The sequence below is a fragment of the Papaver somniferum genome, chromosome 9 (genome assembly GCF_003573695.1).
Source record: "Papaver somniferum cultivar HN1 chromosome 9, ASM357369v1, whole genome shotgun sequence".
In the NCBI taxonomy this organism is placed as follows: Eukaryota; Viridiplantae; Streptophyta; class Magnoliopsida; order Ranunculales; family Papaveraceae; genus Papaver; species Papaver somniferum.
In genome coordinates, this window is record NC_039366.1 from 69675048 (window position 1) to 69747136 (window position 72089).

Genomic DNA, 72089 nt, shown 5'->3' on the forward strand with positions numbered 1-72089 from the left:
CAGCGTGAGGGACTTGATTACTATGAAACATTTAGCCCAGTGATAAAGCTTAGCACGATAAGGCTTGTTCTCTCAATTGTCGTGTCTCAAAATTGGATGATGAAGCAATTAGATTTCCAAAATGCATTTTTGCATGGTGAGTTAACTGAAGCCATATATATGAGCAACCACCAGGGTATGTCAATCATGACTATCCTAATCATGTCTGTAAGCTCAAGAAATCGATTTATGGGTTGAAACAAGCTCCGAGAACTTTGGATTCAAGGGTTCTATTTCTGACAGTTCTCTCTTTATACAACAAGCATCGAAAGGAGTTACATATGTCCTCATCTACGTTGATGACATCATCATCACAGGTTCAAACTATGCTCTTATCACTAATCTGAGCTCTGGCTTTGCAGTAAAGGATTTGGGAAACCTAAGTTACTTCTTAGGCATAGAAGTAATCCACCAAGACACTTCAGTGATACTCATTCAGCAAAAGTATATAGTTGATCTACTCAAACGAACAAAAATGGATGCTGCTAAACCAGTCTCTACACCTCTTCCAGTAAATGCCAATATCAGTAAACACGGAAGTGTGAAATTTGAGGACCCTACTCTGTATCGTAGTGTCTGTGGAGATTTACAATATCTTCATCTCACCAGACCAGACATTGCGGTAGCAGTCAACAAAGTCTGTCAGTATATGCATAATCATTTTGTTGAGCATTGGGATCTAGTTAAGAGAATCCTACGATATATTAAACGTACAGTGCATTATGGTTTAGTTTTCCGTACTTCAGCGGATACAACACTTCATGCCTACTCAGACTCTGATTGGGCTGGCAGTTTAGATGATAAAAGATCAACAAGTGGCTACGGTATTTACTTTGGCAGTAATATCATTTCGTGGAGTGCACGCAAGCAAAAAACGGTCTCTAAATACAGTACTGAGGCTGAATACAGAGGCATAGCCATAGCTACATCAGAATTGATATGGCTTCATTCACTATTGCATGAATTGGGCATTGCAGTACAAGTTCCAACATTGTGGTGTGACAATCTGGGTGCGACTTATCTGACAGCAAATTCAGTCTTTCACGCACGAATGAAACACATTGAAATTGATTACCATTTTGTACGAGAAAGAGTTGCAAACAAAACACTACTGGTAAAGCTTATTTCCTCAAAAGATCAGCTAGCTGAGATTTTTACAAAGGGTCTTGCTTCTGTAAGATTTGATTTTCTCAGAGACAAGTTGAGCATTCGGCCACTCATGCACAACTTGAGGGGGGATGTTAGGAATACATCTCATCAAGACTCAGTCAAAGCTCTTATGGTAACAGCTGTCAAGAGAAAATCACGTATCAATCACTAGCTTGTGTTACGCTACAGATTGATATGGATTTATTGCAAATATATTCTCTATAATTGCTATCTTATGTTACGCCAAAAACATCTCTGTAAACCTTGTAAGAAAGGCATGTAATCTCTATATATTTGTCTACCTTTCGACCAGTTGAAGCGTGGATCAATTCACCAAAATATTGTATTCTGTTTATATCTTCTTCTTCAAATAAAAGTACCAACTTTCCGTTAGGCAGTGGTACCAATGAGAATGAGTTTTCATATGATCCATGACGGATATGTTTATTCAACCGTCGCCTCGATCTGTCTATCCGTTGTTGTGGTGTTCGTACAAGCCATTTGTTCATTTCGAGTTTTCGACGGCTGTTTTTTTCACAAGCATCATCAATATTTTTCAATGGATGTATTGAACGATACCGACTCTGGTTTGGGTTCATTTTCAATAAGAAAACGCATCAATTGGGAAGTCAATTATTAGAGTGATGTGAGTGACAGATTTTGGTAGGGATTTTTTTCTTAAATTCAACTCTTGAAAGGGAATAAATTTCTAAAAGGATAGCATGCTTCACGTTGGGGTCGCACATGCTTCAAAAAAAAAAACGTTGGGGTTTCTCCCGGGTCGCACATGGATCTCACACGTGTAGCAAGGGGTATCACAAAAGTCGCAAGAGTCTCTTTTACTACATTGTTGAGCCTTGTTTAGCTCCGGATATTAGGAAAGTGTCAACATCTAGCTATTTCATACATGTTTGATTGGCACCGTCTAATCTTGAAAATTCGAAACTTATTAACCCTACAATAATAGTCGTTGATTAGTAATTTTCAATAAGGAAACGCATCATCAATTTTTTTCACAAGCATTTTGTTCTTCATCGAAGGTCACATTAGTAATTTCTCATTGAGAATGAATCTTAGTCGTTGGATAAATGTATGGTTGAATATGGACTACAATAATATGGTGGGCCTTAACAAAATTTTGGATGAAAAAGTGAAACTGGGTGTATTTTAACAATTATTAAAAAAATGGGTGTATTTTAGGAAATACTAATCCCACAGGTGTATTCTATCAAAATCCCCATTTTTTTTCTTATAAGGTACAAGTTGTTAGAAAATTAAGAAGAGTAGTTAGCATGTTGCAATAATGCCGCATACCTTGGGCTTTTTCAATGGCATTTTACTCTGATGGCCCTTGACAGAATAATTATCGTGTGTAGCTAGGGGTGTAACAACTCGGCTTGGTTCGGTTCAGTTTTTGCTCAAATCAGAGTTGAAACCTTGACTCCCAGATTTTAATTTTCCAACCCAAGGTCGTGCCATTAACTAACAGTTTCGGTTTTTAGTTCCACCTTTCGATTCTGATTTTACCATCCGATTTCAGTTTTATCATTATTTTGTCAGTTTCCTGTAAATGACAGTTAACAAAAGAAAATACTCAACAACAAAAATTAAAAGATTAATATAAAATTAAAATTAAATTAAATATTTTATATTTAAATATGTGGATAAAATTAAATATAGTTAATTTAAAGTAGATCTAATAGTTGATGTTTTACATCCGCAACAATTGGTTTTATATTTGGTCTCGTTTTTATATCAAACTAAAATTGAACCTTTTTTTTTTTGAAGGGGCACTTTTTATCAAACCAAAATTCAAACCATAACTCTCATCTATTATATTTCTGAACCAAAACTAACCATTAGTAATTAGCTCGGTTCGGTTTTTTCCTAATCGATTTGGTTTGGTTCGGTACGGTTTTTGCGTATAACCGTTACGATCCCTATGTGTGGCATTTTATATAATTTTATAAAAACGGTGACATTTTTTTATATCGGATAATTAAAGCGTGGTGTTTTCTTGCTACATCTTTGTTATAGATTGTGTTTTATTTCAGGATATTCTTCCATGTTCGGTGTTTTTGTGTTTTTTCTTGTTTTTTTTTGCGTTTTTTCTTGTTTTCCTCTTAGGTTGACCCTCCTGGCATCTTCCCCCTTAAAGGCCTTGACAAATGAAGCTCTCACGTTAAACGGTGATGAAACTCTTGCTTCGTATTGGCCTAGAAAGGCCTTTTCTAATGTAGAAGGTATGGTGAGGACAGTTGGCATAACTCTATTGGTTCTAATAATTAAAATTTGGTTACAATTTGGATACATCAAATATTTAACTATTCGTTAGTAACGGCGTAGACAAAAAAAGTAGATGAACAATACTTATGTTAGAATTTGAGCGTAAATAATTTTGTTACACCGTGTTTACACCTATACTTAACTGTACTTTAATTAGGGTGGACAAAACTTACTTCCAAAACGTTAAATAAAAAAAAAATAGAAATCCGTGTTTCACTAAAAAAGGAAATCGGTTATTAAGGAAATCAGGATTTCGTGTTAAAGAAGGAAATATGTAATTCACCTATTAGCCTATCTTTATGTGTATATATATGCGCATCGTAACATAAAGTCGTTACATCTTTGGGATTACAAAGTTCGAGCAATTACAAAGTTTTCTCATAAATTTAAATCATGGAAGCCTTTGATCATCTTCAACTCAAAGAGTTTAAATAAGAAACAACTAGGATTGCTAGGAGTTTGAGGTTGAATTTTTTGCTATCAAAATCTTTCTATGTGGCATTACGATCTATTAGGTTTAAACACAACAATATTTTCAAAGAAAGAAGAAATTCTATGATTCATATTGTTGAAGTAGGTTAAAAATAGGAGATTAGTGTGTACGGTTTGCAAGATCCACTGTTAAAAATAGAAAATTAGTTTTTTGGGCTAATTGATGCAGTGATTAATTTTCTACGGAAGATCCAATCCTCTGCTGCTCTTCCAAGAAAATCTCGGAGTTTAGTTTCTCGGGCTAATTGGTGCAGTGATTTTCTACGGATGCTCAAACCCGCAAACTTTTAAATCGTTGGATGGGAAATACACAACTGAGCAGAGGAGTCGGCGACAGTGAGAATACTTGGAGTTGGAATGAACTGGTCGGGCAACTATGGAAGTCACACATGCAGTAAGTAACATACAATAAATATAACAAGCCATGTACCGAACTAAAATGTTCACTAGATAAAAGAGGTGCAGAAAAAGGTAGACATGAACCCCATGTTATCACAACTCCAAAAAAATCGAAAAAGATGATGTTAGCAAAACATGGGTGGGTCAGTGGCAATGGTCTAAATGGTATGTATATACCACAATCTCTAATTACATATGGATTTAGTTGAGAGTTAAGGCGGCCTCCGAGTTTCATAACAATCCTTACCGGCTAATGTTAATGATTTTATTAAATTAGTTCGATGGCATCTCCTATAAATAATAATTTTAATAGAAAATGGGTCATTTGTCCAAATATTTTTAAATCACGGTTCAAATGGACGATTAAAAAATAGTTTGGGTGAAATGGCCAAAAAAAAATAGCAAGGATGAAACTGGATTCATTCTACCTTAAATTTAAAAAATTGCAAGGATGAAACTGGATACATCCTGTGTAAATTAAAAATAAGAAAAACGGAAAATGGGTCATTTGTCCAAAAACTTTTAAAACATGGTTCAAATGGACGAATAAAAATTAGTATGGGTGAAATGGACACAAAAAAAATAGCAAGGATGAAACTGGGTTCATCGCGGCTTAAACTTAAAAAATAGCAAGGATGAAACTGGATGCGTCCTGATATAAATTAAAAATAAGAAAAAATATTTGAAAATGCGTAGGATGAAACTGGTTACATCCTGGCTATTTTTATATTTTTGTCCATTTGAACAGTATTTTTTAAATTTTTGTCCATTTAAACAGTATCAAAATGTACAAGTCTTTTTCACCCAGGAATTGTTGATTTGGTCTTTTTAACCAATTTTGTGTAAGAAAAAATATTTGAAAATGGGCACGATGAAACTGGTTACGTCCTGCCTGTTTTTACATTTTTGTCCATTTAAACAGTATTAAAATCTAACTGTCCATTTCACCCAGGAATTGTTGATTTTGGTCTTTTTAACCAATTTTATGTAATTTTAATACGTGTTGGAATGCAAACTTGACCTGACTTATGGCTCCGATCATTATGGCCAAACAAACTAATCATGCTACAATAAACCGGCTAAACATTGGCGATATTATTGCCTAACCAGGGACGGACACTAGCATAAGGCGGACAGTCAATACCGTGAGTTATAGGATTCCTAATCTTTATACGATTCTTTGGCTTGATTTCTTAGCATATCGATACTGTTTTATATTGTACGAACTGCTGCTTGAATTGGTGTAGTGTACAATAGCGGGACTCGATAAAATTCCTTCTTAGGCAACCATACAATATACTCCGTATAATCTTTCTTGACCGTACATTTTTGTAGCTAATTATTGTGTTTTATCTTGACAAAAAGAAATCACTACCGGATAATCCCGTCTTTCTGATTATTTTTCGAGTATTATATTTCTGTTGTTTATCACATTCTACCGTCCAGCGAGAAAAAATGGTTGAGACGCAGAGTATTGTCATTGCCGCCATCATCAATGTATTTATGATTACTGGTGATGAAGGTTAGCTGAGAAATTAGTAGAGACTCGCATAATCAGCCATTAAGGAAGCAGAGTACTATGCACCAAATCAAAAATACATCGGCACGGGACGGACTGAAGTCTCCGCACACCCCCAATCAAAAGCGCGTCGCTATGCGTTGGGGTGAAGCCCCGCGCACACCAAATAAAAAATGTGTTTCCACGGGCGGGGCGAAGCATTAAATCAAAAATATGATTAAAAGAAAAGAAAAAAATGTCGGTGCGTAGCACAGGCACAAATCTAGTCCTTATAAACCCCCGGCGACCATTATTGCCTCTACATATCGAAAACCATGATTGACCATGTGTTGACCGGGATTTGACCTTCTTATTTATGTCAAACAGATTTCTCTCGAAACTAAATTCCCTTGTTCGGTCGGGACACCAACACCAATCCAAAATTAATTTCCGTTTGGAATCTTTGGATTATATTAGGAGTTGTACTAGGTTCTATGTTCCGGTATCTAGGGTTGCACATACCCGACCCAACCCGCCGATCCAACCCGTATCCGATCAAAAATACCCGCACCCGACCCAACCCGTCGAGGCATGGGTCGACTATGGGTGAGGCACGCCAGAACCCACCTATTTTGGGTCGGTTGCGGGTAAAAATTTCCGTCACCCGAACCGACCCACCCACCCGCCCAAAACTAACGTAGGATTCCTGACCCTTAGATCTAACCTAGGATGAACTATCAGAGCCGTTGACTTGATGTATAAAAGTAAAAGACCTAACCTAATCGCATTTTCCTTCTCTTCTCTTCCGCGGCCTCTTCTGAGTCTTCTCTCCTTCTCAGACAGACTCCAATTCTCCAACTCCATTCTTTTTTCTTCGCTCAGTCTCAGATTCGCTTTGTGGATCATCGACATCACCAGAAGCAAACCAATAACGGAAGGTAAGATTAGGAACCGTTATAAACTTGTAATTTTTTGATGATGTGATTTCTTGTAATTTTCAATTTAGGGTTTATCTGTTTAGGGTGTTGTTTTTTAATTTCACTTTGGAATGAATTGGTATGATGTTACTATGTTAGAACTCAGTAACGAAGAGTTTAATCAGTAGATTCAAATGATTCTTGAATGTTTATGTGTTTAGGCAGCGCTCAATTTAGTTTAGTTATGTGTATGTTTATCAACCGAGAATTTAACAACTTAACTTTTTCCGTGAACCTCTTTTCCTGCTATGATGATTTTGCACACCGACATATTTAGCTTGAAATTGTCTAATCTCTTTGTGTTTAACTCTTAATATCAAGATGTGTATATATTTTAATGTGATAAATGATTTCATGAAGATTTGTAAATCTAGGCAGCCAAATAAGTTATAATTACCATCATAAATCAAGCCTTGAATTGATTACCTAGCAAGTTCTAATTGATTTTTTAGAGTAGTCTATAACTGTTTGTGAAAATTACCTAGTCAATTAGAATTTTGAAACTTAAAATACAGTCTATAAATGCCGTGTGGACCTCGTTGATTCATGCATTTTCAATTTAGGGTTTAACTTGTTTGTATAAATGATAATATCATGGAGAAGTCTTACTGTGGAGTGTGGACCTCGTTGTTAATATTTATGTGTTTTTAAAGGTGTTATTCTTCTAAGTTGTAACTGCAACAATGAGTATTTGGAATTACTCATTTATGTTCAGAAGAATCAGAACCAGTAGTTTGATTTTAAATTTTAAATCAATCTCAGTTCTTTAGTACAACCTAGTTAATTTATTTGGTATTTGAACTAAGTCATGAGTATTTTGTTCAATTCAGTATGGTGTTAGTACTTTCAATTGTTGCAAATATTCAATTGAGTATGGTGTTAGTATGGTGTTTGATTGTAATGTGTTTTACCGATGTAACTTGTTTCTTTTGTGCAGGTTACCATGGTTGAAATCTCAGAAGATGATTCTGCTTCTAATCTTCCAATTATACATGGAGTGGCATCACAAATGGGACCTCCCCCTCCACGTCCACCGCGTTCTGGACAAGTGCATGGACCATCAGCAGGGACAGGAAGTACCGCTGGCTCATCTACACCAGCTTCTGAACCTTCACATGCTTGTGCCGCAAGTGAAACATTAGATAATAATCCTAATGCTGGTGTGAAGAGATCAAAGGTATGGGATCACTATGATATTTATGAAAATGGTGAGAGATCGAAATGTAAATATTGCAAAAAAGCTAATTACAAGATTGGTAAGAAAAATTTGGATGGTAAGAAACATGGGACTTCTAATCTCCAACATCATTTGGATAAGTGTCAGAAGTATAAGAATGAAATGAATGAGGCTAGAGCTGACGGACAACAAACACTTGACTTCCAGCCTTGCAAGCTTGGAGAGGAACCACAGTTGGTTGGGGTGTCTTTTTCTCAAGATGCGTGCAGGAGAGCGCTGATTAGATTTATCGTTACCGATGAAATGGCTTTTAGAATTGTTGAAGGTGAAGGTTTTATAGCTTTTTGTAAGTATCTTGAGCCTCGATTTAAGCTTCCAAGTCGTATGACAATATACCGTGATGTGTGCAAGCTTTTTTTGACAGAGAAGGCTAATCTGAAAAGTTATTTCAAAGCAAACAAGATAAGAGTGTGCCTTACTACTGACACTTGGACATCATCGCAGAATTACAATTATATGGTAGTGACCGCGCATTTCATTGATCATCACTGGAAACTACATAAAAGAATTATCTGTTTTTGCTTGATTGATAGCCATGAAGGTACAAATATTGGAGAGGCTTTGGCGAAATGTTTGCTAGACTGGGGACTTGAAAAGGTTTTCACTGTGACGCTTGATAATGCGTCCGCAAATAAAGTTGTTGTTGACTATTTGAGGAAGAGAGTTCAGAGTTGGGGTTTTGCATTACTCGGAGCTAAACATTTACATGTTCGATGTGCGACTCACGTACTTGCACTTGTTGTGAAGGACGGTATGAAGAAGTATCATACATCACTTCTCAGGATCAGGTAGTGGTAAAATATGTCACGAAATATCCCGCAAGATATAAAAGGTTTACGGAGGCTGCTGAGTCGGAAATAATAGATTGTAAAAAGGGTCTGACATTAGATGTGAGAACGCGGTGGAATTATACTTACTTAATGATTGTTGCTGCTGAAAGATATGAAAAGGCATTTGAAAGGCTACGTGAGTTGGATAAGGCATTTTGTGAAGAGTTTTGCTTTGATATTCCAGTACCAGATAATATTATGGGTGATGGTGATGACACTGTTGATCTTGATGCTGATTATGATCTGGAATCAGACAATGAAGAAGAACTTGATACTACTGAAGAAGAAGATTCTGCTGCTGTCAGGAAAGCCAAGAAAAAAAACAGGCCAAAAGTGCATGCTCCTGAACGATACGATTGGTGCACCGCGAGAGTTCTGATTAAGTTTCTACACGTATTTTATGAAGCAACTGTTGCATTTTCAACTTCTACTTATGTTACTTCTCATTCTTTCTTATTGGAACTTGGTATTGTTCGTCAAGAATTAGAAGAATGGAAAAATACACATGAGGACCCTTTCTTAAGCCACATGGGTGCTGTAATGTTGCTCAAGTACAACAAATATTGGGGAACATACCGAAAGATGAATTCGTTGATGTTTATGGCTGTACTTCTTGATCCACGAGAGAAAGAACATGGATTATTTGTGACTTTTGAAGATTTAATTGTGCATTATGACCCAGCAATGAAGAAAAAACTTGTAGAAAAATGGGTTGAAGAAGTTCTGAAAAATTTTGTGGAGCTGTTTGCAGCTTGTAAAGCAGAAAATGTTAGATGTGCAGTATCTTCATCAGAATCTGTGGGCGAGACTAATTCTACTTCTACTCAAAGTTCTTCGAGTTTTGGAAGTACTATTTCTAGCAAGGCCAAGTATATGGCGGGAAGGAATAAACGAAAGCATCAATTGAGTAATGTGGAGGACAATGGGAGATCTGAGGTAGAAAGGTACTTGGCTGAACCGATCTACACACCCACAAATGAAAATGCTACTTTTGATATATTACAATGGTGGAAGGTAAATGCTGCGAGGTTTGACATTTTGCCACTTATGGCTAAAGATATATTTGTTATTCCCGTTTCTTCCGTTGCTTCAGAATCAGCATTTAGTAACGGAAAAAGAATTTTGGATCCTTTTCGAAGCTCCTTAAAGCCCAAGACACTTGAGGCCTTAATTTTGTTACAAAATTGGTTACGAACACCAATAGACATGGATTCATCTACCCTTGGAGTCGAGGAGGAGGAGATTGATATTGCTGAGTCTGGTATGTCTAAAGTTTCCTTGGCTCTATTGTTGTTCATGACACTGTGAGTTTTACTGCAGCATGTTTATTACATGAAAGTACATGGTTTACTAAACATAATGCATGCTATGTGAATAGATTAACTTCCCTGTTATGTTAACTGCCCTGTTATGTTAGTAATCTATAACAAAAATATTTTGAAATCCGAAGATCACTCATAGTTATCTCTATATCAACATGTCAGAGGCATTGTCACAATGTCGTGTACCTCATATCAATTGGATTTCTTAAATTCAGTTATTTTGTTCTTGTTTCTTAGATGATTTTTACTTTTATTTTTACATAATAGGATTTCTCTTTAGATGCTAACTGTTAAATAAATTTATATCTGTTTGATGTTTGTTATACTGTTTTCTATGGTTTGAGAATCTTGAAATTTGGCTTTTCAAATTTTGCTTTGATCTGTGTATTGTCTGTTATCTTGATGTTCTTAGTATTAGGATATTTTATATGTTCTTATAGTTGAATTTGGATGTTGAGATTATGATGAAGCTGAGTTTTTTTGCATAGGTCAGGGCAATCATTTTTTGCATCTGAGTTTTTCAAGTTAACGACCTAAAAATAGGGTTGTGAAGCTTTATGTTTGGACATTATGTTATTGAGGTCTTTTGGTTATTGGGGTCCTTTGGTAGTGAAGCTTTATGTCATGTCTGTCTAAACTTTGTGTTATATATTGAGGTCGTTAATGTTCAATTTATGGTATTGTGTTTGTATTAGTATCTAGAAGGATAATGCTCAGATTAGGTGGTGTACTGATTAGAGAATTTTTGGGGTTTTTCACTTCAAGACTTCGAATAGCAGGCAGGACATCTAGCTATCCTATATTTAGAACGTTTCTGTAAGAGAAGTACAATAAAACTGTAAAGCATGCGTAGATACCGTGTACTATTTCATCTAATTACAGTGACTGTCCGGTGTACTGATGGGCAGTTTGTGTTGGTACTTGCTGTTGTTGTGGATGGATAAACTAAAATGTTCATTTCGCTTGCAGAGCTATTTTACTTGTTTCAAGAAATTCATCTACCCTTTCATTCATTCTAATTGTTCATTTCGCTTGCAGAGCTATTCAGTGACCTTGCTGCTTCTTCTATCATCATAGACTCATAGATGATTGATTCGTATTGGCTTAGACAAGGTAATGACGCCAAGGGTCATTGTCAGTAGCTTGATCTTTCTGAGTTCATCTTTGTTACTGTAACTAATTTACAGACTTCGTTTTATTTCAGGCTTTCAGCGCATTCGGAGGTAAAACATCCACAAACTTGCAGGCTTGCAGCGACTCGTTGTTGGTCGCTTTATATGATATTAGGCTTTAGTATAGTAGGCAATACTCAATAGTAATGCACTCTTTTATCTTTTGAGCTTTGAACAATTGAACTCTGTTCCTTTTTATTGTTAACTTTCTCAACTTTGTTATACACTTATACTGTTATACAGTTATACTCAATAACTCTGTTCCTTGTTAATGTAATGTCATTTTATTTTATGGTGGGTAACCCACCACCCACCCGACCAAACCCGCCGTCACAATGGGTCGGGTGAAAACCGACCCATTGTGATGTTGGGTCGGTTGCGGGTGACAACTTCTGTTACCCGCCATCAGTGGGTCGGGTGGTGGGTGAGGTCAAAACCGACCCAAACCGACACATGTGCAGCCCTACCGGTATCTACTTAACTTTTGCTTTATATCTCCCGTATTTGCTTTTAGACTAGGATTTTATATCTCGTCATATAAATACTCTCCTGCCATTGAACTTTTATACCAATATAGTTGAGGTGGTTGATCTCCAAACATAGTGACCTTGCTCTATTTTCGCTCACTGTTACCAGAAGGAGAGGAGAAATAATGTCAAGGTTACGAGAAAAAATCATTGACAACATACTGTCATGGTTACCAGAAGAAATCATTGAGAACATACTGTCATGGCTACCAGTCAAGTCTATTTCAAGATTCAGGTGTGTTTCCAAAAACTGGTGCATTTTATTTCAAAACCCTAATTTTATAAAACTTCATCTTAAACATGCTATTCAAATGAATAAGTTTAATCTCTTGGTTAGCAATCATCAAAGGTTACTTACAGAACCTCACATGTTTTTCGTAAGTCATAATGTTATATCATCATCAACATCACAATCGCTATCTTCACCGTTTTTAGGAAAAGCTGCTGGGAATGGTAATCCATTTATGCACCGTAATCACGTTCGGAGAAAATATTGTAACTGCGTTCCTCAAACCTTTGGTTCTTGTAATGGTCTGGTTTGCATAAAACCATGTCATAACATTAGTACTATTTGCATTTGGAACCGTAGTACGAAAGAATTCAAACAAGTTCAAGCAACCCCGATTGAATATCCTCCATATGCATCAGGAGATATGGAGTCACGGGGTATTCGGACTTCGTATGGGTTTGGTTTTGATTGCAAGGCTGATGATTTTAAGTTGTTACGGATTGTGGGTATTAAAGGGGAATGTGTTTCTGAAGCTAGAGTTTATACATTAGGACTAAATTCATGGAAAAGCCTTGGGTTTATTCCGTATACCTTCTATTGGTATAGAGAACGTGGTCTACTTGTTGATGGTGTTCTGCATTGGATTGCTGTTCAGCGCATTGGATCTGAAGCCCCTCCATATGTTGTTTCTTTTGATATTTGTGATGAGACATTCCGCTATACACCATTTCCTGACAAACGTTTTGCTACCCATGACATGTCATTTTTGGGTATATGGGAAGGGAAACTTTGCCTTATACTTTACCATGACCAGGATAATGATGTTGTGTAGACAATGAAGGATTATACTTGGACCAAGCATCTGTGCATTCGACGAGAGCTAGATCTAACCTATGGAAGGGCGATTCAGACGTTCCAGAATGGTGAAGTCCTTTATACACGGAAGGAGGGGTCAAAGGAGAGTTTGATTTCATATGACTCGAAGCTTGCAAGAGAGAGAGTTTTGAAAATACGTGGTCTTCCGTATAACATTAATGTCTTCTTTGGAACAGAACCATATATCGAAACTTTAGTTTCACTTAACTCGGGTACATTTGTTGGGCGACACCAAATAGAGGAAGAAGGAAGTTCAACATGGTCCGAAGATGTGTTTTCTTGAATTGTGAAGCACGAAAGTTGGGGATTGTTAGAAATGAGAGGGATAGTGTAGAATGGTCAAAAAAAAAAAAAAGAAAAAAAGATTGATGCGGAAAAGGGAGATTGTGAGAGATGCTTTGTTATGCAGGCTTGCCAAAGGACCGAAGTACATTCAGGCGCGCCGTGGACTGGTGTTAAAACAGCTTTTTGGGTAGTTGAATGATAATTGTTGCTGATACGCTATCTAAGGTTTTAAGAGCATCATCGTAGTCTCGTCTCCCTACTGCTGCATTTTTTTTTTGGTTGTGCGATTAGAGATTTACATATTACTAGTATGTAGAGTTGGCAGTGGAAACGGCTTTCATGAAAACAAGTAGTTGCCGATGCACTATGTTGCATAGTTGGTTCTGACATAACAAAACGATTTGAGGTTGATAGGGTATGACCATTCAAAGAACCAGTTAAAGTTACTAATAAAAATGACACAAGCAACCCCCAGTTCACTGACAATACCAGATGAAGAAGAAATTTAACGTGTTTTATTCTATCACACACTCATCTCATGTTACAGATAACCTTATAACTTTCTCTACCATCAAAACCTGTTTTTTCCTGATGGAAGATAACGACAACATTCATCCAGACGAAATCACCAGGCAACCCATGTATATTCCCTCATTTTTATATATACATGGCTTGCCTGTCTAATCTCTCCTTCATCTTCCAAACCAAATTTGCAAAAAACTCTCTTAGCATTCTAAATCTCTCCTGGTAAATGATTTTCTTTACTTATTTTCTTACTAAGTTGTTTCTTTCTGTTTTATTTTTCTTTGGATCATTCTAAATATGTACTGCAGAAATCTACACAGCTGGGTAGCTAGAGATTTCATTGTCAAGCATTAGTTGCGCTGCTTACGACTTAAATTCAGCCGATTCAAGTGAGCTCCTCCTCCTAATTTTCTCACACTCCGCTGGGATTTTTGAGAATTCGGGTTAATTTCAGGTTTTAGCATTTTGGTGGATTGCGTTGAAATTTCATTTATTTAGTGCATAGAGTTCGTGATTCAGTAGTCTTATACAGGTTATAATTGAGATTATAAGATGATAACATCTTCATTTCTATTTGAGATTTGAGTACATTTGATTTCTCTCCGTTTTTTTTTTTTGATAAGAAACTTGAATATATTAATTAAGCAAGATAATACAAAATTTCTACAAATTTATTTTTTTTTCGAAAACACTAGAAAGAATACTTTTTTTTTGTGGATTTGTTGTTGCATATGCTTCGAAAAGTGTTGTAGTCTTCTTATTCTTGCTTCGTTTGCTACTGAATCTGCTGCAGCATTGTAATCTCTGTTTATAAATTTTATCCTGGCTTGTGGAAGAGTGTCCAGAATGGAAATAATGTCTTCAATGGTATTCTCCGCCGTCCAGGCAACTGCTGCATCTTTTTTGTTAATGCAATCTGACAGAACTTTACAATCTGTAGCAATAAAGACACTGGAGAAAATATTATCTTCTAGCCAATTTAAAGCCTTCAAAACTGATTTTGCTTCTGCGTGTAAAGCCGAGGAAGCCCAATCTGAACCTGCAGAAATATGCATAAAAGCTTCTTGTTCTATCGAGTAAAGAATGAAAGCATAGCCCATTGTCAAATTCTTCTTGTTAAAGGAGGCATCTGTAAAAATTATCCAATCAGAGTTGAAATTGTTCCGCTTATTTGTTTTTGTCTTCTTTTTTTGAGCACTTGTTTGCAACTTCTCTTTATTAGACGGTTGAGTTTGTAAAAAATTCCTAATCTGTTGGATCAATGCATATGGATATGAGTTAGTTTTCCTAAAAATTACTTCACATCTATACTTCCACAGGAACCAAGTGACCGTTGCGATGTGTTCACAATTTTTTGAGTAGATAGTATTTGATATCCAGTTCTCAACCCACTTAACAATCGAATCTGTGTTGATTTGCGAGTTGACTGTGTTCAAGTCGCATCAAAACCAGATTGCTCTAATAAAAGGACATTTTCTGGAAAGGTGATCTTCTGTTTCCGTCTCTTGATTTTTGCATATAGGACACTCTGATGATATTTCTACAGAGAAAATGAAGATGAAAAAGAAAATGAAGACGAATAAAAAAGAAAAGATGGAGAAAATCACGTGATCGTTTTTTGTTTTGCTTAGAAAATTTGTTTTATCTGTTACCGGTTTCCTTTTAACTTCCAAACTTTCACTTCAATGAGTCCAAAGATAGTCTCTGGCTCTCTGCTTTTATGTGTTCTTGGCCGGTCACTGTCCCCCACATGTAGTCTTTTTACTTAATTAATATCCAAAGTGATCTACATTTTCCACGGACTTACACTTGAAATCTCATTCATTTCTTTGAAGAAGTCAGTGATCTACATCTTTTTGATCCAAAGTGGCGAGCTACTTACAAATTGTTACAATTGTTGGTCGTGTTCTTTTCTTTTTAATGCAAACAAGGTTGCTGTTTTGAGTTTAATCGTCACTTCCTTTACTCCCCTGTTTCTTTTCTTAGCCTTAATCGTCTTCGGACTTTCTCCTTATTAATCTCTTCTTAATTTTTTCTTGATCGGATCGGTATGGCGGCGATGCAAAGATAATTCTACATGTCCATATTCCCCCACATACATACCAGAGTTAAGTGAAACTAAGGTTTCAAAGTAACTCCCTGGTTCAAAGCATATGTTTTTCAAACCATAAAGATTTACTTCTCTAACACTTCCATTCTTTGGGTCATTTATAGCTGGATCACCACGATCATCAGAAAAGTTAAAAAGAATCTGGCCATTCTTAAAACACCACATATGCTTCAGACTACAAAAGTGCTCCAGAATTCTCGCATGGTTAATGACATAACGTTTACTCCAAGAATTCCGAACTCCATACTCTTGCATTACCCAAACTATAATTTCACTTCGACATTTCCCGGTTAATACCGGAAACATAACTCAATCTTTTGGGTGGATGATTCCACACAAAAACTTGGTGGATTTCTATTGTTTTATATATCAAATACATTTCCCTAAATAGGATTTAATATACATGAATGAGAATAACACAAATACATTCAATGAGAATAACAGTATACCGGTGATTAAGGCACTGACTAAGGCATGAGAGAATCAAAGATATTGCAGCTGTAACAATGAAAGATGAGCTGCAATTACGAAAGATAGCTGTATCCTTAACATCCCGTCTCAAGTTGTGCATGAGTTTGCCGAATGTTCAACTTGTTTCGCAGATAATTAAAACGTGAAGTAACTAACCCTTTCGTAAAAATATCAGCAACCTGATCTTTGGTTGATATAAACTTCACTTCCAACTGTTTGCGTGATACTCTTTGCGACGAGTATCAGCAACGTGAAATAACTAACATGGTATCAGAGCAGGCTATTTGCGACGAGTCATTTGACGGCGCCTTTACTCCGTATCACCCGATTTAAATTGTCCACGTGTTAGACCCAACGAGGCTACACATGAGGGGACGTGTTGAGATTATTAGCCCCACATTGTCTGGGCATCCATCTAAGATCCTGCAGTTTATATAATCTTTTAGGGCCTCTCCACTCATTGTCAATTGGTTTTGAGTTGGATGCCCGTATCCTTAACAACCGGTTCATCATAGAAATAATGAAAATCAACTGTACAAATCTTCTTCAATAGTCCTTGTTTCCTTGTACCAAGGTTGTTTTAGTTTTTGAGCATTATGTAAATGTAACTGTCAAATTAGTAGTGTTAGTGTTTAGTATGTGAATCTCAATAGCTCTAGGAAAGGTTAGTTCCCTATATGTAGATGATGAAATAGAATAGCTAGAAATTGGTTGATTTTGAATTCTTGTTGCATTTGGCTTTGTACTGTTTTTTCTTAAATTTTTTTTCTAGTGGGCAGCTCGAACTTTCACTTCCAATTTAATCATAATTGTCAACAATGTCAAGCCATGTTTCCCTTGTATTTGTCTCGTACAGTAGGGCCTAATAATCCTGCTTTAAGAAAGTGTACAAGCAAACTATTGTTTATGCCTTGAACTAGCCCTTAACCCGTACCGTAACGGCACGGATCATGATGTTAGTTCATTTTTAATATATTGTATAATTTGTGTCCCGAATACTTATCAACTCCTAATGATTTAATATAGGTTTGTCATAAAAATAGTTGCGATTTTCTTCTTTTTTTTTCTTCTTTTTTTCCTTTAATTTTTTACCGCCGGATGTTTGCTCAAACGAAAGAAATGTAATCTTAACTTCCAGACACTTTTTTATTTAGGTGCATTGCTTATAATGAGATAATTCTCTACATGAACATGGAAGTTTAAATATTTTTTTGGAAATATATCGTCAGCAACGCTCATCTCAATGAAATCAACAAATTAATATCGTCCATAAAAGTCTCCCCATGCTCCTATTTCGCTCCAGCTGACTCATCTATCATGGTCATGTTGCCGATCCTCCAAATAGGCAAAGAATAGTATTTTTTTGCATCGAACGGATGATACAAACTCTCCAATGTGACATGATTTTCCTGTAATTTTTCAACATCCATTAGATGACAATGTTTAAAATGTGTACCCATTACCTTTTCGAAGGGATTGTATATATGCGAACCTTTGCCATTAAATCTTCAACAAAGTATTGTGCCCAGCAGTTCTTCTTAACGAAGGCTTTGGTAACTTCAAAAGTCTTGGACATTTTGTCACTTCTATATGTTCCTACCTTCACTTGGAATACAATCTGGCGACACATTACCTCATAAAGAACCTTGAACACATATTGTACTCCCTGATCCTATTTCAAATTAATAGGTTGTCAATAGATCCTTTACCAAAAGTTGACATCTTCTACGTTGAATATTTATAAAAAAAAATTATGGCATTGTGGATCGTTGCTTTCTAAGATTGTAGTTTTCTAAATTGGCCTCTTCAAGTCCCACGGCTTTCTAAGTTTATATATCTTGTTTGTTTTTTATGTTTGTTACTAACTTTAAACTTGATATCATATTCTACTGCTTTATGTAATTTCAGAATCGAAATAGTTATACCTCTTTCATTCGTATCAAGTAATCCGTTGTATATCCCAACAATTCCTCTACAGCAATTCCTTTGTTTTGCCGTTTCTGGACCATCAGTAGCCATTATTGTCAAACGTAATCTGTCCAATTTTTGTTGATGTTATGTATTTGCAATGTTTATTTTTCTTAAATAAATAGATTGTGGAAAAACTAAAAAAAAAATAAAATAAAATAAGTCTTACATCGCGTCTAATTTACTATATCCAAAATACTCCGGACACTGCTTCTGGCCTTAAGGGTGATTTCTATGCTTGAGGAAATCCTGTATATATGGCGGTTCACTGTAGAAACCGTAAGGAACTTAAAAAGAAAAATGATGTTAATTTGGTTGAAAATAACAAAGATGAATTTTCTGGCACGGTGTCTGAAGTAAATTTGGTAACAAATGTGAGAGACTGGTGGGTAGACTCAGGTGCTACCAAACATGTCTGTGGAAATAGAGATATTTTCACCTCTCATAATAAGGTAGGGGAAAGCGAGAAACTCTATATGGATAACTCATCTGCAACTTCGGGTAGGAAAAAGCAAAGTTGGGCTCAAGCTCACTTCTGGCAAGACTCTCATTTTGAATGAAGCTCTTCATGTTCTGGACATCTACAAAAATCTTGTTTCTTATGGTGTTTTAGATGATAAGAGTTTTAAAATTGTAATAGAATATGGGAAATGTGTTGTAACTAAGAAAACTATATTTATTTCCTTAATTAATTTGCCAGTACATGCAACACCAATCATTTGCGAAGTGATCTATTTGCACATGTGTGGTCAATGTATCCCTTAACTGTAATAATAATAACAATACGTAAGTTTTTTTCAAGGCGTCCAGTTGTAAATGGTATGAATCTAATTGATTTGAATTGTACCTCAATCTTAGATATCACCTTCTTCTCACATAACATAGCGATTGAGGAAGGACAAATCTTGACCACTCTTTACATAGGCAGAGTTATCCAAACTATGTTTTGCAATTGTCTTACGTGAAAATTATTATTAATCCATATTTTAATCGGCTCCTATCGAAGCCGATCTAATTAGTCCTATAGAAAGTTAATATTAAATTTTTGATCTTATTTCTTGACCAAATTATTGAACTATTTTCAGTCATGTTCTGCTTTGTCATCTACCCATATGTATCTACTATATCTTCTAACCCAGTGAATGAAACCTATACATATTGATTCGTAATTTGATATTGTTGATTTGTAATCAAGAGGTCGCATGATTTGAGAATGTAAAATATAAAAAATATTCTATAAACACCGGAGGAAAAATTTAGATTTATGATTTAGAGTTTTTTATGATGATTTTGATGAACAAACATAATTTTCAAACAAAAATTTTAGAATGTAAATACATTTTCCCTGTCAATAAGGTTTTAAATCGGGAATTGAGTGAAAGTACGTTGTTGTCTTTGTAGGTAGTTTTCGCGAAACAACTCGACATTATGGTCTTTCAGGAAAAAGAATGTAATAGTACTTGAGAGAGCGATAATGTTCTCTTACGCGGGTACACCAATTGCCTTTATATAATACGGATACCGTTTTGGCGATCCAATAATCATGATCATATTGTCTTATACGTTCCACTATCATCCTCGAAATATTTGGTTTTTGTCCTTATCAATCGTGCTAAAAACAACCAATTACATCTTTCACAATACAATTTTGCATGTTTGGTGAAGATTTTTTTTTACTCGGTCAATAAAACACACGAAAAAGCAAAAACTATTATTATCCACTACTATTACCAACACCCACCACCATAAAAACCATCTGTCGCCACTATTTCTTCCACCAATAGTAATGTTAACTCCTCCACCATTCACAAACACCCGCCACTTTTAGAATTAATATAGTTTTTAGTATAATTATTTATTAATAAAATTATGTTTTTATGTTAGATTATTAAAGGGACATTTATAATAGAAATTTAATTAATCATTATGAACAATCAATGAGATACAAATTAATAAAACATTTAAAAGTGGTTAAGTCGAACAAACCCCAACGGTAAATTTATTTTTGTCAAGGACAAATCCTGACCACTCTTTACATAGACAAAACGATAATAAATAATTTCATATGTTCTGATATTGATTCGTGTCGTCCGTTTAGTTATTACATAACACGGCAATTGATTGCACCAATTTTTTAAAATGGACATGCGTTTTATCAAGTTTATTTTAACATTATAATGATCAACCACGTGTTATACTTTATAATATAATGTTACATATTGGCGTTACGAAATTAGCATAATATGTTTTTGTTCACCAATACCCGCCACCACCATAAAACCATATGAATCCATTTTTTTATCCACCACCATCCAGTGGCAAAGCCAAGGGTTGACTAACCTGGCTCTAACCCCTTAAATTTTCAATAACTACATAAATTTTTTAGTTTATTTTATAAATAGTACTTTTTCCATATATATTTATGGTTTAGTCCACCAAAGTTTACATGTTTCTTTAAAAAAAAAATAAGCCTCCTCAATGTCAATTTTTGACTCCACCACTGCCACCATCACTGCCGCCCACCCCATGTAGGTTGTTGGACGCAATTCTAATTTTCAATCACAAATGCCATGTATGAGGTTTAGATTGAACAAAATGTCGTCAATTGATTAGTTTCATTATTTTTTTCCGTTTATTTATTCTTTTTTGTATTACAATCAATTTTACTTTAACATTAAAAAATCATGATTTATACGATATAGTACCAAAGATAACAGGGGTACCATTTGGGTGATCCAAGTACGATCATGAAAATATTATCTTGTATGATATCATCCCTGAAATATATGGTACCTTCATTTATCAAAAGTGTTAAAAACAACCAACCACATCTTCCACACAACGATGTTACCGATGTTGTGTCCATCACTACTCACCAGCACTCACCGTCACTACTTCTTCCACCATAAATCAGGGGCGGAGCCAGGAATTTGAGGAAAAAGGGAGAAAATTTCTTGGCAAGTTGGATGCATGTGAAAAATGGACTTTGTATCCCATTTTACGATAAAAGAACAAAAATAAATATAATTGTGTTTGGCTCCGCCCTTAACCACCACTAATCTTTCGGACTCCACCTCTTCTACTACTCATTGTCGCCAAAAATGTCTATTGATATTATTTATCAAAATTACTTATTAATAGAAATAAATATTATAATTAATTAAGAAAACATTTATATTTAAAAAATGATTAGTCATTTATTATGAGCAATTAGTGAAATACTAATTAAAGAACGCTTTATAATGAATAGATTATTTATTATGTGCAATTAGTGAAACACTAATTAATAAAGCAATTATGATATTTAAGTTGAACAAACCACCACCGTTAATTTATTTTTTCTATTAATTCCAACCAAGGTGGAACACTGGTTAGATGCCACTCTTATGACACAATAGGTCATGAGTTCGAACCTCTACGTTATAGTTTTTGAAAATCCATATCTTGACTTGATTATTCATTTTTCATTCATAATATTGGAATTAATTCCACGCGTGCGAGTTGTAGAGGGTGGTCAGGAGAACCACAACCCTTGATTTATCTTTGTGTGGACAAATCCTGACCACCACTAACACAGGCAAACATAGCCTAGCTTTGTTTTGTACTAATGACTAGCACTTAACCCGCGTCGTAACGGCACGGGCCTTGATGTTGGTTCATTTTTAATATATTGTATAATTTGTGTCCCGAATACTTATCAACTCCTTATGATTTAATATGGGTTTGTATAAAAATAGTTAGGATTTTCCTCTCTTTTTTCTTGTTCTTTTCCTTTAATATTTTACCGCCGGAGATTTGCTCAAATGAAAGAAATATAATCTTAACTTCCAGACACTTTTTTAATTAGGTTCATTGCTTGTAATGAGATAATGCTCTACATGAATATGGAAGTTTAAATATTTTTTGGAAATATGTCGTCAGCAACGCTAATCTCAGTGAAATCAACAAATTAATATCGTCCATAAAAGTCTCCCCATGCTCCTATTTCTCTCCAGCTGACTCATCTATCATGGTCATGTTGTCGATCCTCCAAATAAGAAAAGAATAGTAATTTTTTTACATCGAACAGATGATACAAACTCTCCAATGTGACATGATTTTCCTGTAATTTTTCAACATCCATTAGATGACAATGTTTAAAATGTGTACCCATTACCTTTTCGAATGGATTGTATATATGCGAACCTCTGACATTAAATCTTCAAAAAAGTATTGTCCCCAGCATTTCGTCTTAACGAAGGCTTTGGTAACTTCAAAAGTCTTGGACATTTTGTCACTTCTATATGTTCCTACCTTCACTTGGAATACAATCTGGCGACACATTACCTCATAAAGAACCTTGAACACATATTGTACTCCCTGATCTTATTTCAAATTAATACGTTGTCAATAGATCCTTTACCAAAAGTTGACATCTTATATGTAGATTTATAAAAAAAAAATTATGGTATTGTGGATCGTTGCTTTCTAAGATTGTAGTTTTCAAAATTGGCCTCTTCAAGTCCCACGGCTTTCTAAGTTTATATATCCTGTTTGTTTTTAACATTTTAGTTAGCCATATTATGTTTGTTACTAACTTTAAACTTGATGGCATCTTCTACTGTGAACTTTATGTGATTTCAGAATCTAAATAGTTATACCTCTTTCATTCGTATCAAGTAATCCGTTGTATATCCCAACAATTCTTCTACAACAATTCCTTTCTTTTGTCGTTTCCAAACCATCAGTATCCATTATTGTCAAACACATACTCTCCAATTTTTGTTGATGTTATGTATTTGCAATGCTCATTTTTCTTAAATAAATAGATTGTGGAAAAACTAAAAAAAAAAAGAACATAAGTCTTACATCGCGTCTAAGTTACTATATCCAAAATACTCCGGACATTGCTTCTGGCCTTGAAGGTGATTTCTATGCTTGCGGAAATCCTGGACATATGGCGGTTCACTGTAGAAACCGTAAGGACCTTAAAAAGAAAAATAATGTTAACTTGGTTGAAAACAACAAAGATGAATTTTCTGGCACGGTGTCTGAAGTAAATTTGGTAACAAATATGATAGACTGGTCGGTAGACTCTGGTGCTACCAAACATGTCTGTGGAAACAGAGATATGTTCACCTCTCATAATAAGGTAGGGGAAGGTGAGAAACTCTATTTGGGTAACTTATCTACAGCTTCGGGTAGGAAAAAGCAAAGTTGGGCTCAAGCTCACTTCTGGCAAGACTCTCACTTTGAATGAAGCTCTTCATGTTCTGTACATCTGCAAAAATCTTGTTTCTTGTGGTGTTTTAGATGATAAGGGTTTAAAATTGTAATAGAATATGGGAAATGTGTTGTAACTAAGGAAACTATATTTATTTCCTTAATTAATTTGACAGTACATGCAACACCAATCATTTGCGAAGTGAGATATTTGCGCAACTGTGGTCAATGTATCCCTTAATTGTAATAATAATAACAACACGTCAGATTTTTCAAGGCGTCCAGTTGTAAATGGTGTGAATCTAATATATTTGAATTGTACCTCAATGTTAGATATCACCTTCTTCTCACATAACATAGCAATTAAGGAAGGACAAATCTTGACCACTCTTTACATAGGCAGAGTTAGCCAAACTATGTTTTGCAATTGTCTTACGTGGAAATTATTATTAATCCATATTTTAATCGGCTCCCATCGAAGCCGATCTAATTAGTCCTATATAAAGTTAATCTTAAATTTTTGACCTTAATTCTTGACCAAATTATTGAACTATTCTCAGTCATGTTCTGCTTTGTGTGATCTATCCATCTGTATCTACTATACCTTCTAACCTAGTGAATGAAACCTATACATATTGATCCGTAATTTGATATTGTTGATTTGTAATCAAGAGGTCACATGATTTGAGAATGTAAAATATAAAAAATATTCTATAAACATCGGCGGAAAAATTTAGATTTATGATTTAAAGTTTTTTATGATGATTTGATGAACAAACATAATTTTCAAACAAATATTTTAGAATGTAAATACAGTTTCCCGGTCAATAAGATTTTATATCGGGAATTGAGTGAAAGTACGTTGTTGTCTTTGTAGGTAGTTGTCGCGAAACAATCCGACATTATGGTTTTTCAGGAAAAACAATGTAATAGTACTTGAGAGAGCGATAATGTTCTCTTACGTGGGTATACCATTTGCCTTTACATAAGACGGATACCGTCTCGGTGATCCAACATTCATGATCATATTGTCTTATACGTTCCGGTATCATCCTCGAAATATTTGGTTTTTGTCCTTATCAATCGTGCTAAAAACAACCAATTACATCTTTCACGATACAATGTTGCATGTTTTGTGAAGATTTGTTTTTTACTCGGTCAATAAAACTCAGTAAATTTCAAAACCTATTATTATCCACTACTATTACCAACACCCACCACCATAAAAACCATCCGCCGCCACTATTTCTTCCACCAATAGTAATGTTACCGTACCCACGATTCACAAACACCCACCACCGTTAGAATTAATATAGTTTTTAGTAAAATTATTTATTAATAAAATTATGTATTTATGTTAGATTATTCAAGGAACATTTATAATAGAAATTTAATTAATCATTATGAAAAATCAATGAGACACTAATTAATAAAACATTGAAAAATGGTTAAGTTGAACAAACCCCATCGGTAAATTTATCTTTGCCAACGACAAATCCTGACCACTTTTTACATAGAAAAATTGATAATAAATAATTTCATATGTTCTGATCTTGATTCGTGTCGTTCGTTTAGTTATTACATAACATGGCAATTGATTGCACCAATTTTTCAAAATGGACATGTGTTTTATCGAGTTTATTTTAACATTAGAATGATCAACCACGTGTTATACTTTATAATATAACGTTACATATTGGCGTTACGAAATTAGCATAATATGTTTTTGTTCACCAATACCCGCCACCACCATAAAACCATATGAATCCATTTTTTTATCCACCACCACCTAGTGGCAGAGCCAAGGGTTGACTAACCTGGCTCTAACCCCTTAAATTTTTAATAACTACATAAATGTTTTAGTTTATTTTATAAATAGTACTTTGTTCATATATATTTATGGTTTAGTCCACCAAAATTTACATGTTTCTTTTTTAAAAAAGTAGGCCTCCTCAATGTCAATTTTTGACTCCACCACTGCCATCATCACTGCCGCCCACCCCATGTAGGTTGTTGGACGCAATTCTAATTTTCAATCACAAATGCCATGTATGAGGTTTAGATTGAACAAAATGTCGTCAATTGATTAGTTTCATTATTTTTTTTCCGTGTATATATTCTTTTTTGTATTGCAATCAATTTTATTTTAACATTAAAAAGTCATGATTTATACGATATAGTACCAAAGATAACAGGGGTACCATTTGGGTGATCCAACTAAGATCATGAAAATATTGTCTTGTATGATATCATCCCTGAAATATATGGTACCTTCATTTATCAAAAGTGTTAAAAACAACCGACCACATCTTCCACACTACGATGTTATCGATGTTGTAACGACAACATAAAATTAATATTGTCCATCACTACTCACCAGCACTCACCGTCACTACTTCTTCCACCACAAATCAGGGGCGGAGCCAGGATTTTGAGGAAAGAGGAAGAAAAAATTCTTGGCAAGTTGGATACATGTGAAAAATGGACTTTGTATCCCATTTTAAGATAAAAGCACAAAAATATATATAATTGTGCTTGTCTCTGCCCTTAACCACCACTAATCTTTCGGCTTCCACCTCTTCTACTACTCATTGTCGCCAAAAATGTCTATTGATATTATTTGTCAAAATTACTTATTAATTGAAATAAATATTATAATTAATTAAGAAAACATTTATAATTAAAAAATGATTAGTCATTTATTATGAGCTATTAGTGAAACACTAATTAAAGAACACTTAATAATGAACAGATTATTTATTATGTGCATTTAGTGAAGCACTAATTAATAAAGCAATTATGATATTTAAGTTGAACAAACCACCACCATTGATTTATCTTGTCTATGAATTCCAACCAAGGTGGAACACTGGTTAGAGGCCACTCTTATGACACAATAGGTCATGAGTTCGAACCTCTCCGTTATAATTTTTGAAAATCCATATCTTGACTTGATTATTCATTTTTCATTCATAATATTGGAATTAATGCCATGCGTGCGAGTTGTAGAGGGTGGTCAGGAGAACCATAACCCTTGATTTATCTTTGTGTGGACAAATCCTGACCACCACTAACACAGGAAAATTTAGCCAAACCTTGTTTTGTACTAATGATACGTATGTGTATTCTGTTTGGGCTTGTCCTTGTAGAGTCCAGCCCATTTGTTTGTTTTGTGGCCTAAAACCAAGGTTTGAAAAACGGATGTTATTTTCGAGAAAACGACCGTTAAAACGGTCACGTCTATGTAGCGTGTCTGTGAGGGTCACCGATACCCGTATCTATATATCACTGATAAATGGGAAATAACAACGTTATTTAAACTCGTTATAACCGTTTTTATGCATGTTATAACTGTTTTTTTAAAATTGAATTTTACTTTTTTTTCCCATCTAAATAACATTTTCAACGCAAGTTTTTTATACCATTTTTCCCGTTTGCAAACCAGTTATAACCGTTTTTTAAGAAAAAAAAAGAATATAAAATATTGTCTTACGATTCTTTATTCTTTAAATTACAGATTACAAAATTACAATTAAAATTTCAAAACAATATATAAAAAACATTGTAACAACATTATTAGACCCGTTATAATTGTTTTCACGCACCTTATAACCGTCAGATAGGAATTTTAGATCAGAATTCTTTTACACTTTCTATTTAACCGTTTAAACGCTCGTATAAAAAAACCGATTTTCCCTAAACAACGTTTTATGTACTTTGATTTCCGGAAATGGTGTGTGTTTTTTTCCCTAAATAACGAGATTTTTCTGCATTTGCGGTTTCCTTGTGTTGTGTCTTTTACTTTAATTTCTGCATTATAATTGTTATTATAATTAAGTAAAATACACCAGTACGTTAGCTCCGTAATACTTGATAGTGATCCTATAGATTTTGGTTATTACCGAACCTATTATCAGGTAACACACTTTGTTGTTGTATTTTCTCGATCATGTATCCATATCAATCACACAAGTGAACTTGTTGTCGTATTGTCTCGATCATTTTAAAAAGCGTGATCTTACAATTTGAGCATTTGACTACTTTCAACATTATTTTGTGATGAAAAATCTATCCATTAAGCTTTTTTGATAGATTTTTAAAAAACAATTGGGGTGAGCGTGGCTCGAATCCGCGACCTTCAGGTCTATTAGAGGAAAATAAGAAAGCCCACATAATTTTTGGAGGTCCAATTGCAAAACCTATTGTCTACTCCTCGAATTCTCAGTCCTCTTTTCTCATTTTCACTCTGTCTCTCTCCCTCTAGAGCTGCTCTCGATTTTTCTCAACCCATAGAAAATTTAAGGAACGATGTCAAAATCTTCTCCGTCTGTAGAGATCGTTAATTTTATTTGGATTCAGTTAGGATTCAATTGGTTCCCCTCTTGTTTGGGTTGATTTTGTAGTTGAGATTTGAAATTTGGATTGATTTTGTAGTTGTTTTGATTTTTGATTTCAATATGGTTTGTCTGCAGGCGTACGCGATCTAAACATGGAGTGAGATTTGTGAAGTTTGATTTGGTATTACACTTGAAACTCCGAATCTATCTCTGCTGATTTGATTTAGGTTTGTTGTAAAAAATTTCCTTGCATGTTTGGTTCTGATTTAGATTAGTTGTTTTCTTACTTTTACTTAGTAGATTGGTTAGTTTATAGAGATCGATTTGTTTATAGAGATGTATTTGATATACCATGTTTCAAGTGCTTTTTCTTCAAGGAAATTAGTTGAAATCAGTAGAGTACTATGATCAGTTATTGAGAATTCAGAGATAGTACTCTTTTGGATCTCTTGGGTGTAATTCTTTTTCTTACAACTACTAGGGTCTATAAGAAAATTTATGAGAGAATATGAGTAGGCTGACTTTGAGTGTTAAGTAGTTGTCTGGATAGCTTTTTGAGGAAGTAGAATCTAGAAAGGTTGTGATGATGAGTTGTGGGTAGTAAGTTTTGTAACCTTAGCTTCTTCAATTCAGTTAACTTTCTCAGTTTCTCGTTTCATTTTGTTTGTAAATTACAGATGATGTTGTAAAGTAGATATCAAAAAACTTCATTGTCATGTTTCACCATTGTAGTTTTCTTTTATTTTTAGCCACGCATCTGTAGGAGCAATTGCAATAATATTATGATGTTTTTATGCCTTATCTCAAAGCTATCTTGTTGAATTCCACTGAAAAGTAAAATTGTATCCTCCGTCCCAAATCTAAGGAGTGCATAATTAGTTTGGTTAATATGATGTTTGGGAGGACCAGTTTGAAATGATGCTAAGAAGGAAGGTAGTTTAACTACGTTACTAACTAGATATTTTGATACATATTGTTATCTAGTCACAGTTTGGGAATTTGATGCATATTTTCCTGTGTATACTTGAGGATTTTATATAAATCTACTTTAAGATTCAGTTTCATAAGGTTAGAGAACCGTGTCTATTACTCATGTTAGGCAAACATGATCGTAAAATTGAATTTGTTCCCAAGCAAGTCATTTGCCTCTTTGTTCTTTTCTTCCTGCCTTACAGTCTCTGGGTTTGGTTTTCCGTACTTTAGATTTGACTTTACTGGGGTGTTTTTACTTTCTTATTTTCGGTGTAACTTTTGTTAACTGTGCACTTTGTTAGTGACTTGATCTCATCTCAATGGGAGAATGAGATGTATACTTTAACAACTTATTACTGTTTTAGTGCTTCAGTTGTAGGAATTTTGGTGTAGAATTTTAATTAACCTAACTTTTAGATTCCTGTTTATGTTCAATAGTTTCTAAGATTGGTGTAAGGTGTACCCACATTGATATAAGCTTAGATAAGATTGGTATAAGTTGTACCCACATTCAATAGTTTCAGTTGTTTCTAAGTTTATCTTTTTCTTTGTCCTTCAACAATTTTTAGCTTTCAACAAGATTAGCAATTAAATATTTCTAGTTTGAATTAAATGAATTTCCTTTTGTTTCCTTTATGAAGCTGGGGGGAGGACAATATTATGAAGGTTGTGACAGAGGTTGGACTTGGGGCGGAACCTGTGGAACTGCGAAAGGTTGGTTCCCTAATCTGGTATAAGTTAGTAATTATCATGGTATTACTTGTTTAAATATTACAACGTTGTTGTGTTATTTGTTTTTTTATTGCGCTGCTATGAATCTTATGGTCCATTAGCTATTTTTTATGCAATTGCGGCTTGGTTTGTTCTGCCGTTGAGGTAGAATTTGAATGGTAGATGTACATGCCAGGGAGAATTCAAAGAGAGGTAGCATAACTAATAACTAGACTCCTGTATTTGTTAGAGCATTGCTCGGTTGAACCCACCGACCCCTGTATTTTTTAGAGCATTGTTCGGTTGAACCCGCAAATGCAAAAAAATTCCGGGATCTAGTCCAGATTGAACACACACTGTATTAAGCCGCTACATACACTAGCCTACTCCAAATTAACTTCGTTCTAGACTCTAGTTGAACCCCAATCAATCTCACACTGATCCAAGGTACAGTTATGCTCCTACGTCTCTGATCCCAGCAGGATGCTACGTACTTGATTCTCTTAGATGATCCCACCCACAACTAAAAGTTGCTACGAACCAAATTCGAAGACTTTAATACACAAATCTGTATCACACGGAAAAATCTACGGTAATAGATAAATCCGTCTCCCACGAATATACCTACGAGTTTTGTTCCGTCTTTTGATAAATCAAGGTGAACAGGAACCAATTGATAAACCGGACTTATATATTCCCGAAGAACAACCTAGTATTATCAATCACCACACAATAATCTTAATCGACGCAACGAAAAAAGATATTGCAGAATCACAAACGATGAGACGAAGTGTTTGTGATTTCTTTTATATCTTTCCTATCGGAGATATCAATCTCAAGCCAATTATTACAATAGTAATCGTACGATAGAAACAACAAGATCATGTCACACAACTACAAGAAAGTAGTATCGGTCTGGCTTCACAATCCCAATGAAGTCTTTAAGTCGTTAACCTGGTTTAGAAGAAGAAGCCAAAGGTTAAAGGATAATCGACTATAGCTTAGCATAACTAGTATAACACAGAAGGTGTGGGGATTAGGTTTCCTAGTTGCTAGAGATCTCCCTTATATAGTCTTTCAAATCAGGGTTTTCTATCAATGTTAGCTTGGTAACAAAGCATTCAATATTCACTGTTAGATGAAAACCTGATGAGATTCAAGCTAATATCTTTCAACTGTTAGATCGAAAACTTACTTGTTACACACAAATGAAATGCACGTTTATAGGCTTGTGTAACCGTACCCAAACTTGTACATTCGTTGGTTCAACAATAGTCAACCAAATGGTTAGCCATATGATCACTTTCATATCAACCATATTCTTCTTCACCATAACTAGTTCAAGTGACTCAAATAAACTAGTTAGAGAGTTGTTCAATTGCAAGGAAATCTTATGTAACTACACAAGACACAATTGAAGCAAAAACGATTTGATTCACTCGAATCGGTTCATGAACTATATAGCCACGGTTTGCAATTTGCATTCCTTATTTTATATAAGAATAAGTTCACAAACATCGTTTTTAGATATAACCTACTCGAGTTCGCATACTGGGTTCGCGGACTTAAGTTCCCGGACGGAGTTCACAAACTCCAGCAGAATTTCTCAGGACGAGAACTTTCGCCAGTTCGCGGACTGAGTTTGCGGACTTGGCTCACGCCACCATTTCGGTTCTCTTGATAAACAATGTTCGCAAACTTCAGTTGAAGGAATAAGGACTTATACATATATGTGTTTCCACAACAATGCTTATATCCTTCAATGGTTATATAATCTAAACTCTCATTTCAATCATTGAAACATTCTTAGAGGACGTTGATATTCTATAGCTGTTATTTACAAACTATTTTTCGTCAAAGCAAGCAATTTTCAAAGTGATTGAAACTTGTCATGACTTTCGTCACTAGGTAAAGATGAACTTGGCTAAAGCGAAAGCTTACCAACACATATTTCAAAACACGGCTCGAAATAGCAAATGTGTATAATCTAAGTCTATATAGCAAAACGACTTTTGTCTCAAAATAGGAGATAAATAGACTTTTGAGTGATAGATAAGTTCAAGTCTCCACATACCTTTTAGTCGATGAAGATCCACCGGTTCCTTGAGTAGTCCTTCGTCTTGCATGATGATTGTCATGGAGTTCTTGAGCTCAACTACACTTTCTATCCTAGTCCGAGACCTTAGTTATAATAGACTAGAAATCAAGACTTATAGTTTTGATCACTAACATTGACAAACATGCTTGAGATAGCAACGCATGCGAGTTCGACCGAGCAATGCTCTAACATATTGATCAAGAAAAAAAGGTTGAGAACTTGGGAAAAACAGCTGCAGATGAATACAATTCCTTAAAAATATCATATGACTCTGAGCTAAAGACAGTCACAGATCATGTCAATTGTCTTAAAGATGAAATGAAATCTTTGATATCAGAAAATCAGTCGGATACATCCTCCTTGGAAAAATCCAATAATTCTGATCTAATCCTTCTCTCAAAAAGGAAGAGAAATGGCATTAAAAACTCTCGAAAGAAAGTTTCATCTTCTAGAAGTGCATTGTTATTCTCTGAAAATTCCAAGATGAATAGCTCACATCAGAGTTTTCAACATCATCATAGACATCATCACAAACTATGAGATCATTGTGGAATCAAATGAAATGTTGTTAAAGAATGTCAACGATTGTCTTGTTCAAACTCTGACAAAACCAATTCTAGTCAAGGATGTAATTTGAAATCTTCTTCAAGAAACATCTTACATAAGACTGATCATCTTAGTTTAAAAAATTCAAAAAAAATTATTCATCACAGAAAGAAAGAAGATCTGAAGACTGGAAACACTTGGAGGTGGATTCCCAAGAAGACTATGGAGCAAAACATAAAGAAGCATGAAAAATCATCCAGATCATCAACACATCGTCTTAAGGTAACACATAAATATCTTGATGATAGCATTTTTATGATAAGTTTAGGATGTCCACCAAAAGGAATAAGGTTCTTAAGAGAAAAGATAAGGGGAGATTTATCATTACTCCTGTAAAAAATAATCTGTCTCAAACTGATACCTAGTATCTTTTGAGAAATACACTTTCTCATGAATTGCTCAAACATATGTTTGATGAGTACAGTGTATATTGCATAATAGTTTAAAACTTGCAAGGTTTACGAAAATATTCACAAGAATGCCTTTCCTTAAAAACCTTAATATTGATAAATTTCGATTATTCCATATTAAGGAAGAATATTTGATTTCCATAATCAATGAACAAGCTTTTGGAAACTATTGGTACATAAAGATTCGGTAATCGTTGAGATTTTTGGAACAAGGAATCATGTACAATACAGATTACCATGCAAAGCTTTCTGCAAGGGTTTCAGAAAGGTATGCTGAAAAATTGGTCGGTGAGTCTTTCGGACTTCATAACTTCAATGAAAAAGGAACCATCTCCTACATGAATGCGAATCATTCATCTTTCCTGATCGATTATGAAAAGGAGTTTCACAAGATGTCTCGAACTTGTGCACAAACTAAGATGGAAGTTTTACTATTGAAACGTAGTCTTGAGAAATCGTTACTTGTTCAAGCCCAGATTCTCAAGCAACTAGCCTTACTCTCCAAGAGAGTAAACGAAGATGAACCCAACTTCCACAAGGTTGAGGAATTATTCTTCAATCAAGGATCTCTTTAGGGAATTCAAAGAACTATTCCTATCCAGCGTAAGAGATCCCAAGATCATAAAGGGTTCTAATCAAAGAAAAATAGACATCAATTTTTGATTTCTTTCAATAATTGTATAAGGTCTATTTTAAATAAAATTATCTTATTTATGATTTTTTTTTGTCAGAATATTAACTGATCATACAAACAGAAAATGATCAATAAAATTATTATTTTATAATTTATCGTGTGATAGTTTTTCTTTTACATATCATGTGCTTAAGTGCTCTATATTATTGCTATGTGTTTATGGGATGTTTGATTTCGGTTTTCATAACCTTAATATTCGATCTCATATTATGTGAACCCTTGTGGTTTGGGTGACTTTTTGATTTAGCGGGATTGAGTTCTAGCCCATGTTGGTAGGCTTTCTCAAAGGATCATAAGGGGTTCCGATTGAAACTCGTGTGTGGAAAAGTCACAATATGTTGAATCGTTTTTGGTTTAGCATAAAAGAATATGTGTTTCGGGTTTTCAATTTTTGCATCGCATTAGTTAAAACCGATTTTCAACCTTTCTCTGGTAAATGTTGCCTTTTGTTGTTGTTCTTTTGTCTTGCAAGAGGATGACAACACAACGGGGGAGAGTTTAATGTGAACTTGCGCTTAATGATATATCTTTCTGGGGAGAAGAGGATGCAGAATTTGAGGTGACCAATTTGTTAGTTAATCGTTTTTCCTGTTTAAGAAAAGCCTGATTTTATTGCATATATTTTACTTTTGCTTAACAAAATTTCGATACAATTGATGTTTATTCCATTATTTGTGTATGGATGTGTGTGTGATTCAATTGTTTCTGGTTTAGAAGAACTATTGTTATCTTGCTTTATTGTTTGGTTTCAATTGATTAGGCTTAATGAAATTTCGATGCAATTGCGGTGCTTTAATGTCGATGTTTGTTTCAATTACTTCCGGTTAAGATAAATAATTATGTCAGTTGATTTATTTGGTTTGTATGAATTGTTTATGGCTTAACAAAAAGGTTTTCGGGATCATTGGTTTAGTCCAATTCGATTCCGGATAAGAGAAACTAAATTAATTCTGATCTTAGTTAGACACTTAGACTTATCAAAGTGGAGGATTCGGTTATTCAAGTCTAATTGAATGCCTTAACAAGAAATACTAGTTAACTAACCTAGTACTTGTCTTGTTTAAAGTGAAAGGTCTAAGTTATTGTTCGAATAATTAGAACCTAATGAGAAAATAGAGTTAATTCTGATCTTTATTTTGGTCTTATCAAACAAGCGATTGTATTTGTACAATCGGTTTAGCAAAAGAACTAAGGTGCTTAGTCAATTTTTAATTTTCTAAACTATTAGGAAAAATTGCTTCGGGTAATTGTTTCCTTGATAACATATCAAAATAAAATTACTTTGTAGTTTCGGTTTTGATATTGGTTATCTAAAATGGTATGTGAAACCTTCGTGCTTAACTCTTATAGGTTATGCAAGTCTTTTAGATTTGGAAGATCCTTTCAGTTCGTCCTTTATTTGCTCGTACCTTTGTCATTTTGTGACAAAAAGGGGAAGAAATATATGGAGTAAACAAGTGATGTGATTCACTAAGGAAAGGACAATGGTGCTAAAACGTTATATCTAACGAAAGAGTAAAGCATTGACTAAGGGGTAGAAACATATCATATGATGATTTGTAGTTATATGGACTACAAGAGGAAATAACAAAGATGTGCGGATTGAAAATCTACATATCTCACCTTTAGGGGGAGTATTAGATTTGTTATTATAATGTCAACAACGGCATTTATGGATTGAATATATGCAGGTTATTGTGCTGTTGAAACTTGGAATCAAGCGTATGAGTAATGAATTCTTGTAATTTGTTTATCCATATGATGTAAGAGTTTTGTCACTAAAATTGACCAAGGGGGAGATTGTTAGAGCATTTCTCGGATGAACCCACCAAGCATTGGTATGTCAAGTTTGGTTGTCATATTTTAGTGTATCAAAATTCATTTAAAGAGTCACTTGATTATTTACTAGAGTCAACTTCGTATAGGTTAGCTAGAAAGTTATTAGGATATGAGACTTACAAGTATTACTCGAAGCCTTGAAGAATGTGAAGAAGTAAAGAGCTACATCGACGACATCATCCTTCCTCTTGAGGTTAGCAATATTTTGGCTTGAACTGTTTCATTCCTAATGTATCTTTCAAGTCGTGCTATATTAATTGAAAACATAACTGCGAAGCTGTGAATGATTATACTCTAGTTAGACGTAGCATTAAGGAATTATAATACGAAGTATAACGCCTATCTTTTGAACTTCATATATAATACACCGACATAATCATATGAATGCTATTGTGATTATGTATGGATATGGGTGAAGATTTCTTCCTAGGAAACAATGTTTTACATTCGTTTAAAGGAAGTACAATTCGTAAACTTGTTTCGTGAATCGAAAGGGAAATTGCTAGGCTTATTGGTATTGTTATTCATTGCAAATCTTTGTATTACCAATATGTGTGTTTAGTATAACCGCTCATAACTTGTTTATGTATCTTAGTAAAACTATTCACAATGCCTGACTTATGTATCGGTATGACTTTTATTAGTAAAATCAATCTTAAGTAATCACCTGAGATGGTATGATCGATATTTGTAATTGGTGTCACCATTCCTAGTCATTGGTAACCGATACTAAAACTTGGTGGGACTAATCACAAGATGTAATCGATCCTTGTAGTAGGTTAAAAAGTTTTAGTCATTGGTGTAACCAATCATATAACTTGTGCAACCGATCACAAGTAATACCATGAGATAGTGGTAACTGATCCTGGTACTTAGTTAGCCATTTTATGAAAACTAGTGTAACCGATCCTAGTATCCACTTGCAAGTAGAACCGAACTTGTGTTTGGTAGAACCGTTAAACCCATGAATGGTGATTGAATGTTTTTGATCAATCACATAATTCTTGGAAATCAGATGAACCAATTCTAAACTCGTTTGGAAGTGTGGAAAATCGGTTCCAAGATTGTAAATATGAAAAAGGATTTACAAAGTAAATATGTCGACATACTTTGAACATGTGCAGTTTTTCTTATCTATTATTGTTCAAAGATATTCCTTAATAACTAAAGGAGAATCCCGGCTTGAAATAATTTGAGAATCTTTTAATTAATTTTTTTTATTTTATATGCTTTTAATTTCCATCAATTAAATGCATATCTTTAGAAAATAAAAATTGGTAATGTGCATTTACTAATTGGAGATTTTCTACTGAGATTTCGGTCAATATTTGGACAGTGAATTTCCAGGAATTATGAAAACCTATTTTGGCTTTATTGCATATCTTTGAGAATATTCAGTTTTGGAAATTCCTTGGTGTCCAAATTTCCTTGGTCTACAAATATTGAAGTTTTCATTTCGAGCAAACTAATCCTCAGAGCCAGCAAAACTACCTAGTTGTGTTGTTACTGGTGGAGTCGTCTATTCGGAGAGAAAAGTAACCTAATTAGGCGAAATCTCTTACGACCGCTCGTTTTAAAGACTTCTTTGGGATTGAGAATCTCTACCAGTACCGTTGGTGGAAACTAGATAATTGTAGTTATTATTAGTTTTCGATTGATTTGATTGACTTACGGTTGTTTAACTTTGATTGCACCTTTTTTTTATCCTTGAGAATCTTCTCTTCTGATATAAGATTCACTCAAACTAGATCGAAGCACCGACGGGGATCTTTAGACTGTTTGTAGATCTAAAGACGTCTTGTGATAATCCATCGTTAACAGACTCCATTCTGTGTGTGATTGATCACAAGAGATTCAAGTTGTTTGTATGCAGGTGTTTATTGAAGATCTAAGAAGATTTGAAGACAAAGAAGATTTCTTGAGTTCACAATCTTTGGTGTGCACAGAATTTGATCGGTTGGGGATCCAACTATAATCGGTTTATCTTTTGATAGATTGGATTGATTAGTTGCGTAGTGTAGATGGAGAAAACAATTTGCTGGTTTTTACGGAATTGAGGAGACTACCATGCGGAGACTCCTTGAACCGAGCGAAATGTTGAACCTCACATAGATGCACTACAAGAAGGGAGTGCTTTAAGTTCGAGAGATCAATCTGTAGGACTCCGGCCTAAACCAAGACAATGGTCGTTCCAGAGTCAATTCGGTCACAAGAGAGGATGGGTTGATATGTAGGAAGGAAGCTAAGAAATGTGTGAGATAAATGGTGATATGAGATTTTAGGTGTGTTGTGTATTCTACGTAGTAAAGTTCTGAATGATTGAATTTACTCAGTTGAGAGTGATTGCTCAGACGGTGAGTTCGTGTATACGAAAGATCGTCTGTATGAACTTGTCGAGAACTTCTTGTGGAGACGAATGTTGTCCCTTATAATCATGATTCAGAGGCCTTTTATATTGCTGAATTGAAAACACCATGATCCCATTAAGTGTGACAGTTTCCGGAGTTAAAGAGTGGGGAAGTGGGAAATCATGTTAAAACCAGTTGCTCATCGTGCGGAGACTTGGTTAATCTTCCACCCACTACTTCACTAACTCCTCCAACTGATTGCACGACTTGCTCACATTCTCGTCGTGTGTATGAACACACGTTCCGTAGACCGCCAGACCGAAACCCTAGTTAATACCCCCCATGTGACACGATTTACATCTCGTGATTGTGGAGTCAGTTGCTGACTTTATGGGACGATGAGTCCTTGTATTGTTGAGTCGAACGTGAATTGCAAATGTTCTGAGACTCAAGAATTGAACATGTCCGTTGAGACAAAGGTTTCATTGTCGAATAAATGTTGATAACCTAAGACGAGCAAACTGTGCTGCTGAATTATTGAATATTGATAGTTGAACCAATATTACTTGGTCTACAAATATTGCTCGTCTGAGCAAATGTTGCTCATCTGATGAATTGTTGGTGGAAGGACCAAATAAAATATTATAGGCCGAGCATAATAATAATAAAGGTGTTGATCACGGGATCAGCATAAAATTATTAGTGTTTGAATCTGCTCAGAATTATGTTGCTGTAGAGCTCTGGATTCGAAACCCTAATTTTGATCAATTGATGATTTATTGAAAATCGACTACAGAGTGAAGGAGGGACCGACTACATGGGATGACGAGCCGACCATGTAACGCCCAGATGCTCGGATGAGCAAAATACCAAAGTCTCCTGAAGACCAGTTGGTGAAAGGATGATTAAATGTTGGTTTAATCATTTATTATAACAATGCTCGTGTGAGCGTTAGGTAGTAAAACCTGATTATGGACAGATGAGGGACCGACCAAGGGGTCATGGAACCGGTGCTTGGTGGTCGTGGGACCAGCTGATGGTCGTTTGAGCAAACTCCCAGTCGTTTGAGAAGTTTGGACCCAATATGAGCAATTGAGCAAATTAAGTCAAAATTATTAAAACATATGGGACCGGCTATTTGCAAGCCTTAGGGCCGGCCTTGGTCGATCAAGGAGACATGCCCGTGTTACCATAATGTCAGTGTATCAGTCCTGAGAGTTTCGATATTTTCTGATGCACGTTTAAGCAATATTTCGAGAAAATATGAAGGATTCAGAGTTTTGCTGAAACTAGGAAAAATTCAGGAGATGATGAAAATAATTAATAAAATAAGGGATGGCAAGGTGTGGGACCGGCCATGGCTAGGGCACGGCCGGCCAGCTACCAAGCTCAGTCCCGCAACACCTTTCCCAATTTTATATAATTTTATGTATTTTCCCTGATGTGAGAGAAATATCATGCAAAAACTGAGGAATTTCATGAAGGTAGGGAATTTCCATGAGATCATGGAAATAATAATAAAATAATAGGGAGTCATGAAGTGTGGGACCGGCTATGACCAAGGCATGGCCGGCCGGCCAAAGGGCCCGTCCCAAGGCACTTTTTCTAATTTTATAATATCTTTCATGATTTTAGGGAAATATCATAAAACCAAGGAGTTTGTTGAAACCAAGGAATTTGTTGAAATCAAGGAGTTTCCATGAGATGAGGGAAACATAAAAAATAATAATAACAGAGTAAGGGATGTGTGGGACCGGTTAGGGCATGACCGGCCGGCTAGGGGCCGGTCCCATGAGTTTTCCCTAATTTTATATTATTTTTCACGGGTTTAGGGAAATATCATGAAACGAAGCATATTTGCTCAAATGAAGAGATTTTCATGAAATCAAGGAAAATGATGAAAATATGATAAGATGTAAAATTGGGCATGGGACTGGCCACGGCACGATTGGCCGGCCGGTGGGCCCAGTCCCTAGCGCCTCAATTAATATTTTAATATTTACTATTTTCATCCTATTTTTCATAGGTTCATCATTCCTTCGTGTTTTTTGAATGCTCGTTTGCGCATTCAGGTGCTCGTTTGTGCATTATTGCTGAGTACACTTGCACCATTTTAATCAGGGTTTACTCGATGATGCATGTAAGTTGAATATTTATCACTAACCCATGGAATTCTGCTGGGAAGAACCACAAATTGAAGTGATGAAATATTACGAAGAATCGTAGAATATTGTTGAATATCCAGTTAACGATTATAGATAATTAACTAATGTCTCTATACTAGCAGGCATGCTGTCTAGGAGCATTAATTATCTGAGGATTGAGAGATATGAGCTTGTTGAAACGTCATGTCTCTCCTATATAGTCAGGGAAAACGTTGTTGCATCCTGAAGACGTTGTTGCTCTATACTAGCAGGCATGCTGTCTAGGAGCCGTCCAATCTTTCGATTCTATATAGAAATAATTAATGATATTGATCAGTATTCATGAGATGTGTCGTTTCCTCAGCTGAGAGACTATACATCTACATAAACTCTGAGAGAGAGCCTTCTCAGTCAGAGATTTTATGGCATGAGCTTTCATGCTTTAATGAGAGACATGATCCTCAATACTCATATGGTTGCCGGATCAGGAGCATGTATAATTATGGTTTGTAGATTTTAACCCTTATCGAAAAATCCACCATCTACATTAAGTCCCCTGCTTAGTGAGGGACAGTCATGTTCCTCACTCAGCACTGAATGGTGATTTTCCAGTTACAGATAAAATAAGTAATTGAACTTAGTCATAAGATAAGACGTTACCGGATTTTGACTGAATGAGCAAACCATGCTTTGAATGAAAACCCCAATGGCATAATAGAGCGTCACCCAACGAGCATAAATCGGTGTAGAACCGCTGATTTGATGGTGGAACCTTGGTCGGTTTAGGATTCGCGGGTCGGGCCCAAATAAGGAAATCCTTGTGAAATTAGGTTTTGGAAATAAAAATTGATATAAAAGGGAATTAATCCTTTTTTTTCCTGCACACAACTGTCCACCACCTTCATCCCTTCTTCATCCTCACGTCCGAGCACAAGAGAGATCAGGGATATTTTCGCCGGAGTTGTTGATCGTCGGCGCCGTACGTCCACTGTCCGTCCATATTCCGGCCGGCACCGATCAGGTGAGTTTTTTTGTTTTTTTTTCCTGAGTTCATGAGTTGTTCATGCTTTGATCATGTTAAAATTATATACATGTGTATATATGAGTGTGAGTTTTGTTGAAAACCCTTATTTTATTAAACGTATGTTCGTTCGATCATTAGTTCAAGAGACTAGCAATAATCCCTAACTTGAGAGAGATTTTGTTGAAAATTTTGTTTATGAGCTTTCATGGAAACCAAAACTTTATTTTAAAAGGTGTGAACTTTTCACAAAACCGAAATAAACCTTCGTTTCAAAGAAAATGCCCATACGAAGGAAAAGATTCTTTTTTATTATGAAACCGTGACATATTATATAAAATATAATGCCATATATTTATTTACGTGAGTTTTCTCACGTTAAATTAAAAAAAAATTGAAAATTTACGTGAGTTATTCACGTTAATTATTATTTCGTAAAATCAAAACATGGGTTTTGAGTAACCCTCGAAATTAGACAATTTATTTATGATAAAATATTGTCTTGGTGTAAATTTCATAGCCCAATTGTGGATGTTTATTCTATGAAAATTATGCTCATGATTTTATGAAAATCAATTCTGATTTTCAAATGATAATGCTTTGTTCGTTATTGCAGGTTTCAAAGAACGAACTAATTTGGAATGTTAACTATTATATCATAATTACTGTGTTAGTGAAATTATAAAGAGGTAAGAGTTAAGAATTACCATTTTTGTAGATGTCTGCATAAGTATTATGTTGTCAGATTATATAACTCCATCATATTGTCGAAGTTTGCACCTTGTATGATGATACACTGAAGTAGAATGCTTTGTGCACATTACATCTACTTCGCAAGGATGTTTGACTCCTAGGAAAATGATGCCTCCAGAGACGATACATGCATGTATGAGACTTCCGCTGGTGAAGAAGAAGAAGAGACTCCTGGGCTTAAAAACGTTCCAAATATAGATGATGCATTTTTCGCGGTTCAGCAGGGAACTGAAAAACGTCTTCAATCTCCAACATTTCGCCTTCTGATAAATCCCAGAGAGGTTGTTAAAAAGAAATTAGTGACTCCTCGAGCAGCTATTCGATTCTGTCTTGAACGAGGACTTTTTCTTGCGTCCATTATAGAATTCAAGCTTTCTCGACGATCTTTAGAAAAATTCTATGTATGGGCGAGACATATGTTGGGTTTTCCTCGTGTTAGAGCTATGTTGGATAGAGCACAGGTAACCAGGGCTATCCAAACATCTGGAGATTTGTTCATTTTTCATGATGCGCGAGGTATTCTAGCTCTTCTTGCTCGCTGGTGCATTCCAACTCACACCTTCATATGCAGATGGGGAGAGTTTACCATTACTTTGGAGGATGTAGTTGCTTTGCTGCATCTCCCAATCACGGGTAACTTCCCTGAAGAGCTTTCAGCAGAGGAAACATCAGTTTCCAACATCTTGACAGTCGAGATGAAGAGAATTAATAAGGCGTCTGGCAAAGGTTGTTACGCCCACTGGTTAACACACTGGTGGCCACGAGATACCCCTCTTGATGAACCTAACGGTATGTTATCTATTGCTGCTTTCTTGTGTTCATGGCTGTCCAGGGACGTGTTTGAAGACATCGGAACTTTGTTAAAGCCATTTGTAATCCCTTTTGTCATTAAGATGGCTCAAGGTGAACAACTTCCCATAGGAAGTCTATTCTTGGGTTCTTTGTACTCTAACCTGGACTCCTTGGTTATAGACTCCAGCATTTCTAATGGATTTATGAAGATTGAATGCTACGCCAATACGATATTTCTCCAGGCTTTGGTGTGGGAGCGCTTCAAAAATTATGTGCCTATTCCTCGTAATATCTTGCAAGGGCTGAATGTTGCTGATTCTCGTCGTATTTTTCCTGAGAAGGATAATGCCAGGATTATGCGCTGGTCTACAAAACAACCTCAATTCAAGACACGTCTCATTGATGTGTTAGCCGATGAATCTGAGTTTAATTTCCGCCCCTGGGTGATAATTCCTTCTCATGTTTCTCAAATGAAAAATTTCAATACTGAAGAAAGTATGGCTTTGAAATCTGGTGCTAACTTGAGCGATGGCGAGTCTAGTTGCAGGAAATCCTACACTAAATCACTCATATGATTTCAAGGATGATCAGCTCATTTTTAGGTTTTCACTCTTAATTTTATTGATTAATTTTTGAATGTTCTTACAAGAAAGCTAAAGAAGTCAAGAATGATCTCTGCTCTGAACTTTCTCTCTCCTACTTACTTGTTTCTTACTCAAAAAAGATCTCCCCTTCTCTTTACAACTCGAATGACTATTTATAAGGAAATACATAGTGGATGACAGCTAATCTGTCCTTTATTTGCGGATATGGCTTGCGATATTCTCGCAACCTTACAAATGTTAATTTCGCAAGCTCTCTAAGTTTCGCAGGATTATCACATTTTTCTCATGATCCTAGCTGACGTCATTTGTTATATTCTTCCTGAAATTGCTCTGCGACGTTATTATGTTGTGCTATTGATAATTTCGCTAAGACATTATTGTTGCGAGATTCTGATCCTACATCTTGCCTCTTCTCATATCTTCTCTGCAAAGTAGAGAATGATGTGAGAAATGCCGCAACTGCTTATCTTTTCATATTCCACATTTATCACACGTATTCTTTCTTCCATTTATTTCTCGACACGTCTTTTGTAACCATTGCCTTTTAACCGCTTATATCTTTCCGCATTAATCGTGTTTATTTTCTCGAGGAGAAATTCCCTCTATATATATTCCTTCTCACTCTCTTTCTACCTCTTTTTATTTCCTCTGCAATTTCATCGTTCTTCTGCAAATTCTTCATCATTCTTCTGCAAATTCCATTGTTGCAACTTTTCTTCAACCTTCTTAAGTTCTTCTTCATCTTCATACTAGATCTTCACAGTTCGTAATTTTCCTCGAGACGATCTCCCTGCTATTATTTTTCATGAATCCATCAAGGTTAGTCTTCTTTTTTATTCTTTATGAGTTTTGTTGAAATTGATATATTTTAAATTGATCTTGTTTGTTGCCTTGTTTGATGTTGTTTACGTTGTTTATGTGATTCTCATACTCTTGTTATTTCAGCAAAAGCGGCTCCAACACTAAATTTACAGTTCAGAACCCTAACATTCCCAAATCACAGCATAAGGTTGTCGCACATAAAAGAAAGTCTGCGAATGAGAAGGTAGTAAGAAACACTATCTTTTTCTAATAATAATATTGTTGCCTCTGTTTCTTATCTGGATTTTAATTTGCAGGGTGATAAAGATCTTCATAAACCTCACAAGAAATCTCTCCACCTTAAAACTGTCCCAACTTCTATTCCCTTCCACCTACTCATTTCTTCCAAATCTCCTGCGACATCTTCGCAAGATAAACCTTTATCTCCAATTCGCAAAAATGCTGCTTCTGACTTCATTTCTTCCAAATCTCCTGCGACATCTTCGCAAGATAAACCTTTATCTCCAATTCGCGAAAATGCTGCCTCTGATTTCATTTTTTCAATTGACCTTTCTATGATTGAAATCCCCCCTGTGTATCCTTCTTCGAATGAAACCTCTTCTCTACCCATTGAGAATGTTTCTCAACCTTCTGTCCCTACCAGTTCTCTACCCAAGTCTCTTCCTCTGTCGAAAGAAAATGTGGAAGGGATAGATATTGCTTTCAAAGTTTTATCTGAAATTCTTGATGATGGCAAGAAGTCTTCTACTGATCCCACCAAGTCTAATGTTTGCGAAATTCTGAGCAAGCATTTGGGTTCTGGCAGAGCTGCTTCGCAAACAGCTTTAGAAAAAGAATGTAATGCTCTTCGTCTTGAAAACCAGAAGCTTCAGAATGTTTTGTTGGATCGTGACAATCTTCGCAAGAAGAATGATGAATTAAGAGGTGTGATTTCCTTGTCTATGTCTTTAATTTTCCTTTTCGATAGTTTTATCCTTCCCATGTTTAATTATTCTTTAAATCCATCTTTCGCATGTTAAGCATTAAATCAGAAACGAATAATGGATAGATATCAATTTGAATCTGATGTTGAAGAAGCCCGTGTGGATAAAGAAATCTTGATGGATCAATATAACCCATTATATAACCTCTATTCATATTCTCTTGATCAGATAAATAATCTTACCAATGAAAATACCCAATTAGTTCAAAGACAAGATCTATTAAGTAATGAAGTATCTCATCTTTATTATTCTTTAACTAAAGCTAATTTAGGGATGAAAACTTTATCAGATGAGAATAAAACCTTATCTCAAGAGAAGAGAACTTATTTAAACAAGATGGCGATATCTTCGCAACAACTTAATATTCTCCAAAAAGTATGTGTTGACCAAGAGCAATCTCTTCGCTCTTTGAGAAATGAACTTAAAGAAGTAACAGAATCATCTATCGCTGAAAGAGATACACTCATTCAAGGTAGAATAGCTTTAAGTGTGAAGGAAAATCAGCTTAAAGAACAATATTCCAAATTAGAAGAATCTTATTCTTCTCTTGCGAAGAAAAATGCTTTTCTTGTTTCTAAAGAGAAAAAATCTTCAGTCTCGACTTAAAGGTTTAGTTGGAGATAAATTTGATGACGCAATGGACCATTGGGAGAATAGTTGTCTATCCTTGATTCAACACCTTATTTCGCAAAAGGAAGGTAGTCATAAAAGTTTGACTGCCTTAATTATCTTTTCTTTGTCATTTCTCTCTGAATTCCTTACTTTAATAAAATTTTGTACTCTATTTTTCGCAGAGTCTGAGAAGAATCTTCATTCTTCTATTTCTGATTTGGAGGCTAAATATGCTAAAATTCGCAAGGAAAATGCATTGCTCGTCTCTACCCTTACTGGTTTTCGCGACCGAGCAGAAAGAAGACTTGATTATCTTGCTTATTTTAAGGATATTCAAGATAGGAATCATCAAAGAGCACTTATTCGCCAAGTTCATCTCTGGGCTGAAGTCCTTGTAAATGACATCTTACTGTCCAACTCTCTTCCTCCTACATCAATTGATCCTCTAGAGGTAGATGATGATGAAGTTCCTCGTTCTGCTGATAGTGATTATGATTACGAAAGCGGTACAGAGGATAATTTCTTGGAAGATGAAGAAGAGGTTCCTTCTAAAGAAGTATCTGCTGGTGTTAATCAGAATGAGAAATAAATTTCTCCTGAAGAAGTAATTGCTGGTGATAATCAAGATGCTAGTCATGCCGAAGACCAAAGCCGAAATGAAGGAGAAGCTTGCGAGAATATTGGAGAAGAATTTTTGTCATCTCCTGCTACTGACATTAATATTGAAGCTTGAGCTTCTTATCTAGCTTTGTCTTCTTGAACTGCCTTATTTTTATCACTTTTGAGAGTTACATTTTTCAATCGACTTTGGAGTCAACTTTTCCTTTTAATATTTGTTGATAAGAAAGATGATGCTTCTTGTGTATCGATTCCCATACATGCCTCTCATTATCTTTCTTGCAAAAAATACTTTGTTATGAATGCTTATAATTAATTTGTTTTATCATATGGTCTTATTTTTCCTTCCTAATTAAAGGTCTTATTATGCCATCTCTTGTCATTGCGACAAAATCGCAGGACGTCCTTGCACTTTCATACAAGAACCCATTGATCTTGTCTTAACTTTTTCTTTTGTATTATAGCCTCTTCAGGAATGTTGCTACAATATGACAGGACTAAATATTCTTGCGAAAATAAAGCCCCATGATATTGTCGTCTTGCGAAGAAATCGCAGGACGTCTTCGCACTTTCATGCGAAAACCCATTGTTCTCGTCTTATCCTTTTCTTTTGTATTATTGCCTTTTCAGGATTGTTGCACAAATATGACAAGCCTTAATATCCTTGTGAATAAAAATCCTCATGACATTTGTGTCTTAAGACACTTATCAGCTCCCTAACAGAGGGTGCCGCCCTTATCTCCCCCTGGTTGCCCCTTCAAGGAGACATACTTCTACCATACAAGGTTAGCTCCTCCCATCCAGTCTTAACAACAACCAGTTTTTTTCGCAGCCTCTTATCCCTTTTACCTATACGTCTTATGGTTACGAGACTGCACCCTAAGTGGGGTTTTCTTCAGGCCGAGTGCAATATAAGCCAAGACTTGTCAAGAATGGCAAGGACGCTTCAAACGCCCCCAGCATTCTTGACTCAACCGTGTACCTCGGCGCCTTGATCAGATCTGTACTCCTTGGGAGAGTCCTTATTACCTTAGTCGCCCAACCCAAGTCATATGCTCAAGTTGAGAATCCAAGGTGCCTCTCCCGGATGGGCTTTATTGACCTCAAATCTCCATGACTCAGGTTTCGGTGGCGGTGTATCCTTTCCCTGAGCCATGTAACAGGTACCCCCTAATATGACGTAATTTAGGTCTTACATTTTCCTCTTGCGAAATTTTATTCGCGAACTAGGTGATGGAATTTTCAAAATTGTTGTAGTGATAGTGGTAAAAAGATTCGTTTCAGACTTGTGAAGGAAATGAAATTTTAGATTTAATAAAATTATATATACAAAAATATTAACAATGGGAGAGAGGTACTGGGACTAAGGATTTGGCCGAATTCACTACACAGGGTTCATTCATATATTCTTTGACAATTTAAAACTCAATAAAATTAACATGGACTCTGATTTTTCCAAGATAGATTCTCAAAACATCGATTGTAAGTCCTAAGCATGATGTATCAGAACACCTAAGCTAAGCATACATTATCAAATCAAATAACAACCAATTAATTCAAATCATATTTCAATTTTAAATTAATGCAAAAGTCATAAAAAAGAATAAAATAAATTTACCCGTGTATGTAATTCACCCTCCTTCGTCGTCCTAGTGTTGGGTTTAGCTCATCATGATAAAAACACGCTCAAAATATTTATTTATTGCTCAAATGGTGTTTACAATGAAGAGAAGAAGAGAAAATGGTGTAAACAGCTAATGTGTGACCCAGAGGAAGCGTCACAAAACAACGATAAAAGAGAAGTGCTATTGTCGCTGTGGTTCTAAGACCCACACCTATGACCCACGCTGACCTGTCGTTGTCACTGTTGAAGAACGACGGTTCCTGGACGTCCGTTCTTCATGTTCTTCGCGTTCTTCAGCAGCAGCAGCAGGAACCGAGTTTCTGCAACTCGTGATTTCTGCTTCCTGAGCTCTCCTCTCAACCCCAAACTCTCGACACCCTTTCTACTCAACCTCAGCAACCTATTTGTAGCCAACAGACTCATCGAATCTCGCTCATTCACTCCATATAATTCTCTTTAACTCGGCAGTAAAGAAAATATTTCTGGGAATATTTTCTTTCCTGTTTCATCTTCTCACGCGTTTTCAAGCCTCCAAATTACCATATTTAACTCCTTCATGCTCCAACAGGCTGTGAGGGTCTTCCATGCACGCACAAAACACGTTGAATCTTCTCCAATCACGTGAAACCCGTGATATACACGAACTGCCCTGTTTTCAACCCGTGAATTTTTTAGCTGATTCTAGACAATTCTGGTAGAACCAAACGCCCACAGTGTGTTTAATAGGCCATATCACAACTATCTACCAAAAATCAGCCATTGAATCTCCCTGGAACACGTTCAACAATTCGATCAAAAATCTGCAGAAGTGTTCTCCATTTTCCCGCCAAAAAAAAAATTCAAACATAAAAGATGACCTCCCCCTAATCCTGTACTGGGGTGAGAATAGCAGATGCCTTTTGGGGTGACCTGGGGTGCCCCTTAGTAATTGAAGAGCCCCTTATCCAACGGTGAGAGTCCGAATAACACGTGTCCTCCGGGGCTTTTACCAACTTTTCGAGGCGAATTTTCTAAAAAATGTTTATTTTCCAAAGGTACCTACAAACACATAAAACACCAAAATTAGTACAAACTCGAGTGCCAACAATATATAGTATTGATATCAAATTAAACACAAAATTGTGTCTATCAAATACCCCCAAACTTATTATTTTCTAGTCCTCGAGCAAAATTTATTTTTGAAAAGATAAAAAGAATACACTTAGCACGTGCAGCAGGCCGTTAAACCGCTAGGTGGCCCTAGAGGCGGAGTGTTATCTCCGAAGGGTTTACCAGAGGTGTACCCACAAAACCTTTACTCCTAATTGGTCACAAGTATCCAAAGAGCTATGAGGACATACATATTCTCAACCTATCTCTAAGTAAGTAGAATGACAGAGAAATTAAAGGTGTCGGCTCTAAAGCCGACTGAAGAAAAGGGAAGACACATCCACACCACTGCTAGATAAAGAGATATCCGCTACACAGCTAGATAAACATTGTAAGATGCGTCCGCTTCTTTACAGCTGGATAAGATTAGGAGAGAGATAAAAATGAGAGGGGCATATGCTACACAGCTGGACTAATTACGTGTGATGAGTTAAGCCAGTGCTAGAAAGATTTTGTGCCAGATTGAAAGCAGACTAACAAAGCAACCAAAATGCATCTTTCTTCGACTCTCTCACAGTGCTCAGTAGAAACAACGCCTTCTTCGGTCTTCAACTGTTGATGATAAACTCTTGAACCTCATAGAACCTTGACAATTAACTCTTCTCTTCGATTTCCTGCTTGACTTATAAATTTCTTCTTCCCTATGGCCTTATTGAACAAAAAGAACGTAATGATGTTTTTTTTTTTTTTTTTTTTTTTTTTTTTTTTTTTTTTTTTTTTTTTTTTTTTTTTTTTTTTTTTTTTTGAAAACAAAAAATTACAAGACAAAAATTTACATGGCCATGAGAGAAGGACTTTCAAAACTTGGATCTTCGCAACTTGTGATGTCTTGGTATCATGGATTCTAACAACTTATATCATTTGCTCTTATAACTTAAACTTTTATTTTTGAATTATTCTCTTCTATTGTTGCTTCTAAACCTAAAACGTATTCAACTTTCTTCATAGATTTTGATGTCGCTCCGCTTGTTGATGATGATAAGTTTCTACTAAGAGAGAGTCGCAATCCAGTAACTAAGACTACATTGTGAGGTTGCTTTGTCTTTCTGGCATTTCCCTGACCTACTTGCCTTTCCATCATGTATGGTTAGGTCCATCACGGTTACCCTCTAAAAGGAACAAGTTCTCTTCTGAATTTCAAGGATCTCAATGTCTTTTTCTCTAATGTCTCAATAAGTTGTTATCTCTAGCATTCCAATTTCTATCTTTTCGGTGAGAAACAGTATGTAAACTTAGCTAACCGTATACCATGTGACGCTAGAAGTTTCAAAAGTGCAACTAAAAAGTTTCTCCCATACCCCCAAACTTAAATCTAACATTGTCCTCAATGTTCTAAAGATAAAATTAAAAGCATATGAACAAGGATAAACTGTTACCATTTGAAGCAAAAGAGTTAAGGAAAGATATTACCGTGTCGCATGAGATTGGGTAACCTCCGAAGAAGTGCTAAGTTTAAAGTCTTCAGCCAGACATCGGAAGGAATTAGTCACCTCATAGAATCAAAAAGTAACAGCCGAAATAACTATGGGTCTTCAAAACCAAAAAGAGCTGACCAAAGGAAACTACAATAACCCAAGAAAGTGAACAAGGATAGCATTCCCTTATCTAGTTTCCTGATTAAGATATTTATATCTAATTGTGGTTCAGGTTCAGGTTCTAAGAAAGGGTCTAAATAAAATATTTTCATTGGTTGCGTTTCTTCATAGGTGGGATCTTAATCATTAGGTCCTAGAGTCTGGAAAAACTCAAATATGATCTTAGAAGCGCACAATAATAACCTAATAACTGAGGATCCTCTAAGTCAATAAGATTTGACTTACAAAATTGACCACAATGAGAGTAGTGGTCACTCTTAAGCAAATGTGTCGATTCTAATTTCCTAAAGCATTTAGGTTTAGTCTCACAACTTAATATTAGACACGTTTTAAATATAAACGTTCCCACATTTGGAAGAAAACTATTTGGTGGGAAAACAAAGTCAATCTGGGTATCATAGCCTGGGCAAACCACATCAACCATAGGATGGGTTTCTAACGACTGAACTTCTTCCTGGACATCATTAGGTTCGGGAAAACGAGTATGAAGGTAATCTTGTAAAATGGTCGAGGCAGAGATATCAATTCCAAAATGAGGTATCTCTGTAAGAGCTAAAGGTATGGCACAAGGAGAATGATAATCACCCCCAAACTTAGATTTTTTGGTATCTCTAGATAGACTAGCTACAATTTCCTTAATTTCTAGATCATTGGACTCCTGAAAATAGTCAATTGCTTCTTCGAGGTTATACTCAAGTTACGCATCCTCACTCATATTTAAAATCTCTACGATTTCATGTTCTTCGTCTAAGACTAATGTTTCTAAATCGCTTGACTCTAAAAAGATCGAACCTCATCAAAACAAGTAGTGTTACTAATTCTAACCTCGTTATCTTGATTATGTGAATAACTATCTTCATTCCCAAGGGTATTATTGGATACACTATATTGGCATTTAAGACTATCCTGAGCAAGTTTTTCCACAATCCTATTTGTACTCTCAGTAAATTGCTTGAGGGACTCTTCTAGAGACATCTTAGTTGACTGCTCTACGAACTCTTCTGGAAGCGGAATATTATAAGTCCCTTTCAAAAATAACTTCTGTGTTGACTCATTAAAACTCTTGAGAGACTCTTCTAAAGAAATAGGAGGATTATTTTGCTCGTATGACCTGTGCGCATGTGGATAGTAATTGGGCTTACCATGGTATAAACTATAACTTTCAAAAGTTTGGCGTTCCCAACCACTATTCACACTATGGTCATAAAAAGGATGATGTCCATATTCAAATTCAGGTCAATACTCATTGTATTGGCTTCTATCATACCAGTTCGACATTCTTAATTGCAAGGGAATTCTACACAATCACAAACAAGGATGACTCGACCAAATCAAACCTATAGAATCTAGCAAACAAAAAGCATGATGGCTCCACTTAGATTGTTTTCTAGACCAGCTTCAATTCTTTCGAAAGGGAATTCGTTACAAATTGAGCACACCCCTCTGGAATCAATCCGATCTAATGTAAGTTGAATCGAGGCGAGGGAAGCTCAGTGGAGCTTTGATACCCAAAGCCTCACCGGTATTACAAGGCGGCGCAGTCACGCATTCAACTTACAGAAACCATCAAGAACTTTGAAGTATGCTTAAAAGAGTAACCAATATTTTTCGAAAGATTTTCCTACCAAGCTCGTTACCCTATCGGTCTCGTTCTAATCAAATTTTAAGCTTGGGTTCGCGTTAGGTTTCGTTTTCCTAAGGAGGGCAAGAAGGGAATGGTGATGAAATCCGAACCCTTATCTTATATTGCCAGTTCTTTCCCTTTACTAGGAAATTAAAGCAGCCGGTTCAGTCCTCAACATATAATCACCTTAAGGCAGACAGTAAACCCGCTGACAGGAGATTCGCGGGTGTTTAGAAGTTTACCTCCCATACCAGATGGGCGAAGAACCGCTGTAGTCGACTCGGGCCACTGACTCCGGTGTCAGTGTGCGAACCCGAGGGGCCGAGACGATATTGTAATCGTCGTCCTTCCCTGCAAACAATTTATATTTAATTTATATTTTTTAATTTTAAACCCGTAGGGTTTAAAATTAAAATAAATTGTCCAAACTCCAGTCCAATGAAAAGAAATACAAAAAATAATAATAATAATTACAAAAAAAAAAAATAAAAAAAAATGGAAAGTCTCTTAAAAAAAATAATTCTCTCTCTTTTTTTTTTCCTCTCTTTTTTCTTTATTTTTTTTGCTTTGTCTTTTTTCCTTCTCTTTTAGTTTTAAGCTTTGATTCCAAGGTCTTTAGTTTCCAACTTCAAACCTATAATACAAAGACACACCCAAAGAAAGGTAAAAAGAACAAATGAAATAAAAAAAAACCTAAAATTTCTACCTAAGCACAAATCCGCGTCGGCGGCGCCAAAATTTGATGGAATTTTCAAAATTGTTGTAGTGATAGTGGTAAAAAGATTCATTTCAGACTTGTGAAGGAAATTGAATTTTAGATTTAATAAAATTATATATACAAAAATATTAACAATGGGCGAGAGGTACTGGGACTAAGGATTTGGCCGAATTCACCACACAGGGTTCATTCATATATTCTTTGACAATTTAAAACTCAATAAAATTAACATGGACTCTGATTTTGCCAAGATAGATTCTCAAAACATCGATTGTAAGTCCTAAGCATGATGTATCAAAACACCTAAGCTAAGCATACATCATCAAATTAAATAACAACCAATTAATTCAAATCATATTTTAAATTAATGCAAAAGTCATAAAAAAAGAATAAAATAAATTTACCCGTGTATGAAATTCACCCTCCTCCGTCGTCCCAGTGTTGGGTGTAGCTCATCATGATAAAAACACGCTCAAAATATTTATTTATTGCTCAAATGGTGTTTACAATGAAGAGAAGAAGAGAAAATGGTGTAAACAGCTAATGTGCGACCCCCAGGAAGCGTCACAAAACAACGATAAAAGAGAAGTGCTATTGTCGCTGTGGTTCTAAGACCCACACCTATGACCCACGCTGACCTGTCGTTGTCACTGTTGAAGAACGACGGTTCCTGGACGTCCGTTCTTCATGTTCTTCGCGTTCTTCAGCAGCAGCAGCAGGAACCGAGTTTCTACAACTCGTGATTTCTGCTTCCTGAGCTCTCCTCTCAACCCCAAACTCTCGACACCCTTTCTACTCAACCCCAGAAACCTATTTGTAGCCAACAGACCCATCGAATCTCGCTCATTCACTCCATATAATTCTCTTTAACTCGGTAGTAAAGAAAATATTTCTGGAAATATTTTCTTTCCTGTTTCATCTTCTCACGCGTTTTCAAGCCTCCAAATTACCATATTTAACTCCTTCACGCTCCAACAGGCTGTGAGGTTCTTCCATGCACGTACAAAACACGTTGAATCTTCTCCAAATCACGTGAAACCCGTGATATACATGAATTGCCCTGTTTTCAACCCGTGAATTATTTAGATGATTCTAGCCAATTCTGGTCGAACCAAACGCACACAGTGTGTTTAATAGGCCATATCACAACTATCTACCAAAAATCAGCCATTGAATCTCCCTAGAACACGTTTAACAATTCGATCAAAAATCTGCAGAAGTGTTCTCCATTTTCCCGCCAAAAACAAAATTCAAATGGAAAAGATGACCTCCCCCTAATCCTGTACTGGGGTGAGAATAGCAGATGCCTTTTGGGGTGACCTGGGGTGCCCCTTAGTAATTTAGGATCCCCTTATCCAACGGTGAGAGTCCGAATATCACGTGTCCTCCGGGGCTTTTACCAACTTTTCGAGCCGAATTTTCCAAAAAATGTTTATTTTCCAAAGGTGCTTACAAACACATAAAACACCAAAATTAGTACAAACTCGAGTGCCAACAATATATAGTATTAAGATCAAATTAAACACAAAAATGTGTCTATCACTAGGGTGTACGCCATAAAGGTTCGCCCCTTTCTTTTATGTCATTGTTCTTTGCGAAAATTTCGCACATTATAATCTTGTTTTGATATGAATAATCTTTCAATTATTCTTTCAAAATTCACAACTTATCAAAGATTCTTACGGATAATATCTTTTTAAGTACAATCTGTTCCATGGTCTATCTAATCTATGACCAACATCTCTTCGTTCTGGATCCATTAATCTATAAGCTCATGTTCCAACTATTTCCTTAATGATGTAAGGTCCATCCCATTTTTTCGTTAATTTTCCACCATTTTCTCGTTGATATATTGGTGTTTCTCGCAGAACTAAATCTCCTGATTGAAATTCGCGTATTTTGACACGTTTATTATATTCTCGAGCTAATCTTCTCTGATAATTCTCCATATGTTGTAAATCTTTTTCTATTCTTTCCTCTAATTCATCAAGTTTGTTTAAAATTAAGCCCGCACTAAGATTTTTCTCCCAAGCTTCTCTTTTTGTTGTCGGAATAACAACTTTTGTTGGTAACACCGCTTCAAATCCGTATGTTAAACAAAAAGGTGACATTCCAGTAGCTTCTCTTCTAGTTGTATTATAAGCCCGTACTGCATTATGTACTTGTTCGCACCATGATCTGTGATGTCCTTCCAATTTCTTCTTTAATATATCTGCAATTGTTTTATTTGTTTCCTCTAGTTTCCCATTAGCTTGTGGATACAAAGGAGTGGACTTTCCACATTTTATCTTGAATGCATTAAGTAACATTTCTATATTCTGCCCCTCAAACTGTTTCCCATTATCAGATACCAACTGTGCAGGAATTCGAAATCTTCAAATGATATTTTCGAATATGAATGTAAAGATATCTTTGTCGCGAATATGTTGTAATGCCTTCACTTCTGTCCACTTTGTGAAATAATCTGTTGCGACTATTAAGTATCTTCTTTGTCCAGTTCCTGGTAAAAATGGCCCCATAATGTCTAAACCCCATTTTCCAAAGGGCCACACACTTTTTGAAGATGACAATGTTGCTCCTGGTGCATGTATTCTCTTTCCATGCCGCTGACAATCTTCTCAACGTCTTGATATTTGTTTTGCATATTCATGCATGTATGGCCAGTAATAACCTTGCATTTTTGCTTTATGTGCCAAAGATCTTCCTCCACTATGATTGCCATCATCTCCACTATGTAACATTTTCAGCACCTTTTCTTCTTCCTCTCGTGTCAAACATCTGAGTGATGGTCCACTAAAGGATTTTCGGTATAGCAACCCATCTCTTAATTCATAATTCGTTGCTCGGCTTTTTAACTTGTGTGTTTCCAATCTATTTCTTGGTGTTTCTCCTTTCGCCAAATATGCATGAAATTCCACTCTCCAGTATGCGACATTGTTTATTTGTTCTTCTTTTTCATTATCTATTATCATCACATCCACATCTTCCTCTTCTTTATTTATTGATGGTGACGGAAGTGTTTGTATTTTTATGCATCTCGCAGTTGGATCTGTCATCATGCTTGAGATGAAAGCAAAAGCGTCTGCGAGTCTATTATCCTTTCTTGAAATGTGCCTCCATTTTATCTTTGGGATTTTCGCTGATAATTCTTCAACCAACTTCTTGTATTTCTTCAAGGATGTTTCATTTGTAGTATACTCTCCTTTTATTTGGCGAACAACTAGATGTGAATCACTAGTGATCCTGGCATTTTCTAGTTTCATTTCTATTGCGAATTTTAAGGCATGTATCACAGCTTCATATTCTGTTTCATTATTAGTGGATGCAAATTCCAATCTGAATGAAAAAGCCATCTTTATTCCTTCTGGCGAAATTAAAACAATTCCAACTCCATTTCCTTCTACATTTGATGATCCATCTACCAATATTTCCCATCTATTTGGTTCTGTTAATAAATCTTTTGGATCTCCATGCTCTTCTTCTACATCCATCATTTCTTCTACTGCTTCATCTTCTTCTAAAGGAAATTCTGCCAGGAAATCCGCAACAACTTGTGATTTTGGTGAAGACAAAACTTCATATTTAATATCAAAGTGGCCTACTTGTGCATTCCATCTCTCCACCCTTCCTGATCTTTTAGAATTCTTTATCACTGATTCAATTGGTACTTTTGTTAATACCTTTATCTTGTGTGCTTGAAAGTATATGCGGAGTTTAAATGATGTATAAACTAATGCTAAGATTAACTTTTCAATCTTTGAGTAATTCTTCTCAGCGGTATTAAAAGTTTTGCTAATGTAATAAATAGGTTTCTCCACTCCTGCGTCTACTCGCAATAACACAACACTTAATGCATGCGACGTTGTCGCAAGGTAAATCAATAATTCTTCTCCTGGTTCTTCCTTTTGTAAAATAGTTGTATTCATAAGATGTTATTTGATTCCTTGAAAAGCCTTTTCACTTTCATCACTCCATTTAAATTTTGCACCCTTCTTGAGTATATCGAAAAAATATTTGCATTTGTCTGATGATCGCGAAATGAATCTCCCCAGCGAAGCTAGAAGCCCATTCAACTTATGTACATCTTTTATTGTTGCTGGTGTTGGCATGTCACGAACTGCTTGCACTTTTTCTGGATCAACCTGTATTCCTTCCTTTGATACAATGTAGCCTAAAAATTTTCCCGATGCAACTCCAATAGTACACTTCTCAGGATTCAATTTAATGTTATACTGCCGCATTTGTTCAAAAATCTCCCTCAAGTCTTGTACATGGTTTTTAGCTTCTTTACTCTTTACTAACATGTCTTCCACGTATATTTCTAATGTTTTATGTAACCATTTTGCGAACACCTTCTCTACCATTCTTTGATATGTCGCTCCCGCATTTCGCAAACCAAATGGCATTTTCGTGTAACAATATAAACCTCTAGGGGAAAATAAAGAAGTATATTCTTGATCTTCTTCAGCGAGAGGGATTTGGTTATAACCTTTGTATCCATATAAAGATGATACCCTATCGTTTCCCGCTGCGGATTCTACCATTTGAGGAATATCTGGTAGCGGAAAACTGTCTTTGGGGCAAGCTTTGTTTAAATCAGTGAAATCTATGCAAATCATGATTCCTTTGTTTTTCTTTAGGACAATGACCATATTCGCTATCCATTCTGGGTATTTAGCTTCTCTTATGATTCCCGCATCAAGCATTTTCTGTAATTCTTCTTCTATTTGGGAATGGTAAGTTGTTGCAATTTTTCTTATTCTCTGTTTAAATGGTCTCACATTTTTGTTCATCTCCAACTTGTGGCATGCAATTGATGGATCTATTCCCGGTATCTCATCCATGCTTCCTGCGAAAACATCTTTATATTCTCGCAACAAGTTAACAGTTCTTTCTTCTTCTTCCTTATCCATTTTGGTTCCAATTCTCAATATTAGAGGTTCCTCTATAGTCCCAACGTTTATTTCTTTTGTTGGTTCTGCGACAATGTAACTGGGTTTAGGTTCTCCCATTGGTGTTGGTTCTTTTATTGTTTTCATAGGCTCTTCTCCTTCTTCCGAAATTTCGCTGGGTATTCCTTTGCCTTCTTTTGCCCTTATCATATATACTCTAAATTATTCTTCTTTCTTTGCTTCCTTTGCCAATTTTCTGCGAAATTGCTTCTTTTTTGCTTGTCCTTCATAATGCTTTACTTCAATCTGATGACATAATTTCGCATTATCAACATCTCCTCTGATTTCATCTACTCCATTTGGAGTGGGGAATTTAATACATTGATGCAACGTTGATACCACAACTTTTATCGCATGTATCCATGATATTCCTAGCAACATATATATGGTGATTCCATATCCACTACGCACAATGTTACATGTGTTTCGATTTCTCCAAGTGGAATTCGTACCACTATCTCTCCTTTAGGTTTTGTTGTGTATTTTCCGAAGCCGTGAACAAAATATGTTGAACTGGACATTTCTTCATCTTTAAATCCCATTCCCCGGAATGCGTGATAAAATATTATATCAACTGCACTTCCTGTATCGATTAAAGTTCTGTTCAACATCCATTCTCCTGTGGATTTTATTGTTGTCTCCTTCTCTTTTCGTGTAATAGGAATTGTGATGACCAATGGAGACATGTGGTTCAAATTTTCCTTTGGTATTTCTTCCGCCATGAATGCAATTTTTTGCTTTTCCCAATCTTTCAAGGGTGATGTTTTTTCTACCGCCATAACTTTCCTTCCTTCAAAATTTCGTTTATGTATTCTTCCTTTGATGTTTTCATGGAATTCATTAATCATCGTGTTTGTTATCATATTACACTCCAATCTTTTGCCATTTTCATTAATTCTATTCATCTTTCTTCTAACTGATTCACTGATTTATTTAATCACTTTCTTGACTTGAATGTTCTCAATCAACAATCTTCAACTTTCGATCTTCAATCCATGTTTCTAGCGCCATTATGTAGTTGCAGGAAATCCTACACTACACCACTCATATGATTTCATGGATGATCAGCTCATTTTTAGGTTTTCACTCTTAATTTTATTGATTAATTTTTGAATTTTCTTACAAGAAAGATAAAGAAGTCAAGAATGATCTCTGCTCTGAACTTTCTCTCTCCTACTTACTTGTTTCTTACTCAAAAAAGATCTTCCCTTCTCTTTACAACTCGGATGACTATTTATAGGGAAATACATAGTGGATGACAGCTAATCTGTCTTTTATTTTCGAATATGGCTTGCGACATTTTCGCAACCTTACGAATGTTAATTTCACAAGCTCTTTAATTTTCACAGGACTATCACATCTTTCTCATGATCCTAGATGACGTCATTTGTTAATATTCTTCCTGAAATTGCTCTGCGACGCTATTGTGTTGTGCTATTGATAATTTCGCTAAGACATTATTGTTGCGAGATTCTGATCCTACATGGCGAGAGATCCTTCATGTTGAGTTGTACTCCGGGTCATTTGATATCAGCAATATATGGAGATTTTTCAGTAGAAGAATACAACATCGATAGAGCGGCTCGTCAGATGGGTATGGATCAATGTGTTCCAACTTTTCGAAGGAGGAAACCATCAGTGGAACAACTTAAGACCTGTTTAGATCGTACACATGTGAAAGGGAGTTCTTACTGGTTCCCTTGTTCTAAACGAATTACATATGTAAATCCAGGTGAAAGGGAGTCAGCAAATTGAGCGTTTACACGATTTCGTAATGGTTGGCCAACCTTTAGTGAAAGAGTCTCCTTCTGCTGAGATGATTGCTCTTCGACCAAGATTGAAACATATTTCTGGCGGTGACAAGCGAAAGACATCTCCAGGGTGTTCACTGGTATGTACCTTTTGCGTAATCTTCATAAGATCAAAATAATTGCCTTTAATTACCGCATCAATTTCTTTTCTGCAGGACGGTCGTGCTGTGATACCTCGAATTGAAGTAAACTTCTCCGAAGCAGAAACAGTCATTCACGGTGGAGAGGGCAGGAACAAGAATTGCAAGCTGTTGCCTAACACCATAAAGTCCCCAGTTTTTTCTTTGGTGAGTTGTCAATACTTTTTCGCCGTGACCCTTTCTTATCCGTGTTATTAGGATCATAAAACCAATATTCGTTATTTGGTTATAGAATTTTTCTCCATTAAGTATTGATGGTCTTCAGTTCTCTGTTGATGAGCGGACAGTTTCTAACTTGAGTGTTGAAGAAGAGAATGATGTGAGTACTCCTCCACATAACCAAATATGATGTTTCGTAGATAAAATACTAATTGTTTGAGAATATGTCCAGGAGGATGTCGCCATGGAAGTAGAGAGTGCTGATTCTCGTTCATTTTCGGAGAATGGAGGTAAATAAAATTTCCAGGGTTCAAAACCGAACGGAAGTAATGATACTCTTGATGTTGACACGGGCAATTCTGATTCTCTGAACGTTTCAAAGACCACCCAAGTAAGTATTTCCCTTGCATTTTATCCATAGAAGCATACAATTGTTGATTTATGAATGAATGAACGAGAATCCATGTGCATACACGAAAAACTTTGCCAAAATACGTCACCAGAAAATTCAGAACTCATCCTTTTAGAAAAACGCCATAAAATCCTCGTCTGAAGTCGGATTTTCACGGTCTGCATATGTATCTTCAAGCCAAGAAAATTTCCAAGTTTTATTAGAGAATCTTGTTAAGTTTTGAGCATGTTTATGGCCTGAAAAAGGAAAAATAGTAAACTTCAAGGAGACTTTCAGAACTTTTTCATTGTATGTCGTCCAATGTTTTGATCATATCTCCTTGCTCGTTCATCGTCTTGTTATGAAATTTTGACATGTTGTAGAGAACATTCATACGAAGAGAATGATATATAAATCATCCTTAGATTGCTCCCAGTTCGTCATCTTGTACAGAGCAGAGTAAAATCTCTTCAGATGAGCTTGCCGCAAAACATGTTTTTATGACTTTCACACTATTTGTTCGTGTCTTGAGTGCATAACGATGAACCTTGATGATGTTGGACTGCTTGTATGCTGTAGTTTATGATCCCATTTGGTTTCCATGTTTAGATTGCTCTAACCTCATGTAATCTTTGTATTAGGTGTTAAATACCGAAGTTGAGGATATTGAAACCAATAAGGATAATTCGAGCATCCCTGGAGTTATTGATGAAGAGACAACTATCCCTGCACTTCAAAGCCATGAGAGGGTCGTCACTGAAGTTATGGAAACTTCAATTGTTGCCACTCCAGTAATAGAAGAAACCGAGCCACAAGTAGAGGAGACTGAAGAAACTGTTGCCATGACCGTAAAAGTTGCTCCAGTAATTGAGAATCGCATAGTGGTGTATGGATATCCAAGTGCATGAGTTGATTTTGATCCCCCATTTGATGCATCACTCCCATATCATGAACTAGTTGGTGGATTCAGCGTTCCCATTGGATATGCAGGCTTGTACGAGAAAATATGGAAGAAGTTTGGTCACATCATTGTTAACAGGGATCCCGGACGCGCTTATGCTTTAACAATGCAAGTAAGTGTTATCTTGCGTGTTGTAAGTGATATATGTGCTAGGGCCAGAAATACTGTGACTCCAGATGTTGATGGGATCCAGAGATTTCTATATGTGATAACCGCAATCGCACGGTGTCCAACTAGTAGACAGAGGCAAGTACGGGTCGAACCCAGAGGGAGCGGTGGAAATACTCTAATCAATATCTCTAATGACCTAACCAGAAATGATTTTTTTGGATTTTTAGAATGGGAAATGTAAAATGAAATAATAAAATTAAACTAAACTTAAAAGAAATCCAATGGGAAAGTGGTAACCAGGGTTTATAGTATCCACCACTATTTCTATTCAATTACAGAAATGAAACATAATTCAGGAATATTCATTTATCGTCCGTTCTATCAACATCACCTATTATATGTATTAGAGTCGCAAATATTACTGGGACACCCTAAGCATGGCACATCAAAAGACTAAACCGAAGCATGAACCATCAAATTGCATTAGCGACAAAGTTATGCGAAACTAAATATGGATTCACAAATAATACCTGGCTATTCTAAGCATACCCCATCAAAGGATTTAACCGAAGTATGGAAATATCAAATAAGTAGACAAATATAATTTCGATCCTAACATTTATGAACAAAGGTTCTGCAAAACCGGTGAAGAAAAAACTCATATTTCAATAAAACGATAAACAATATCAAGAACTAATCATATTCAATTCATAATAGCCTCCAAAACATAAATATATCAAATCAAATTGTTCTTATGCTTCAAAGTGGTTTCTACCATAAACCCTAATCACAAAGTTTAGCTAAACATGGCTTTCTCAAAAACCATCAAAATAATTAAGACAAGATAGAGAGATTAAACCTAAGGACTCGTCGTCTCCTCTTCTCTTTGTTATGCACAGATCTTCGCTGCCAAAACCTCCACAGCGGAATATGTTTCTCCTCTTTTCAACTCTCTGATTTCGGCTCTGTTGCCGCAACTCCAAAACCCGCCTCCGGTTTCTGTTCATTCTTTTCTTTATATTCTGCTGGGAAGATGCTAAGTCGACCTAACAAATTGCCAAGGCCCAGTCGACTCAGCTCCGTTACTAGCTCAAATCCAAACTATCTCCATTATGTCCGTCCGGTAGCCCTTCTAATCTCGGCCATTGAGTGTACAGGTTCAGGCAAATACTTCCGAGGATCAGATCCAACGGAAACCTCATTCTATGCTCTGTACTGTATAGCCATCATCACCACCGGTGGTTTAGCTCATGACTAACCCCAGTTCACCATCTTTCAAACTCCAACTGCTCCACTGCTGACCATCTAATCTCCCAACTCCGCTTTGTACACTCCGGCCAGTGACAAGCTTTCCAATACCCACAGCACCAAATACGTTCTCAGTTCTTTCCCCCAGCTTCCATTTCGATCAACAAAAAACCGGTACTGTCTGTTTTATGTCCATCTTGCAAAGTTGAGAACCCAAACTCCATTCGCTGCTGTACAAGACACGGACCATCACTTCAAATAAATAATCTTAGTTTGTTGCCATTCTTCTGTCCACCTTAATCTGCTTGCGGCATCAACTCCTTTTCTTCATCTTCTCATTCTCTCAAATCCACAACACCCATTGTCACTGGCAGCTGCCATAAGTTCGAGAATGCCAACACAAACCAGCACCGAACACAATTCATACACCGCCAACAACAGCTCCAAATAAAACCTGTCTCCCTGTATTGCAGTTCACAACCACGACCAAAGAAACACCACCAGTTCTTCTTGGCTCGTCGTTGTCAAAACCTGTATTTAGTCTACATCAATAAACCCCACAGAATTTGTGTTGTAAACCGTCCATAAACCTAGTTCTGCTGCTTCAATGGCATGAGAAACTAATAATGCCTCTTCTTGGTTTGATATGAGATGAGATATGGTGGCTGGAAATAATGCACGTCATCCACTATCTTTGCCACTTGGTAGGAGAATGGAAGTTCTCAGCAACACCACTTTTTGAGCACTAACAGTTAAAAGCAAAGATTGCTTTCATCTCCATTCGAGTACACAACCATGAGCTCGTTTACAACTAGCTCGTCTCTGAGTTCTCATGCTAAAAACAATAAAAACAGTCGGCTCATTCTCTTTCGACTGAAATCAAACCATGCAAACCCTCGAGTCTCAGGCCACATCATCAGTTTAACAGCCTCATTAAAATCATCTGCCCGAGTTAGCTGCAACACATAAATCAACAACAAACCAATTTCCAGGCCACTGCCAACTGCAATCGATTAATGCCAAAAACCCCACATCGTAGTCGAACTCAGGTGACTGGAAATGAACATTCCAGCCATTACGTCTTCATTCTCAATGTCTCTCTGCAAATCTCGTCAGTCCACTTCATGCGCAGCTCCGAGTCTGTCTTGAACTCTTGATATTCACCACGGATCACAAAGGCAGCCGTGGTAATCATTAGGACACGTCCCACTCCTTTAACACCTTGTGCAGCTCACATGTTTTGACACCCAAACACATTTCTTTATTCCATTAAATATAAATCGGGTCTTGACGAGCTGGCTTATGTGCCGCTAATATATAGAAAATACCAAGCCAGCTACATTTTGTCATTTTTATCTCAAACGGCAATGCTTTAGTTGTTATGCTTCTGATAATAAGAATTGCTTGTACTTTCTGTAAGAGCACTAAAATAGCGTTGTTGGACAAAATATCGAGTCTTAGCTAATATAAATATGGGTATAAAATGTAGCACTTACGTGCTTATCAGATGTACTCTTTGATTGGGAGTTCAACTTGGAGAATTCTGAAAGACTTGGCTTCAACGTGAAGTGGCTTCGTAAGAAAATAGATGATATCAAGAACTCGTATGAGAATAACATAGGCTTTCCCAATTTTGAGACTACGCCTTAATGACCAATGGTTAAAATAATGTTGTGATGGAGAAAGAAGACAAGATTGCTAAGCTGACTGAGGAGCTGAATATGAAGAAGGCGGCCTTGCAAGTCTTGAAGGATGCAGAGGAGCGAAAATCTTTCTTTGCCGATTTTCTTTGATTTCCTTTTCATAATCTCTTGAACTTCTGGACTTCAGAGAGATGTGAGGTGATATTATTTTTGATTGTTGTTGTAGTAATGAGGTTCAAACTCTCGGACTTGTGAAGATTAAATTTAAAGATTTAATAAAATTATATACAAAAATATTAACAAAGTGGGCTAGAGGTATGAGAAAACAACCAAGACATTGATTCCACTATTACACATGAATTAATGATGGTAAATAATCCAAAACTCTAATTATCTTTTAAGTCCTTTATATCTTAACTCACTAATAATCAAGCAAATTCGCAAACATCAATTGTATCCCTTAAGCATAGATTATCTAAACAAAGCATAACCTATCTAATTGAATCACATTTGATTAGTAAAATTACGCAAACAATTTAAAACTCTGCAAAAGCAGTGACTGAGTGAATTATAATTAAATATTAGAGAAAATAAAATAGTTACCAATTATTCATCCGTAAATAGCTTCCTCATTGCCTTGGTTGTGAGAGAATTAGACGCTCATCATGTTGGAAACACGCTCAAAAATCATTATTATTGCTCAAAGGGTGTTTAAAATGATGAAAATGGAGAAATAATTCAAAACCGGGTTTGTAACAATTATATTTGTTACAAACCAGAGAACTACGACCCTCGGCAAATAAGACTGTCCTGCGATAGTAACAAATAAGACTGTCACTGTAACAAATAAGACTGTCGGATCACAGTCGCTGAAACTGTAGCAAAATAAGAATTCTTTTGTCGGTCTTATGTTCTTCGTGTTCTTGGTGCAGCAGTAGCAACAGCAGAAACCGAGTTTGGGAAAACTCGAATTTCTTCTTCTCTGGCTCTCCTCAGCCCCCCAGACTCTCGACACCCTCTTTAGGACTCCCAGGGAATCTATTTAAAGAAAAAACACGCGTTGAATCTCCTCCATTAATCCAAATAATCTTCTTTTACTCGGGATATTTTCTTTCTTTTTTTATCAATGATTTTGATTTTTACGCATCTGCAGCTGGATTAAATTCCTTATAAATCTTCTTCACGTTCCAAAGTGTTGATTAAGGCTTCCAAACACGTGCATTACACGTTTAGATTCACCACAACTCGTGTAAGCTCATGTTTTTCCTCCAACTCCCTGTTTGGATTAAACCAAGTTATCCAGACAAATTTGATCGAAACAAACACCCATACTAGCTTTGTTAGGACATATCACAACTACCCATTAAGTTTCAGCCCTTTAGTCTACCCAGAACTCCTTCAAGAATCGATCGAAAGTTACACAGTTGAGAATAAAAATTTCCCGCCAAAACGAATTTTTGAAATGTTGAAGATGGTGTCCCCCTAACCAAACTGGGGGTGCGAATAGCAGGTGACCAACTAAGGTGCCCCTTATCCAAATTGAGGGTGCCTTTAGTACTTTTCTCCGGGAGTCCAAATAGCACTTTTTGAGCAACTTTTTCCACACAAGTGTATTTCTCCAAAAACACCTACAAACACACAAAGCATCAAAATTAGTACAAAAATCGAGCACTAACAATAGAGACATTGAGTACAATTTAGACACAAAAATTTGTCTATCATCTACCCCCAAACTTATTATTTGCTAGTCCTCGAGCAAAACTAACAAAAAATAAAACCAAGTTAATCTCGGGAGGGTTTACCAGAGGTGTACCCGCAAAACTATGACTTCTAATTGGTCACAAGTATCCAAAGAGCTATGAGGACATACATATTCTCAACCTATCTCCAAGTAAATAGAATGCCAGAGAAATTAAAGGTGTCAGCTCTAAAGTTGACTGAAGAAAAGGGGAGACACATCCGCAACACTGCTAGATAAAGAGATATCCGCTTCACAGCTAGATAAACATTGTAAGATGCGTCCGCTGCTTTACAGCTGGATAAGATTAGGAGAGAGATAAAGATGAGAGGGACATCTGCTACACAGCTGGACTAATTACGTGTGATGAGTTAAACCAGTACTAGAAAGATCTTGTGCCAGATTGAAAGCGGACTGACAAAGCAACCAAATGTATCTTTCTTCGACTCTCTCATAGTGCTCAGTAGAAACAACGTCTTCTTCTGTCTTCAACTGTTGATGATACACTATCGAACCTAATAGAACCTTTATAATTAACTCTTCTCTTCGATTTCTTGCTTGACTTATAAATTTCTACTTCCCTTTGGCCTTATTGAACAAAACGTAACGATGAATTTTTTCATTTTTTTTTTGTTGGAAACAAAAATTACAAGACAACAATTTACATGGCCATGAGAGAAGGACTTTCAAAACTTGGATCTTTGCAACTTGTGATGTCTTGGTATCATGGATTCTAACAAATTATATCATTTGATCTTATAACTTCAACTTTGATTTTTGAATTATTGTTTTATATTGTTGCTTCTAAACATAAAACGTCTTCAACTTTCTTCATAGATTTTGATGTCGCTCCGCTTGTTGATGATGATAAGTTTCTACTGAGAGAGAGTCGCAATCCAGTAACTAAGACTACATTGTGAGGTTTCTTTGTCTTTCTGGCATTTCCTGACCTACTTGCCTTTACATCATGTATGGTTAGGTCCATCATGGTTACCCTCTAAAAGGAACAAGTTCTCTCCTGAATTTCAAGGATCTCAATGTCTTTTTCTCTAATGTCTCAAAAGGTTGTTATCCCTAGCATTCCAATTTCTATCTTTTCGGTGAGAAACAGTATGTAAACTTAGCTAACCGGATACCATGTGACGCTAGAAGTTTCAAAAGTGCAACTAAAAAGTTCTTCCCCACCCCCCAAACTTAAATCTAACATTTTCCTCGATGTTCTAAAGATAAATTTAAAAGCATGAACAAGGAGAAACTGTTACCACTTGAAGAAAAAGAGTTAAGGAAATATATTACCATGTTGCATGAGCATGGGTTACCTCCCAAGAAGTGCTAAGTTTAAAGTCTTCAGCCAGACTTAGGAAAGGATTAGTCAACTCGAACCGTATAACAGTAGCCGGAACAACTGTGGGTCTTCAAAACCAAATAGAGTTGACCAAAGGAAACTGCAGTAAACCAAGAAAATGAACAAGACTTGCATGCCCTTACCTAGTTTCCTGATTAAGACAACTACATCTAATTGTGGTTCAGGTTCAGGTTCTATAAAAGGGTCTAAATATATTTCTTTAGGCTGCAACTCTTCAAAAGTGAGATCCGAATTATTAGGTCCTAGAGTCTGTAAAAACTCAAATAAAAATTTAGAAGCACATAATAATAACCTAAATAATTGAGGATCCTCTAAGTCAATCAGGTTTGACTTACAAAATTGACCACACTGAGGGTAGTAGTCATTCTTAAGAAAATGTGTCGATTCTAATTTCCTAAAGCATTTAGGTTTAGTCTCACAACTAAATATTCGACACACTTGAAATATAAACGTTACCACATTTGGAAGAAAACTATTTGGTGGGAAAACAAAGTCAATCTGGGTATCATAGCCTGGGGAAACCACGTCAACCAGAGGATGGGTTTCTAATGATTGAATTTCTTTCTGGGCATTATTAGGTTCGGGAAAACGTGTATGGAGATAATCTTGTACGATGGTTGAGGCACAAATGTCAAGCCCTACACGAGGGAACTTTCTAAGAGTTAAAGGTAAAGCACAGGGAGAATGATAATCACCCCCAAACTTAGAATTTTGGGTGTCTCTAGGTAGACTAACTACAATTTCCCTAATTTCTAGATCATCGGAATCCTGAAAATGGTCAATTGCTTCTATTAGGTTATACTCAGGTGATGCATCCTCACTCATATTTAAAAGCTCTACGAGTTCATCTTCTTCGTCTAAGACTATTGTTTCTAAATCGCTAGACTCTAAAATATTATTCTCAGAATAAACTCGTTCCTCCAAATCATTATCGGCTTTGTAAACAGGAAATACTACATCATCTAAAACGAGGGTATCTCTAGTCAAATCCTCATCCTTTTGAATAGGTGAATAATTATTAAAATTATTTGGATTTGAAATAGAAATAATATTATCATTGTAAAGCTCAATTGGAGTATGCATTTCCTGATCACTATTCCTACATAAGTATGATTCTCCATCAACACTATCCTCATCATAATAACATGAAAAAGATCGAACCTCATCAAAACAAGTAGCGCTACCAATTCTAACCTTGTTATCTTGATTATGTAAATAACTATCTTCATTCTCAAGGGTATTATCGGATACACTATATTGGCAATTCAAGTAATTTCGAGCAATTATTTTGTTCGTCTCAGCTATCCGCTTGAGGTGGTCTTCTAAAGAAGGTTCACTCATTATTGTAGTTCTTTCGTTTATAATTATACTATTCATCTCAGCTAACTTACGCGTCGACTCAGCTAACTTCCTGAGGGACTCTTCTAAAGGAGGAATAGGAATAGAGGGTTCATAAAAAGGACTACTTTTCAATAGTTTGATTGTATCCTCTAGAGACGAAGAACTAGTACTATAATCTTCTTCCTCGTAAGACTGATGCATGTGTGGATAATAATTGGGCTCACCAGGGTATGACTCATATCCTTCCAAAGGACCACTATTCCCACCATGGTCATAAAAAGGATGATGTCCATATTCAAATTCAGGTCGATAATCATTGTATTGGCTTCTATCATACCAGTTCGACATTCTTAATTGCAAGGTAATTCTACAAAATCACAAACAAGGCTGACTCGACCAAATCAAACCTATAAAATCTAGCAAATAACAAGCATGATGGCTCCACTTAGATTGTTTCTAGACCAGCTTCTAATCTTTCGAAAAGGAATTCGTTACAATCTGAGCAAACCTCTCTGGAATCAATCCGAGTTTAAGTAAGTTGAATTGAGACGAGTGAAGCTGCGAGGAGCTTTGATACCCAAGGTCTCACCGGTATTATAAGGCGGCGCAGTCACGCATTCAACTCGCGGAAACCATCATGAACTTCAAAGTATGCTCAAAATAGTAACCAATATTTTTCGAACGACTTTCCTATTAACCTCGTTACCCTATAGGTCTCGTTCTAGTCAAAATTTTAAGCTTAGGTTCGTGTTTGGTTTCGTTTTTCTAAAGCGGGCAAGAAGGAAACGGTGATGAAATCCGAGTCCTTATCTTAATTTGTCCAGGCCTTTCCCTTTACTAGGAAATTAAAACAACCGTATTCAAATCCTCAGCATATATTCACCTTAAGGCATATAATAAACCCGCTGACAGGGGATTCGCGGGTGTTTCGAAAGCTTACCTCCCGTACCAGACGGGCGCAGAACCGCTGAAGTCGACTCGGACCACGACTCCTATGTCATGTGCGAACCCGAGGGGCCGAGACGATATTGTAATCGTCGTCCTTCCCTGCAAACAGTTTTATATTTAATGTACCCTTCCTTAGGGTTTAAAAAAAATAATAATTGTCCAAGTCCAAAGTCCAAATAAAGTACAAAAGAAAAGAAATAAAAAAAAATTACAAAAAATGGAAGGTCTCTAAAAAAAATAAAAACAAATTCTCTCTTTTTTTTTTACATTTTTCTTTCGCTTTTTTTTTTTTTTTTTTTTTTTTTTTTTGCTTTGTCTTTTTCCTTCTCTTTTGGCTTTAAGCTTTGATTCCAAGTCTTTAGTATCCAACTTCAAACCTGTAATACAAAGACACACCCAAAGAAACGTAAAAAGAACAAATGAAATAAAAAAAACCTAAAATTTCTACCTAAGCACAAATCCGCGTCGGCGCGCCAAAATGATATTATTTTTGATTGTTGTTGTAGTAATGAGGTTCGAACTCTCGGACTTGTGAAGATTAAATTTAAATATTTAATAAAATTATATACAAAAATATTAACAAAGTGGGGAGAGGTGTGAGAAAACAACCAAGACATTGATTCCACTATTACACATGAATTAATGATGGTAAATAATCCAAAACTCTAATTATCTTTTAAGTCCTTTATATCTTAACTCACTAATAATCAAGCAAATTCGCAAACATCAATTGTATCCCTTAAGCATAGATTATCTAAACAAAGCATAACCTATCTAATTGAATCACAACTGATTAGGAAAATCACGCAAACAATTTAAAACTCTGCAAAAGAGTGATTGAGTTAATTATAATTAAATATTAGAGAAAATAAAATAGTTACCAATTATTCATGCGTAAATAGCTTCCTCATTGCCTTGGTTGTGGGAGAATTAGCCGCTCATCATGTTGGAAACACGCTCAAAAATCATTATTATTGCTCAAAGGGTGTTTACAAATGATGAAAAGGGAGAAATAATTCAAAACCGGGTTTGTAACAATTATATTTGTTACAAACCAGAGAACTACGACCCTCGGCAAATAAGACTGTCCTGCGACAGTAACAAATAAGACTGTCACTGTAACAAATAAGACTGACGGCCGACAGTCGCTGAAACTGTAGAAAAATAAGACTGCTCTTTGTGGGTCTTATGTTCTTCGTGTTCTTGGTGCAGCAGCAGCAACAGCAGAAACCGAGTTTGGGAAAACTCGAATTTCTTCTTCTATGGCTCTCCTCAGCCCCCCAGACTCTCGACACCCTCTCTAGAACTCCTAGGGAATCTATTTAAATAAAAAACACGCGTTGAATCTCCTCTATTAATCCCAAATAATCTTCTTTTACTCGGGATATTTTCTTTCTTTTTTTTATCAATGATTTTGATTTTTACGCATCTGCAGCTGGATTAAATTCCTTATAAATCTTCTTCACGTTCCAAAGTGTTGATTAAGGCTTCCAAACACGTGCATTACAGGTTTGGATTCACCACAACTCGTGTAAGCTCATGTTTTTCCTCCAACTCCCTGTTTGGATTAAACCAAGTTATCCAGACAAATTTGATCAAAACAAACACCCATACTAGCTTTGTTAGGACATATCACAACTACCCATTAAGTTTCAGCCCTTTAGTCTACCCAGAACTCCTTCAAGAATCGATCGAAAGTTACACGGTTGAGAATAAAATTTTCCCGCCAAAACGAATTTTTGAAATGTTGAAGATGGTGTCCCCCTAACCAAACTGGGGGTGCGAATAGCAGGTGCCCAACTGAGGTGCCCCTTATCCAAATTGAGGGTGCCTTTAGTACTTTTCTCCGGGAGTCCAAATAGCACTTTTTGAGCAACTTTTTCCACACAAGTGTATTTCTCCAAAAACACCTACAAACACACAAAGCATCAAAATTAGTACAAAAATCGAGCACTAACAATAGAGACATTGAGTACAATTTAGACACAAAAATGTGTCTATCAGTTTTATTTTGGTTTTGATATTAATTGGTTTTGGAATGGTAGATGATTGGGGATTTTTTTTTGGATTTGATAGAGATTTTCTTTATGCAAAATGGACTGAACTTTGATAAATTGATGAATTCAAATACTGAATGCAAGTATTGCAAACGCTTTGGAGAAATTAAAATACAATGAAAGAAAATCCTAAACACCAAATCCCAAACACCACGAATTCTCAAACACCCAGTACCTCAAATTTCCAATAATTTCAGGCGTCAAATGCCTTAAGCCAATTCTCATGGATCACCGGCAGGGTCCTCCCATCTGTCTTGATCAGTTTGTAATAGCCTCCAGTTATGGATCTTGCGACCATGAAAGGTCCTTCCCAATTGGATCTCCTTGCAGAATGGAGATCACGCTTAGTTGCCTTAAAAACTAGATCTCCTTCCTTGAATTTGTTAGGCTTGGTCTTCCGCGCCTTGAATATCTTCTGTTGATTCGGAATTCCTTGCATGATGAGATTCCAGGGTTGTGGCACATATGGACACTCGTGCAGAAGAGAGTATCCGGCATACTGTATGTCATGCTTAGCCAAATCTTCAGCAATAATTTTTTTGATAGAATGATCA

At 36.0% G+C, this 72089-nt stretch overlaps 1 protein-coding gene and 1 long non-coding RNA gene across 2 annotated transcripts; both read left to right on the top strand.

Moving 5' to 3' along the window:
* The first annotated feature begins 12239 nt into the window (after positions 1 to 12239).
* Positions 12240 to 12989, top strand: LOC113312106 (F-box protein At4g22390-like). The gene has a single exon (XM_026560864.1). It carries the CDS (start codon positions 12240 to 12242, stop codon positions 12987 to 12989), a length of 750 nt encoding a protein of 249 aa, XP_026416649.1.
* A 14823-nt stretch (positions 12990 to 27812) lies between these two features.
* On the top strand, positions 27813 to 29785 carry LOC113308761. Its single transcript, XR_003340046.1, has 3 exons — positions 27813 to 27952; positions 28067 to 28112; positions 29545 to 29785. It is a non-coding gene; the product is annotated as an uncharacterized LOC113308761 (long non-coding RNA).
* The last annotated feature ends 42304 nt before the right edge of the window (positions 29786 to 72089 follow it).

Coding starts and splice junctions, on each gene's coding strand:
- LOC113312106 (XM_026560864.1), top strand. CDS start 12,240: ATGAATAAGTTTAATCTCTTGGTTAGCAATCATCAAAGGTTACTTACA.